Genomic DNA, 72,089 nt, shown 5'->3' on the forward strand with positions numbered 1-72,089 from the left:
AAATTGATAGTGTTATGACATTTTTGTGCTCAAATTAAATATTGTAGCTTATGTTTGTAATTACAATATTTAGAAAGGACATCACCAGAAAGGATGGGGCAGAAATCACCACAGAAAGCTATGCGATCAGTATTTGGCATGAGTGAGGAAGAAGTCCCATAGAGCAGCCACTCCAAGAGAGGCCGAATGAAAGGTCATTGGCTCAGATGATGACTATGTCATCAGATAAGTTAGTTGATCATTTGTGCGAAGTGCTGAGGAAGCTCCTTAAACTAGGATAGTTAACAAAGTTTACTTCTTTCTGTCTGATAGACAAAGTATGAAGTACCTTCTCACTAATAGATGACCTTAAAAAGAGATAGAGAGAAATCTTGGCTTCAAGTTTTAAAAGATGGATTAGGACACATCTACTCTTCCTTCCTAAGGTCCTCTTGACATTATCGAAAATAATTTTGGGGGGTGAGGGGAAGCTATTGCAGTGCAAGAGAAATCACAAAAGCAGCAGGTGCAAGACTAGAGAATTTGAAGAAATCCTAAATGGTAGAAAAATAGTAGAATGCAAATGAGATGGGATTGATTGAGTAAACAAAATTGAAAACCCTACCCAGAGTAGTAGAGGGAAGAGGAAATAGCCATAATGACAATAATTATGAAATGGAGTGCGTTTGGAATAGCTAAACCAGTCTACTACTTTCTTTCAGTCCTTACCCAGTCTGCTGGTGTACAGGGTGCAGGCTCTCGGAGCTCTGAGACTCCCCTCCAAATTAGGAAAGCAGTTTGCTTGGAGAAGAGACTTGGTTTAGGTGTTTGAGCCTCAGAGAGAACAGTTTGAGGTTAACTCTGAATTGGCACATGAAGCACTGAGAGGGGACAAAAATAAATGAAAAGACAAAATGAAAACAAACAACAAAACAATAAAAAGCTCCATTCAGAAGTGCAATACTCTAAGATCCTCACCTCCCCCTGCAGAGAAAGATGGTCCTTCTTTTCGCTCCTATGGGGACATTCTTAATATTTGTCAGTAGAGTCTTTGAAAGCCAAGCAAAGGAGATGGGCAGTTTAAAAAGAGCTGTTAGAATCAGGGCGCTGCAGAAAGTTTACTCTGGGCAGAAGAGACCATGGGCTACTTAAGAAGAGGCTGATAAATGGCCAGGATAGGATTTAACCTGGACAAGTCTATCATATGGTCCTTTGTAGTACACATCCATGCCCATAACAAATACACAAGACATACAAGTCAGGACCAAGTGGCTGGCAACTCGAGTACTCATTATCTTTAGATTGGGGGCCCCCTTCACCTCTTTGCTCTTTGTCATCGATAAGCTCAAGTTTGTGTTTTAAATATATGATATAAAGGATAAATTATTATTCTTGCTCAAAATTTAATTCAAATAGCACGACGCTCAAAAATTCCTCTTACAATTTTCTTTTCCTGATAATGAATGTGGTTCAATGACCTTTTTTTTTTCTCCCTGAAGCATACTTTATTTCTGGAAATGCAGATAAAGCGCAATGCACGGAAACTCAATCCTCTTTTTTTTCTTTAAGATAAAGAGTTCAGTAATCAGGAATTACCTGTCATGGTACATGGAAACATTGGCAGCTCAGGGTTAAAGAGTCAAAGGAGTGAATATGAAGGCTTTCTTCTCTCCTCTCTCTGGAACTTCTCTAGGGAATTCACACTTCTCCTGGGAATACAGGGAAGGCTGGGTGTTGAGATTTGATAGATAAGAAGAGCTTATGGTTATTTATAAATCCATTTGTATAAAATAGCATCTGGGGTGTTCGGGTATATGTATTTCCTGTGAGTTCTGCTTCTGCAGCTGCAGCTTAACATAAAGGTGAAGTGCTGAATAGCACATATGCTGAATGTCTAGGTCAGCTAGCAATGATTAGCCCTGCTTTTTCATGAAAACTTGCATGCAAGTAATCAAGTGCCTTATGAGTAATCCACAGGGTCAAAGAGGGAAATATCACTTCCAGTAATGATTGGGGACTGCTTTATGGGATGGGGGCTGGATTTAAACAGGACCTACCACAATGAATAAATTTCAATCCCTAACTCTAACATAATAGTCAGTTGAAAACACCTACAGCATTCTTCATTCAAGAGCATGTTCAATATGCATTGGCTAATCTTCATCCTTTGAAGGTAAATTTTCAGTAAAATCCAGATAATATTAGAAGCTAAATCTGAATTTAAAAACTGAATGATCAACTTGAATATTATTTTTTGACTGAAAAGAAATGTATGATGAGAAAATAATTGAAGTAGTTTTATCTGTTTCTAGAAAAAAATAGTTGGGAAGGTGATTACAAAGTAGAATGGCTCAACATGGCTAGAAGAAGTGTATGGTATCCATGAGGAATAAAGTAGAAAGATTTGCACAATTTAGGACAAAGTGGTCCTTGTCAATTGTCACTCCCAAAGACAGAAACACATTATGGCGCTTTATTGGTCACCTATGAACAAGTGAAACAAACTCATAAAAGAGGAGGGATCTGGGAATAGTGGTAGGCAAAGGAGGTGTAGTGTATGTGCATTTTAGGTCCCAGGGCGAGACTCATATCAGAGATAAAGTCCAAAAAGATTTATGGAAAATTTAACACAGTTACAAGCTGAGGATTATGCTAGGTGAAAAATCAAGAAATAATTGTATAGTGTATGATTTCAACTACAATAAATATTATGCATGGAAAAATCTGTCTCCCTGTTTATCTATCTGTCTGAAATAAAGACATGTCTACAAGATTGCTGGATTCCGCAGGTACTCACACAGTTGTCAAAACTGGTAGTGGTCCCAGGTCCCTGGAAAGATTGGGACAAAATCACCATAATGATAACTGAGTGCAATTATGCACAGAAGGAAAGGAAGAAGGTTGTACCCCAAATCTGGGCAAAAAAGGATTATACAGATGTTGCTGCCCATAAATGCCCGGGGTATCAAGCTCTTTGGCCCTCTGATGTAGGAAATTAAAGGTGTTGCAGAATGCCTTCAATCGTTATTGAAATGTTTCCACCTGTCCTTGTTGAATCCTGGTGATGAGGGAAGTAAAATAAATCAAGTTGTGAATATCTGTGATGGACTAAGACAGAGCACAATATGACAGTTCTAGTTTCTTGAATTAAAAAGCCTCATTACTGGGTCGTCATATTGAAAGAAGAAATGCCAAATGCTTAAGTGAACTTGCCTGGAGTTACAATCCAAACCATTAAGAAGAAATTAATTAAAGATGTCTCGAAAATTTGCAGCTATTTTGGTTGATGTTCATTATTTGAAATGGTACAAATATTAATGGAATTTTTATTTTCACTTCCATATTTAGTGTTTGAAGAACATCTCTGAATTGGAGTCTCTTGCTATCTATTTCGTTCTCCCTGGCTGATGTGGTAAACACTGTCAGCTTCCTACGCAACAGCCTTGCCTCTCTCTTGTTCCTCGATGGTACAACCCAGGTTTTGTTCAAACTCCTCTGAATTGCAGTGTCTTTCCCCACACTTAAGTGGTGAGTTTTGATTGGACTTTCTTTTTTTCTTTTCTCTCTCTCAATCTCTCTCTCTCTCTCTCTCTCTCTCTCTCTCTCTCTCTCTCTCTCTCTCTTTCTCTCAGGCGGGGCAACCCTTGGTTGACCTCACAGATTACAAGGACCTTATCAGTTTACAATCACATATTTTTTAGTTTTTTATATCTACCACAGCAGGTCTTCCAAGGTGGTCTCCCACTCAAGTATTAACCAGGCCCAACCCTGCTTAGCTTCTGAAATCAGACGGGAACAGGCTTGTTTAGGGTGGCATATTGATTGGACTTTCTAAGTCCAGCATTTCTTTTGGTAAACGCTTGGTCTGGCTTAAGCAAGTTATGTAATTCTGGCCAATGAAACTTTAGTGGAAATCTGATAGAGGCTTCTGGGAAGGTTTTCTTTGTTCTTAAAAAAGAACTTAAGAGAGATATAGACTTTTGTTTTGAGAATTAAATAATTAAAGGAGCTAATGGATATACATTGCTTATAACGGTAACTGGAACACAGTCAATAACTGATTGGCATATAATTACTCAATAATTGTTAAGTATCATTGTTGTAGTGTTGCTGTTGCTATTATTATAAATATGTAGCAATGTAGAGTGGCTATGATACCCTAGATATGATATAAGATGTGTACACTATATTTCTATCATTGTAGCTTAAACAAAGGCTAGCCTATGTGAAAGCACATAGCTTCAGGAAGAGTTTTGACAAAACCAAGATCTCCAAGAATTTCCAACTTAAATATGCAGAAGCTGGCTCAGAGTTAATGGGATATAGGTATGGAACAATATTATTCATCATACTGTAGTCACGGGGAGAGCTCTGAAGCTCCCTCAGTAGAAAGAAAGAAAGTCATAAAACTCCTGTTTATTTTTCTTTATTCTCCATTTGCTACCCCATTCCAACTCGCCAAACCAAATCTTTCTACACCTATAACTTATGTATTATGTGTTGGTCATATGGTAATAACAAGATTACAAGAGCTGAAATCATAAAATAATATATTCTAGAAAATGAAAAACTCAAATTGAATGTAGAAACATTTCAATTTCCAGATGATTTTTATTTTCATTCACTTAACTCTAATGTGAATACTAATGGAAAGGTATAGAAATACTGGCATATGCAGGACACAAATGACACTTCCTCTCTGAACTCTTAGGCAAGGCATTAAAGAATAACAAGTATGAATATTAAGTATTTTAGTTTTATATCTCATGTATATTTTCTAAAAGTAGCACTTAGTGAACAAAAATTATTAATGAACAACAAAAAACTTTCAGTACCAGAAAATAAAATAATGCCACACTACTCCACAACTGAGGTCAAAATATTAAGACATTGCATATACATTTGTGTCAGCATTTGTAAATTTGAACCTTTCTTCATTTTTTTACTAGAAAAAAATCAAAGGGTTTTAGAGGATGTCAGGGGTGCTGTTGATAAGATTCCATTTTCCACTAGGTAGAAGATTGGTCCAGATGATGCTAGGAAGTATCTGAACTAACCTCAGTTGCTATCTAGATACTAAGCATTAGAATATTGGCCTGGCAACTTTATAATCTTGTGCAAGACTTCCCTCACAAGCATACCTCAGTTTCCGCTTCTGCAAAATAAGATGCTGAACCTGAAGATCTCTTCCAGATCTAAGATATGAAAATTCCCTTCACAATTGTGGCACAGACGAATTCCACACAATCTCCCTCTCTCTCTCATCTGCATGCCTGGAAATGAAGCAATCCAAGATGATGGAAGAAGCCCAGTCCCCAAGTTCATGATTGGCAATAGGGCTACCCAAGAGAGCATCCTAACCAGAAAAAAATCCACATAGATTTTAAACAAGTGAGAAATAAGCCCATATTGAGTTAAGGTGTCATAAATTCCAAGTGGTATGCTACTGCCAAAATGAGCATTAGCTTGACTAATATAAACATAGACACATACATAATACATGAAGTCAGATCTACTATCACAAACACTGACAGCAAAAGTGTGAGCAATGGTGAGAATACTTCTCTTGGCTGTAATTGTTGATATTAATAGGTCCAACAAGCCTCTGGGAATAGATAAAGGTAAGATAACAATATAAATAAAAAAACAGTGTCTAGATACTTTGTAATGGAGCTATCAAGAAATTTAAAAATGCTTTCAACACTTATAAATTCTAATGAAAGCACATACAATTACAGCATTTTCTACTTTAAAACTATATGTCCTTCGGTTCAATAATGTAGATTGTCAATTTTGCAATATATACATGTATCAAAACATCACTGTACATCTCAAACTTATGGAATGTTATGTCAATTATATCTCAGTAAAGCTGGAAAAATATAGTTTAGATTGTCTTAAAATATAAACTGCAATCTAAAAATGTATATATTTATAAATTTCTAATAAATCACGAGCTTAAATATTATAAGCTCTGACAAAATTTCCTACAAATTTGTTTTCAGAGGTATTCTTTTATATAGAGAGATCTCATAACATTAGGTTTTTTGTATCCTTCCTGCTTTTCATTATTTTTAAATACAGTATTCTGTCTTAAGGGTATTTAGAAGTACTGTTTTGTATCATTTATAACCATTATGAACATTAAATAAATTCTGAAAAATAACTTTTAAGCAATACTTTATAATCTCAAAGTTTAGATAACAAAAAGGAAAATAATTGAGAAATAAAATTGAGTAGTATCTATTGTATGAAATAATATTTCAACCATTTGTAGAATAACCTCAGAAAATGAACGAAATCCAAAGCTGGGGGGATGACTAAATGGTTATTTGTTTCCTCTCTCTCTTCCCTCATTTTTACATGTTTGGACATTTTTTGCAAAGTTTTTTTTAAAGGGTGTGGGGCATAAAACAAACTTCACAAAGATGTCCACATTCTAATTCTGAGAATCTGTGACTATGTTAGGTCATATGGCAAAAGGGAATAAAGGTTGTAGATGGAAGTAAGGTTGCTGACCACCTGATCTTGAAATGGGAAAATCATTCTGGATTATCTGGGTGGGTCTAATGTAATCATAAAGGTCCTCATGAGAACAACAGGTAAGTAGGAGGGTGAGAGTTAGGGAAGGAGATGTGATGCTGTAAGCACAGTTATAATTGTTCGGTATGAGTACAATTTGACAACTCGTTGCTGGTTTTGAAGATGTAGAAAGGGGCTATGAGCCAAAGAATGCAGGTAGCCCCTAGAACCTGGAAAGGGCAAGAAAATGCATTCTGTGCTAGCTCCTCCAAAAACAATGCAGCCCTGTCAACACCTTGATTTTAGCTCAATTAAACCCATTTCAGACTTATGACTTATAGAACCATAAGATAATCAATTTGTGCTGTTTAAGCCAAGTTTGTTCTAAATGTGTTATATCAACAACGGGTAACTAATACAGGGAGAAATATTCATCCTTACCCATCCTTCCCACTCACTTGTGGAGGGGTGCAGTATGCAGAATAATGGCCTCCCAAAGATTTCCATGTTCTAATCCTTAGAAACTGTGAATATGTTATGTTATGGCAAAGGGGGGATTAAGGTTATTTAATCAACTGACCTGGAGATGGGGAGATCATCCTGGATTATCTGGGTGGGTTCGATGTCATCATAAGGGTCCTTAAAAGTAGAAGCGAAAGGCAGAAGAGAGGTAAAAGTTAGGAAGACTTGACAGTGCTGTGCTGTTGGCTTTGAAAATGGAGAAAGGACTCATGGGCCAAGGAATGTGGGCAGTGTCTAGAAGCTGAGAAAGTCAAGGAAATAGATTCTCTCTTAGAGCCTCCAGAAAGAACAAAGCCCTGCTGACATCTTGATTTTAGCTCATTGAGACCCATTTTAGATTTTCAATTATGTCTAAGATAATAAATGTGTGTTGTTTTAAGCAATACAGTAATTTGTTATAGCAGCATTAGAAAACTGATATAAAAAATTCTGTTGAATATATCTCTGTGCTTAGCACTTAGAGACATACCAGAAATTCTTTGGTCCCTGCCTTTGAGCTGCTTATCATCTTCTTGACAAGACAAGGCTTAGATGAGGAATGTCTAGGGGGTAATAACAGATGACAGAGAGTTTAGAGCTAAAGTGAGGGATACAGAGGATAAGTGCTTCTGGAATTCTGACCATATAAATGGACATAAATCACTGGACCTAGATTGTTCTTAACAAAGAGTTCTGTAGGTACAGGAGGGTGGCCCTGGAGAACTGCTGACACAGTGGGTTATCTGTCATTGTACTGTGCTGCAGGCCTGAAAAGTAACAAAAGAGATCCCTGGGCATCCAAAGGAAGCCTGAGGTGATGGGTGGCTCTCATCTCCACACTAATGTGCTCATACAGAAAAGAATCACTGAACACAACAAAATAATCCATTAGCCCACGCATAAGAAATCCTTCCAGCCCCAAAACATCCCAGCTGAAGTTATTGCCACACTGCCTGTAGAAGTCATCTATATCATCACTTGTTTCCTTCTTCCAGCCCACCCCTCCTTGTTTTCTAGCTAACTGATACTTCCATTCACCTTCTCCAAGCTCTCGCCATTTGTCTCTACACTTCGGAACTTAGCCATGAGAACTTGGATGGCTAAACCTTTCTATGCCTCAGGTTCCTAATCTGTAAAATATGAATGATAACAGGACCTATACCACAGGGTAGTTAGCTGTGAGAATTAAATGAGACGCTGTAAGTAAACTGCTTAGTAGAGTGCCTGTTAAGTCCTCAAAGTATAGTATGATTATTATCATTCTTTGGGACCATGTACTACTTGATCGTAAGTTGAACAATCATATGTCCACTTTGCACAGGACAGCCTAGGTTTACACCTCCTGTCACAGGTCAATTATTAATGGCACCCCTTGTTGCTCACAAAAATGTCCCTAACTGGTACAAGGCAAGAAGCCGATTGTTAAAATTCAGTTATCAGACTGGTAGCTATAGAAAAGCTGACTTATAGTAAAACATCTGGCTCATCCGTAAATGCTCCCCTCCTAAGGAGCAGGATTTGTGCTAGGGTACCAGAGATGGGACTGGAACAGGCCAAAGGCATAGAAAAGGCTGTGGACAGAAGACTTCACACACATGTTATATTTCTCTTCTCCTTGAACAATTTCTTCTTCATGATCCCTAATCCAGGGAGAAAGCAGAGATTAGAAAGAGCCAATTCTACTGCCATTTGATTTTTTTTCAAGCAGGCATTTTTGTCTGTCTCCCTAGAAAGAACAAAGTCAAATCCTTTTGATATCGAATTGCCTCGATGCTTTAAAGCCCCAGAGCTGTGATTATGGTCTGAAAATAGCTCTTGACATAAAACAAAGATTAAAGATTCAGGTGAGTTTAAAGATGGGCTCTCCTTAGTTCTAAGAAGGCTAAAATCAAGGTTAGACCAAGCATTAATTTATTATAGGCATAATATAAGTAATTGTATGTGAACATTTTTTCTTTATAATAGCTTTTCCTTTAGAACGACATCTTTCAATCTTTATGTTCATGATTTTATATGTATATGGAGAGAGAGAGATCTGTAGGTATTGACATGGAAGAATGTCTATATGTATGCTGAAATGCAGAAAATAAGTGTAAAAAATAAAAATAAAAATATGGAATATACATGTCTATATATACTTAATGAAGAAGATAAAAAAATATTTCTGGGGAGTGAGAAAGGATTAGTGAGAGGTAGGTAAATTTTACATTTTACTGTATAGTCAATGTGCTTCTGTATCATTTTCCTTTTTTAAACAATAGGCATGTGCTAACTTTTATAAGTAAAAAAATTCATGCTAAAAATTATCATTTTGAGTTTTGAGCATAATTAGTTTTCGAAATGATGCAAATATAAGTTTTAAGACTATGTATTAATAGTGAAGACAGTTGGACCACAAAACTAAGATTTTAATTTGACATTAATTGTTAATTGGAGGTCAAATAACTAACAGGAAATAAACAGCCTCTTGAAAGCATAACAGCCCCACCTTGTAATTTCTATACTCAAGAAACCCATTCATTTCTTAAAACCTATTGAATTGTGGAAGGCAGAATTCTAAAACACCCCCTTGGTCTATAAACCCTGCATAATACTTTCCCTTTGAGTATGGTTAGGACCTGTAAAGATAATGGAATTTCACTCACATGAGTATATGAATACACAATTCATATGGCAAAGGTGAAAAAACTTTAAAGATGTTTATTAAGGTCTGTATTAAGTTGTCTTTAAGTTAAGAAAACAGGAGATTTTTCTGAGTGGGCCTGACATAATCAGGGAGCCCCTTAAAATGAAGACTAAAGTTCAGAGACAGGAGTAGCAGCAATAAATACTTTCCTGTTGACCTCAAAGAAGCCAACTTCCATGTTACACAGAGGGTCATGTCACGTGAAATGGCAGGCAGAGCCTAAATGGCATGCAGACAGAAGCTGAGCCTCAAGAAACTTAATTCTGGCTTCTGATTAAGATAGCATAGTAGGTAAATGCTGTGCTGGCCTTCTTTCATGACCACATCAAAACTACAACTAAAGTACAGAACAACCATCATTAGGAGTCGCCTAAAGTCTAGCTGAACAGAATCCTATAACTAACAATATACAGAAGAAACCACCTTGAGACTGGTAGGAGGGGCCAAGACACAAAACAAGCCAGTCCCATACAAATGTGTGGTAGCTGGAAATTTGGGCGGGATATTTTGACTGCAAAGGTCCCCCATGAGGACTGAGGGGTCCCACCCCAAATCGAGCTCTACAGTCCATGGTCTCAATGCTGAGAATAAATATTCCCACACCTTCTGGCTGTGAAAACCAATGAAGGTTGAGGTTGAATGAGACGGAGGGCTGCTAGAGTCCCAGATATTCCTTTTAAAAGGCCCATGTGTGGATTTACTCACTCTGAGATCAAGTGCTGGAGCAGTGTCTTGAAAGTCACCAGGGACATATGGGGAAGAACTGAGTTGTCTGGCTTCAGGGTGAGGGCTGGAGGGGCAGCTTCCTCCCAAACAGAAGTGCTGGCAGAGGGAACTGTTCCTTTGTAGAGCCCTTCCCCAACCCAGTGTGCAGACACATGTGGGTGTCTAACTTACAGCTCCACCCAAGTCAATAAACAGCCTATCTTGGCTGATTCTGTGGACTTTCCTAACATCTCTAACAAACCCTAAACAAGCATCACCTGGCTTCAGTGTGCCCCGTACTGCTTGCTGAGTGGCCCCAAATCAGGCACTAGCAGCAGCCAGCCTCAGTTAGCAGCTTAGCCTCTCCCAGGCACTTCCATGCTCAGCACAAGTGGCAACCATATGCAGATTACTTTGTAGCTCATACCAATGGCTCGGGGAAGGGCACAGGCAGTGGCTAAACTTGGCCTGGAGCAGAGGCCCAACCAAAAGGCAACAGAGCAAATACACCTGGTAGCCAGCCTCAGACCACACCAGAGAACCACCTAACCACCTCCACAAATGATACACCCAAAGGGCAGACTCAGCAGGCACCAGAGCCTTGCTAAAGCGAATCCTGCTCCATAAGGTCAGCCCCTACATAACAGCTCTTCCACCATAGTCACGGACAATCCTTGCATCACTCAGCCCAAGGGTCAATCCCTGTCATTGGGGAGTAAATAGCAACCAAGTCTCAACTACAATAGGAGGGCACACATAACCCACATAAGGCACCTAGAGCACCTGGCTCAGGTTGTGAGGGTGACTGTGCCGCTGGGCCCCACAGGAGACCTACTACATAAGTCTACTCTGATAAGACTGGAAGACATAGCAGCTCCACTTTATACATGGAAACAAACACAGGAAAGCAGCCAAAATGAGAGAACAAAGAAACAAGCCCCAAACGAAAGAAAAGAACAAAGCTCCAGAAAGAGAACTAAACAAAATGAAGAAAACAATATACCAGATGCAGAGTTCAAACATTAGAGAGAATTAACGGAGCTTAGATGAAGCAGAGAACTGAATCAGCGATTTGGAAGATAAGGTAGCAGAAAACACCCAATCAGAACAGCAACAAGAAAATAAATTCAAAAAAAATGAGGATAGTTTAAGGAGCCTCTGGGACAACATCCAGCATAGCAACATTTGCATCATAGTGGTACCAGAAGTTAAAGAGAGACAGCAAGGAATTAAAAACCTACTTGAAGAGATGATGGAAAACTTCCTTAACCTGGAGAAGGAAATAGACATCTGACCAAAAGAAATGCAGAATTCCAAAAAAAAGGATAAACCTAAAGAGCCTACACCAAGGCACATCATAATTAAAATTATGTAGATAAAGACAAAAGTTAAAGATGAAGAGAGAATCTTAAAAGCAGCAAGAGAAAAGCAGTTACTTACCTACTGGGGAGCTCCCATAAGACTGTCATTTTCTTTCTCTTTGAAGGCCAGAAGGTATTGGCATAAAATATTAAAAGTGATGAAAAACAAGGACCTAAAACCAAGATTATTCTACCCAGCGAAGCTATTATTTACAATCAAAGGACAGGTAAAGAGCTTCTCAGACAAGAAAAAGCTAAAGGAGTTCAATACCAAACCAGTATTACAAGAAATGTTAGAGGGGCTTCTTTAAGAAAAAAAAAATAGAAAAAAGATAAAAATATGAATAATAAAATGCCAATAACTACATGCCTATCAATAATTATTTTAAGTGTAAATGGGTGAAATGCTCCAATCAAAAGATAGGATAGCTGAATGGATAATAAGACCCTTACTTAAGCTGCCTACAAGAGACTCACTTCAAATGAAAAGACACACATAGACTGAAGGTAAAAGGATGAAAAAAGGTATTTCATGAAAATGGAAATGAAAAAATAATCTGGGGTAGCAATACTTATACCAGACAAAATAGACTTTAAAACAAAGGCTATAATAAGAGACAAAGAAGGACCCACTTCTGAGTATTTATCCGAAGAAACTCAAAACACTACTTTGTGGGGACATATATATGTTCATTGAAATGTTGTTTGCAATAGCCAAGATGTGGAAGCAACCTGGGTATCCTTCATGAATGAATAAAGAAGTGGTACATATATATAACGAAATACTACTCAGCCAAAAAAGGGATGAAATCTTACCACTTGTGACAACATGGATGGACCTAGAGGGTATTATGCTAAGTGAAATAAGACAGAGAGAGAAAGACAAGTGCTATGTGATTTCACTTACATGTAAAATCTGAAGAGTAAAATAAATGAATAAACAAAACATACAAACTTATTGATACAGAGAACAAACTGATGGTTGCAGAATGGGGGGGGAGTGTTTGAGGGGATGGTTGGAACAGGGAAAAGGATGAAGAAGTACAAATTGATAGTTACAAAATAGTCATGGGGCTGTAAAGTACAGCATAAGGAGTATAGTCAATAATATTGTAATAACTATGTATAGTGTTAGATTGGTACTAGACTTACCAGGGTGATCACATCGTAAGTTATGTAAATGTCTAATCACTATGTTGCACACCTGAAATTAATATAATATTGCATGTCAACTGTAATTTAAAAATTAAAAAATATTTTTAATAAACATTTTGTGCAATCGGCAGCCATTTAGGGACTACTCACATTTTGTGTCAATCTGGTGGGTGTCTAGAAAAGAGAGGTCCAAAGGCTGTCACAGACAATATGGTGTCCCTGGAAAGAAGAAAAATTTTAGAAACATGTCAGACAGACATTAATCAACTATCAAAGCCACAGGAAACTAATTTGGGCTGAATTTTTTATGATAATTATTTTTAAAGGATTTTCATGTTTGCAACTTTCATGCACTTTGCAAAATAAAATGTCCCAATGTGTAAATGGAAATTTCAGCATCTTGTCATTACTTTGACCACATTTTCCAATAATTACAACATAAGACAGTCTATATCATGAACTTTTACAGAAAGACACTATGTCAGTTTGCAGGGCTATAAACATGAATGAGAAACAGTTCTTACCTTCAGGGGAAACACACAAATGTATAAGCAACTAGCATGTAAGTACAACTGTCATGTAGAACGTAAATGAAATGAGGGACAGTGCAGTTCTAGAGTTAGGCCATCTAGGTCCAACTCTCAGCTCCACTACCTAGCTCTATGACTTTGCACAAGTTCCTTTGTATCTCTGTGCCTCGGTTTTTTAATAACTTGATCTACCTCATAAGGTGGTTGTGAGCATTAAATGAGTTACTACTCATGAAATATTCAAAACAGGGCTTTGTATATAGTTAATATTATATATTTGCTAAATGAATAAACAGAGACAGAAGAACAATTAATCCTGATCAATAACAGCTTATCTAATTCTAAATGTACTTCAGGCACTAGTTCTATGAACATTTCATACTTTATTTCATCTAAATTTCAGAAAAACTCTATGAAGTGGATACTTTTCTAATTCTCATTTTACAGGTAAGCAAACTGAGGATTGCAGATATCAATTAACTTTCACAAGTAAATTGTGGAGCTCGAGTTCAAACCTAGAGAGTCAGAACCCTGACCAGAAAACTATGTGCAGGGGAAATGAAATTTTAGTTGGACTCAGAATGAGCAGTGTTGATTGGCAAACAGCTGAGGAATTCCCAACAGAGGAAACGGCATCAACAGAAAGCATGGAAGTTTGGGATGTGTTCCTGTAATGCGTGGCTGGCACCACCATACCCCTTTAGTACTTATATAAATCCTGTCTTGCATGTACCTGTTCTATAAGCAAAGGAAAATATGAAGAATACCTTTCAATAATCCCAGAGCTCATTGTTTCCTCATTCAATAAAGCCTTGCTTTTTTTTCAGCCAATTCTGTGTTTAAACAAATTTGTGCCATTTGTTCATGTGTTTCTGATATCCAAGTCTGAAAAAAAAATACAAGAAAAATAAATTAATTGTAAAAAATGTTCAGTTACCAAAATATATTTCTGTTGAACTTTATTCTGATTTTCATTGTTGCCTCCACTGGCATTAAAAAATCAGTGATGTCTCATAGTAGTTAACTATTTCACCATGTAAAAATGGCAATTCCTTACTATGTGTTGGAAAAGAAAAATCAAATTAGTTGTTTCAAAAAAGAAAAAGAAACTGAATTCTGCCAATAACCAACAAGCTTGGAAGAGAGTCTCAAGCCTCAGATGAGATCACAGCTCTAGCTGACAACCTGATTGCACCCTAACGAGACCCTGAGCAGAGGACCCAGCTAAGCCATGCCTGGACTCCTGACCCATGTAAACTATGAGATAATAACCAGGTGTTGTTTTAAGTTGCTAATTTTCTGAGAGTTTGTTATACAGCAATAGAAAACTAATACAGGGATTAAGCCAAATTCCCTGCCTGCCATTTATGACCAGCCTCCACTTCGTGTTTTTAGCAAAATTGTTTTCTACTGTTCTTTGTTCTAGTCCAACACAACTCTCTATGCAAGGCCTCATAAATAGGTAGCTGACGTGCTATCATTACCCCAAGAAGAGACAGCGGAGAGAAATGGTTAAATGCATGGACAGCAAACAAGTGCTGTCCACCAGAAAGTTGTACTATAATAAAATTGTTCTCTATATCTGTGCTGTCCTCTAAGGAAGCCACCAGCTACAGGTGGCTATTGAACACTGAAAATGTGATTAGTGCTACTGAGGAATTCAATTTTAATTCTATTCAATATTAACGCATATAAATTTAAATAGCCACCAGTGGCTACCAGATTGAACAGTGCAATTCTAGAGTTAGGCCATCTAAGTCCAACTCTCAGTTCCACTTCTTAGCTCTATGACCTTGCACAAGTTCCTTCTCTTCATACCTCAGTTTTTTAATAATTCGATCTACCTCATAAGGTGGTTGTGACCAGCATTAAATGAGTTACTACACGTGAAGTACTCAAAATAGGGCTTTGTATATAGTAAGTATTATATATGTTGGTCAAATGAATAAGTAGATTCTACTACCCTTTTACCCTCATCTCAATCCTACTCATTTATTTTTGAAACCCTAAAGACTTCTCCTCTTACACAAAACTTTGGGATAACTCCCAAACCACACAATACTTACTGGCTGTCAAATTAATTAGGCATCTAATTGCATGCTGTCTTGAATTGTTATTGAAATATGTGGGTGTATTTTCTGTCTTTCTCCAAGGGTAAATGGTCCTCAGTGGAAATTGCTATATCACATGTGCCTTTTTGTATCCCTCATAGTGCTGAATACTTATCAGTTTATCTAAAAGACATTCAATCAATACTTGTTGACATTTGTATAAGGCCTTGAAATAGAGATGGAAAAGGCAAAGACAATTACCAGAAATACTATTAATACATTTCTACCTAAGGTGCCACTAGACTCGAATAACATAGAATCTTTAAAATTATACTGCCAAAAGTCTAGCTGTCAAGACTTGAGAGAGAGGAAGAAATTAGATTCCTGGGCTGAGAAGTTTGTAAAGAAGAGGATACCAATGACCCCGATAAGAAATTAGTACCCAGGTAGTACACAAACACTCCCTCAAAGCAAGCACAGCCAATAATATACCCAGAAAGGGTTGTATCATTATATGCTATGGGCACTGGAGGCTTCTCATATGACAGAGATCCAGCCTCCTTCCCTGAATATTAGAGACGGTCAGTCCAAAGAGGTTTTGACCCTTTACATCCTAGGATGCTGAATTTGCTGTAAACTCCTGGAGCAGCCTGAAGACTCATAGAAACTAGTGCTGTTGAAAAGAACCCTAATCCCAAAGTCTGACTCCTGGCCTACTTCATTCCTGCCTTATGCTCAGCATGACAGTCTCCTGTCCACTGATCCTGCCCAGTTGGGATCAGGCCTCGATCTGCCAAATCATTTGAAACTGCTTTACTTCCTGCCTAAGAATGAGATTTTGGTTCGATTACTATCAGGACCGGTGCCCCTACTAACTCTCTCTATATGACTGCACCTCTAGCTTAAGCTCTGTCTATACTATGTCTCCAAGCAGCCTGACCACCTCCCACTTGAATCTTCTTTAACTTGGTAGGCTGCTGTGCTGCCTTACACTAGACTTATAACTCCAGGGGCTTCCTGGACATATAGCTTTCAAGGAGCTCACTTAAGTTCACACTCTACTCTCTGTTGTAATCAACTAACTCTGTTTTCTGAATGACTATAAATATTTCTCCTAATTTTAGGAAAGGCCTATTGACTTTTACTGCCAGGCATTTCCACTTATACTCAAGTACATTTCTGCATATAATCTCGAACCATCTAGTTGGTTATGGAAGCAAAAAGAAGAAATAAGTGTTAAACCCTCCATAGTAAAACTGTAGTAAAGCAGTAAAAAAATGAAGTTAAAAAAAAAGCAGACTCAGCAACTGTAATATTGCTCACTTTAAGAGCTTCTTTGCCTTTATTACTAAAGTAGTTTTAAAAAAATTTTTGCTGCATTTTTCATTAGGAAGTCTGTATACAGTATACTATAATACCAACAAACACTCTACTCCTTCTGGAACATGACAATAACATTTGAATCATGAAGTTCATTAGTAAATACCAGTAACTTTTAGTCATTTAATACTATGATACTAAACATAACATTTTTATTGTTATTTTGCATCATGAATCAAAACAAAATTTACCACAGATATATCCCAAAAAAAGAAAGAAAGGAGGAAACTGGACCACCTTCTTACACCATATACAAGAATAGACTCAAAATGTATTAAAGACTTAAATATAAGATCCAAAACCATAAAACTTCTGGATGAAAACAGAGGCATAAACTCTCTGATATTGCTAACAGTAATTTCTTTTTTGGATATATCTCCCCAGGCAGGGGAAACAAAAGAAAAAATAAACGAATGGGACTACATCAAACTAAAAAGGTTTTATACAGCAAAGGAAACCATCAACCAAAAAAAAAAAGACAACCTACTGAATGGGAGAAGATATTTGCTAATGATACATCTGATAAGAGGTTAATATCCAGAATATATAAAGAACTCATGCAATTCAACAACAAAACAAACAAACAAACAAACAAATTTAAAAATGGGCAGAAGACCTGAACAGATATTTCTCCAAAGAGGAAATACAGATGGCCAATAAACATATGAAAAGATGCTCAAGGTCACTAATCATCAGAGAAATGCAAATTAAAACCACAATGAGATATCACCTGACTCCTGTCAGGATGGTATCTATAAATCAAAGATCAAAAAGTGCTGGTGAGGATGCAGAGAAAAGGGAACCCTCATACATTGTTGGTGGGATTGCAAATGAGTACAACCGCTATGGAAAACAGTTTGGAGGTTTCTCAAAAAATTAAAAATGAATATAGCTTTTTACCCAGCAATTGCACTTCTGGGTATTTATCCAAAGAAAACCAAAAAAATAATTTGTAAAGATCTATGCACCGCAATATTCATGGCAGCATAATTTCCAATAGCCAAGGTATGGAAGCAACCTAAATGCCCATCAAAGGACAATTGGATAAAGAAGTTATGGTTCATATATACAAGAGAATATTACTCAGCCATTAAAAAAATGAAATCCTACTATTTGCAATGACATGGATGGATCTAGAGGTTATTATGCTGAGTGAAATAAGTCAGAGAAAGATAAATACCATGTGATTTCACTTATATGCGGAATCTAAGGAATCAAAAGAACAAACTAATCAAAATAAGACACAAATATAGAGGACAATTTGGTGATGGACAGAGGAGAGGGGAGCTGGGGGCTGGAAGAATGGGGTGAAGGGTTAAAGAAGTACATATTAGTAGTTGATATGTAGTCACAGGGATGGGGATCACGGTATAGGGAATGCAGTTAGCATTAATATATTGGCTAGGTGGAAAACCAGAGGAGAGAATTAGGAAGATTGTTTTATAAACTATATAAATGTCTAACCGATGTACTGTATACTTGAAATTAATCAATAAAATTTTTTAAATAAATAAATTAATAATTAAAAATTTACCAGTATAAAAATAAAATTTAGTTTAACTATAAGTTGTAAAGACATAGTTTAATCATAATAATAATTTTTTTTAACTTTGGGTTTGCAGAGTTAGTTCCATGTTATTCCTGGAAATGAATCCTATTGATAAGTAATTCATGAAAGTTGTATTATAATCTGATTAATAAAATATTGCCAGTTCATATTAACTGCAAGGAAAACCAGTATGAACTAGTGGGGGGAAGGATGGTAAAGAAAAAACTTTCATTAGAAGCACACAGAATATGGCAACTTTCCAATCAAAATGTTTCTAAGCATTTGCCTCTTCTGTTAATGAAAATAATGCTGCCTTTTGGGTGTTATATGCAATAAATGAGATCATGTTTATCAAGTGTCTTATAGAGGGACTAAAACAGAGAAGACATTTTACAAAAATAGCAGTTGTGTTATTATGGAACCCTAGTGCCCAAGTTTTCTAGCCTTCTAGCAATTTCCTTTCATGAATATCTAAATAAAATAACTTGAAACCTCACCCTAAGTGACCATAAATAATACAGAGTCCTCCTGTGTATGTCAAATGATTCCTGGGGAGTATAAGTCAATCTCTCTTACTTGTTCCTTGTGACATTTGGCTCCAAAATTCTACCCCCAGTTTCTCTGGATCACCGCTGACTTTGGTTCATCTAGTTACCATTAAGCCAAGTCACTCCAGTTCCCAAGAACGAAAGTAGAGCTTCCTTCTCCCTTCCCCAAGATAGCGCTAACACAAATTTGAAACCAGGTTGAAGCAGTCAACACATTGTGCTGGAAACTTGAGAATTTCATAAGAATATTACAATGCAGAAAAAAAAGTAGCTCAGTGTCAGGCATGGTTGGTCCCCAAATCCATAGGACACAGTGCACATGGTAGGTCTCTCACAGGCCAGCTTCCAGAGTTTCTTCCCCCATCATCAATCTCTCCCCCGGTCCAAGATTTTGTCCCAGGGTATGCAAGAGGAAATGAAAAATCCCTAGATATCCATGAGGACTTAGTGTCCCATCCCTCCATTCCCCACTAAAACCAAACTTCTATATTAGAATCAGTTAGCGTTTTCACTTAGAATTATTTACACTTAGATTACCTTCAATATTAGAGGATAAAGAATAAGTACTTAGCTGACTTCCACATGTCAATAAAGCTCACGATTAATTCCTTCCAGAACAAAGGGAAAGTCTACCTGCTCCCAAGGCACATTCCCACTTTCACTCTTCAAGCCTCAGGAAGCAAATTTCCTGAAATTTTTGAAAAGCAGTTTTATCCCTGCTGCCAGTCATCAAGGAATCAGAAATATTGAGGTTTAGTCTTGGACAATCTCACTGCAATATGAGTAAAAATAATAAGGTCTTCCCAGACTATTTTAGTAAATGGATTTAAAAAAAACACTTAAAATTAGTACATTAACTGTTTCTATGCAAATAGGAAGCTGCCAACTTTCAATTAGACAGCAGTGGGTTTCTAAAGTAAGCCAACAATTACTCTGTAGATTTGTTCTCTTTAGGTAGTACAAAGATAAAATTCAGACTAGCTTGCATTCAAATTATAAAAAAATTCAATTAATGAACTTTTGACAAACTGAAAAGACAGCCTTAATTTCTCACTAATGCTAATTCAACAATCCAGAGTGATTGTTTTTAGACATGGTCACAGAATTCCCTAGTAGGAAAAGATCTTATATGGTCTTAAGCTTATCCTGTTGTTTTGTAGAAGAAAAAAGTTAGGCCTGAGGGTAAGTTTACACAGCTATTAAGTGGCTCCTGTGCCAGGATGTATAGATATTTGTTCTTAAATGGCAAGATCCTTAGGATGGTATTGCTTTAACTAAATATATCTGCTTGGATTACTATCACATGAATATAAAAGTTTAATTCTCACGTTTAAAAAAAAACACAGATGAGGAGAGAGAAAAACATGGCGTAGATGATAGAGGCTCTATTCATCCCTCTGGCGACCAAATCAAAATTGTGACAGAAACAAGGAGCAAACAGCAAGGAAAATTGCCTAGGATCTAGATGAACAAGCCATACAATTAGAGAAAGAAATAAGAAATCACCCTGCAACAAAAGGAGGTAGAACAGGACAAGGCCGCAGGGCTGCCGGGTTCTGAGCGGCTGAGTGGGACAGAGGCTGCGGCAGCGGCAGATGCCTTTCAAAGCAGCCACATCCATGATGGGACTTTCACGGTGACGGACCTACTTGCTCTGAGTACCGGTGCCAGGTCCACTGCACGGAGCTAACAGGGACTTACAAGGGAACACCGAGTTATTGGAGCGAGGGCTGGAGGCAAGGCTCTCTCCTGAGCAGAAGTGCCCATGATATCCATTGTTCTTTTGTCGGGCCCTTTCCTTCCCAGCATGCAGACGCAGTGCCGCTATAGCTTAGATGTCATCAAACTGGATAACAGAGGTCTCTCCACCCAGAGGATTCCCTGAAACTCTGCCTCCCCCAACTCGCAGCCCCACCCAGGCCACATCCATGTGTGTGCTCAACGAGTCAGGTGCTCCTTGCTGAGACTCACACTGGTGGAGGCAGCTGGCCTTGGTTTCTGGTGTGGTTTCTTGACGCAACTATAAGCACAGCATCTGTGGATTGCTTGCTGAATCTTAACAGGTGGCCTCAGAGGGGTAGAGGCTTGGGCTAAATTTGGCCTGCAGCTGAACTTCTCTCAGGACTGTGTTACTGGAAACCTACTTCACAAATCCACACTAATAAGACTGGGAGATTTAGGAGATTTGCCTAGTACATGGAAACAGACACAGAAAGACAGCCAAAATGAGAAGACAAAGAAGCAGAAACCATATGAGAGAACAGAAAAGAGATCCAGATATAATGGAGTCAAGTAATCTAACAGATGCAGAGTTCAAAATGCTGGTTATAAAGATGCTCAATGAATTTATGGGAAGCGTAGATGAATTCAGTGAGAACTTTAACAAAGAGATAAAAAACATAAAAATGGAAATGGAAATTATAAAAGGGAATCAGTCACAAATGAAGAACACATTATCTGAGATGAAAAGTATATTAAATGGAATAAACACCGTAAATAAAGAAGAAGATCGAACCACCAATATAGAGGATGGGGAAGCCAAGGACACTCAAACACAATGGCAAGAAAAAAGAAAAACCAAGACTATAACAATTTAAGTAGCCTATGTGACAGTATTAAATGTAAAAATATCCATGTCATAGGGGTACCGGAAAAAAGAAACAAGGTGTTGAAGAGTTATTTGAAGAAATAATGATGGAAAACTTCCCTTAACTGGTGAAGGAAATAGACATACAACCTCAAAAAGCTCAGAAAGTCCCAAAAACCAGGAACCCAAAGAGGCCCACACCAAGATACATCATAATTAAAATGCCAAAGGTTAAAGACAAAGAGAGAATCTTAAAAGCAGCAAGAGAAAAGCAATTAGTTACCTACATGGGAGCCCCCATAATATTGGCAGCTGATTTCTCAAAAGAAGCCATGCAGGACAGAAGGGCTTGGCACAAAATATTCGACAGGATAAAAACCAGGGATCTACAACCAAGAATACTTTATCCAGCAAAGTTATCATTTAAAGTCAAAGGACAGATAAAGAGCTCCCCAGACTAAAATAAGCTAAAGGAATTTATCAACACCAAGCCGGTATTATAGGAAGTGTGGGAGGGACTTCTTTAAGAAGAAAAAATGTGTCAAAAATCTAAATAAAAATGGCATAACTACATATCTATCACCAAGTACTTCAAATAAAAAAGAATTAAATGCTCCAATCAAAAGATAGAGTTGCTGAATGGATAAGGAAAGAATACTCCTACACATGCTGACTACAAGAGACTCACTTCAGATTAAAAAACACACAGACTAAAAGGAAGGGGATGGAAAAAGAAATTGCCTTGATGGACCTAGAGGGTATTGTACTGAATTAAATGGGTCAGATAGAGAAAGACAAAGATTGTCTGATTTCATGTACATGTGGAATCCAAAGAACAAAATGAACAACAACAACAACAACAACAACAAAAGCGGAAATAAACTCATATATACAGAGAATATTTTGAGGTCTACTAGATAGGAGGGGGGTTAGGGGGTACCAAAAAAAGGCAAAGGGATTAAGACATACAAATGGATAGTTGCAGAGTAGACAAGGAGATGTAGAGTGTGACAGAGGGCACATGGTTAATACTGTAATAAATATGCAAGGGGGAAGAGGGATACTAGATTTATTGGGGTGATCACTTTGCAAATTATATGGATTTCTGATCACTATGCTATAAAACTGAAACTGGTGTATTATTGTATGCCAACTATAATTGAAAAAAATCTCATTGAGTTGTACAATGTAAATAAAGCAACTAGTTGTCCATTATATTTCAATAAAGCCAGAAAAAAAAACAGATAAACAGTTGCAGGCTGATATGATGGTTCCATGTGGTCCTTAGGGATTTAAGCACCTTTTGTAGCTGTACATGAACTTCATTTCTTTAGCATATATTTTGCTTAATCCATGCTAGCTTTGTTTAGCCTGATATAACTATGACTCCCTTATTTTCTTTCTCCCAGATCTTCTACCTGTACATATACTATATGTCCACTCCTTTTAATCATTAAGTGCTTAAGACATTAGGTCCTGGGCAGTGTCAAATTCATCTAAGAATAAAGCTTCGGGTCTATCAACCATGACCAGGATATAATAACTAAACCTCGAACTAAAATAAGATTTTAATAAAACAAAGACAACGTTTTGGTATCAGTCATGTTTCAGCTCCAGACTCATGAAAGCAGAACAGCCCATGAACCACATTCACTGGAAATCGGATCAAACCATGCCATGACTGACATTAGGACCTGAAGCCATTATAAGTTGCTCCTTGCCTTAGACCCAACTAGTGAGTAGAGGCCCTAGTCCCAACTCTCATAGTAATCATGATTAATGATTTTTTCTCCTTATATAACCTTACCACTAGAGGACATGAGGGAGCCAGGTGTTTGAGAGCACTAACTCGCCTGGGTCTCTGCACTTGGCGCCAATTCTTTAATAAGCCTTTATTTTCTTTGCTCCAAATTCCTGCATGTATCTTATTTTGGCCTGAGTGCACGCAGACAAGCGGACCCTTTTGGGTCCATGGTAACAATTCTAGGAATCTGTTCCACCACCCTGTTGATGACTGTAAGAACAGATTCAAAGTAGGGCAGAATAAGGGGATTGCCTCCCCCTTAAGGACACTTCCCAGAACTCCCAAATGACACTTCCACTCTCATTGGCCAGAATTTAGTCACATGGTCATACTTAGCTGCAAGGAAGCTTGGTAATGATAGTCTTTATTCTGGGAGGCAATATGCTAGAATAAAAATGGGCTTCTCTGACTCAGCAAGCAATGGAATACAGACACTGAAAGGCAACTAGCAATATTTGTTGCAGTAGCTTTTGCTTGCCTTAAGATTTCTGAGGACAACTTTATATTCACAAAGAATGACAGTCACTTTTATTACCAGTGACTCTAGGATTCAGGGAAATGACATGTCCATATGGGTTTTGATTTCTTGGTAGATTATGCCACATGTAGCAGAAATCTGAGTTTAAATTGAAGCCACATTTACCATGGGGAGCCAAACAGATCTGGATATTTTTAGCTAACTTGTGGAACAGGCTTGTCAAAAGCCTATTTCTGTGAAGAACTGAGGAGATTCCTGGCTGAGAATTCACCTTAAGGAAAGGTGTTGTTGTCGTCTCATTCATTTATTCAACAAATATTTATTGAGTATATGCTATATGCCAGTCACTGAATATACACGAACTGGTGAACAACAGCAACAACAAATCCAGTTTCTACATACAGACCTCCCAACCTAGTGGGGCAGGTAGCCATTAAAAAAATAAATGATGAATAAAATAACTAAACACATTGTTATAGCATTAGATGCCATGAAAAAAAATAAAATAGGAATCCGCAATATAGAAGAAAAACGAGCACCTACTGAGAACACTGAAGACAAGCTAACAAGTAAAAGTGTTTATTACAAGGATGTGGCTTGTTTGTACTGGTGAAAAATTGGAAACAATTTAGATGTCTATCAATTGGGGAACTGATTAATATAATTTGATATTTTTATTATGATGACTACTATATAGCAGTTAAGCTGAATGAATTAGATTTCTATGCATGAATATGGGAAATCTAAAAGACATGTTAAATTTAAGAAAAAAGAATGACACATACAATGTTTTCTCAGAAAACAAGCATATACATTGTCCATGGATAAATATGTGTATACGTAATATATACAAAAGGGACTGGAACTATACACACCAATGGATGTTTGCCTTTGGGGAGAAGTGAAAGGAATGAAACAGGATGGAATACAAAGCTGACTTTACCTGAATCTTACACATTTTATTTTTATATTAATAACATTGTTTGTATTTGCTTTAGGTCTTTTTTACACCAGCAATTTGGCTGATGAGAACAAAGGTGTTTAGTATGTTTTACTCTGTACTACTCCCTTCCCCTCTCCTTTTTCAATCTTTCATTCTGTTAATTCTCATTAAAAAAATTAAAGAACTTTTAACCCACCCAGGAGCAAAGATTCTACTGCTAATATTTTCTTTGGATCTATATATTTTTATTCTGCTGCTGACCATATTCATGTCACAGAGTATAAATGATAATTAAATTCACACACACATTCACGATCTCACAAACCAAGTGAAGCTACAATAAAAGCATTGGCCTTGCTATGATAAAGATTATTACTTCATAGTACCTCTAAATCCAGTTATTTTTGATACATCAGATACTTCTAGAGTTTAGAAAGAATGCATACTATGTATGACTAAGCAGAGTTGACCTTGAGGAAGCACCAAGCGTAGCATTTCTTGTTGCTTTAAAGTTGTAAAAAAAGAAGTTCGATTTTGACAAACTATGAACCAAATCATGCTAGTCCCTTAGATAAAAGATAATAATGGTCATTTTTTCCCCAATTAATTAATAAAGAATTAGAGTGTATGGTAAAGTCTCATAAGGATATTTTGTATTTTGAGTAGATCAAATTACTATAGAAAAAAAGGATGCAGTTAAAAGATCTTATGATAATAGTAGCTATAATTTGATTGTCTACTCTTGGGTATTTGAGAGTGACAGCTGTTCAGTTCACTCCTCGAAATCTACTGTGGCTTCCCAACTAATTGAGAAGTAAATGAAAGTATCATGCAGTTGAAGATCAAAATACCAGTTACTATTAACCTTAAATTTGATAAGTTAGTTAGGTCTATGGCTACTGGACTTCCCAGTAAAGACTTCTGAATTGAATTTAGCCAACCAGTTCCAAGCAGTGCTAGGTATATTCTAAGGGTAGGTGGCCCAGAATGATATAGAATATAAAGGGAGAGAAAGAGAGAGGGAGGGAGAGGGAGAGGGAGAGAGAGAGAGAGAGAGAGAGAGAGAGAGAGAGAGAGAGAGAGAGAGAGAGAGAGAAGAGAGTGTGCAACACTTTTTTTTTCCAAAATAGATGGTATTCCTTATTCTATGTACCAAGCTAAGGACACTGGAAAGAGAACATGGTGCCCTCTTCACCTACTAAATTTCAGGCACAGTAGGAAATATTTTATATCAGTTTTCTGTTTCTCATAACAACCCTCGCAAAGTCAGCATGATTACCCAGACTTTACAAAAGAGGAAAGTGAGGTTCAGAGAATTTAAGTAACTTGACCATACTCACAGCCTTGGTTAGATGGTTGAGCTGAGATTCAAACCAAAGCCCACATATTTTCTACTATCTACGCCTCATACTCATGAATTGACCTGGTTTCCCTTGAAAATAATTATAGCAACATAGATGGGGCATGAACATGTCACTAGAACCTTCAACTTTTTTAGATAATTGGTGCTTGTCAATCACATGCATTGGATGCAGTATTATATTATGTCAAATGAAATGTCTCATCACAAAAATTTAATATTTAATTTTAAGTTAATTCACCTTTGTAACTCTGAGAGGCTAAGTCCCATTCTGCCTTGGGTGTGTACACGCTGTAACTATTAGAAATTAAAATGAGTTACAAATGTGTCAAGAAGAGATCCTGCTGCTGAAATCCAGGTCAGGTTACTTGAAATGGATATATATCTTCCTCCTCTAAATGTTAATTAGATGTTCTATTTTATCTTCAAAAGTTTCTAGCAGAAATTTTCTTGAAGTTGATACTTATAGGTCAAGAGAGCTTCAGATAGCATCCTCAGCCCCCCTATCTGAAGGGTTTATATAACTTTACTCAAAATTTTTAAATGAAGAAGAAAGCAAAATGAAAAAGAAAAACTATTAAGAACCCTGGTCACCCTGCACTATCCTCAGAATTATTCAGTAGACCTAGTAAATGATAACATGAAAAGTAAGCTACTTCATATTCCATTAAATTTGACATTTCGGCATCTATGTCCCTATAATAAGGCAAATCTTTTCAAACTCGGTGGAGGTCTGTGCTTATTATTTTTTCATTCAATAGGTATTTATCAAGCATTTTGTTCTATTTTATATTGTTCACACTCAAAGCACAAATAAACAGGAACAAACTTTTAGTCAGAATAATTTGAAAGTACAATGTTATCGCTTCATGTGGATGACCAACATGACACTTTTTATTGGCATATTGTAACACGGTTCATAGGTAGAGTGTATTGTGCTACATTAAATTTGAACTGTTTGTCAATGAAAAATATAAATATAAAAATAAAGTATCGAAACATCAAACCATCAAGCAGAAGTTTGTACCATGAGGGTTAGGAGATCTGAATTTTACTCTTGGCTGTCTGTGTGACTTTGAATAAGTCAGTTCAACACCTCTCAGCATTAGTTTCCCCATCTATAAAATGAAAACGTTGGACTAGAATTGGCCCTGCAATTTGCATCAGATTCCCTTGAAGGTCTTATGAATATACCATGCCCAGACTCCACCTCCGGAAAGCTCCATTCAGTGAGTCTGGGATAATCTACTTGTTTATTAAGGGCTCAGGGAATATGGATGCTGGAGGTGCACACAAACCACATAGTACAGTACACTATAGCTAAACCCTCTTCCAGTTCTACCATTCTACTAGTCCATGGAAAATTCAGTAAAAATAGCAATCATGATGGCATCTGTCTTGTGGAAACTTCTATGTGGTGTTGGCCCACTTCGAGTAATCATTTTCTCAGGACATAGACTGCTGCCTGTGGTGTTCATGGTTTTCTTTGACAAAACATCTAATGGTGGATGAATGAATTGCCAAATCAACTTTAGAAGAAAAAAAGGAGGGAGGGAGGGAAGCAGGCAGACTTCTACACACACACACACAAAAATTCTTAAGCTATCAAGTGCTTTTAGTCAACATCTATACTCAAAATAATCACTGACATTTTTCAAGTAGAAAATTCTTCATGATGACTAACTACTTTGGTATCTCAATGAAAAATAACAATTGAACATGCATGAAAGCAGCTTTGTAAATCTGCAAAGTTTAATTGTAGATTGCTCCCCTTACTCCTTGATATTCTGAGATTTTTCGACATAGAATTATTTGTTACATTAATATAACATTATAGTTTTTAAAATTACTTGAGGTGTTATTGCATATTAATACTTTAAATGGATCACGAATTTAGATAATTTAATATCATCTAGGTATTATGGTTCATTAGCATTCTAGGACATTTTTAGACAAACCACTTAGTTAAAAATCAGTGGAGGAGCATGATTTGATAAAGGTAGGTGGCCTGGGATCAATATCATCACTACAGCTCAAGACTGAATTTGGCTAATGGCCGTATTAGGAGTAACAAACAAACAATTTTTTTGCTGCCTATACACCCCAGTGTTGTCCACGTAAATCACAGTGAGTCTGTTCAGACCCTTGAATAAGTCATATATTTGAATTCCAGGCAACTGGAACTTTACAGCAGGGGCTTGGGCTTATCTGAAATTGTCGTGTACTATTTATTTGTATTCAGGGGATAGGAGTTATCTTAGGTTGAATGATTATACTTTATAAAAATTGTAGGCAGAATATTGATTCATTAATTCTACAATTGTCCTTCCTTGCTGCAAACAATAACCAGCATTCATCATTTAGCAATACTGTACGTTTTCTTAAATATTAGTATATCTAATGAAAAATACATTAAAATAAAACAGTTCAATATATTTAAATATGGCAAATAAGTTGTCTAGTTCAAATAGTGCCATTTCCTGACCTGTACCGTCTAGATCTATACATAAAGACCTAAAGAGATCAGCATACTGAAATCATTATTCTGAAGCAATGATGTGTAGTAAAAAATGAGCTTGCTTTTGCCTTATTTCAAAGTATTAATAAAGTGACACTGACCCTATTACTGTACTTGGGTTGCTGTGGTGCCTAGGGTGGGGAACAAATCTAGTGGTGAGTATGCCTCCAGTTTTGTCCTGGTTTCCAGGGATTGCCCCAAAGTGATGCTTTTGAGAATCCTCATATGGTTCCTCCACATCAAATAGACTTTAGGCTATTTTCTTGATAGAACTTGGGATGTTTGGTTTATCAGAAGTGTCATGAAATTTGAAGCCTTTTTTTTAATTTGCCTCAGAACCATAGTACTACCACAGATAGATGCAAAAGTTGTTTGACATACATCCTGGGGCCATTACATTTGACTTAGAAGTGGCCTTGCCTGCAATAATCAGGTGAATAGGGGTGTGTGCCAGGTGTCATTGTAATGTCGCTTAGGAAACTTCCTGAGAGATGAGAAATGGAAGGGGAAAAAAAAGAACTGATATCACATCTGAGTAATAAATCATCAAGATTCAAAGTAAAAAAAAAAAAAAACATTCTCCTCTCATTGATTTGCAATGATGGTTGAATGCTGTATCCAGCTATTCTTTGTAAATGATTTTTTTTTACTTTCTAGATGTTATTTACCTCCCCTCTGAACCTACAATTTCTAAACCCTGCTTCATTTTGTGCAAATCACAACTTCAGGGTAGATCTGGAATATGCCATCCTTGATTTTTTAAAATATTAATAGCTTAGTTCTCTTCACAAACTATGACTTTTTTACAAATCAAAAATACTTAATGCAAATCCTTAGTAGCCGCTCTTCTGGATATAACTCTTTAGAACTGGGTATTTTGCAGACAGACATTTTTTAATGTTCCAGCAGAATCAGCACTAAACTCTCTACCACAGCACATACTTTGTCATATATTTATATTGGTCAAACATAAATACATAAATAAAATCAACAGAACTTAGTCCAGAGCCTCAACTACATTATACCATTCCAATGATGTGCAATGTCAGACCCAGTAAACTTGGTTTTCTCCTGAACACATTAGTTAAAACTCCAGACCAATTTCCAGTTGCAATGAGATTAATGGATGAAATGTGTCAAGATAAATAAAATACCTACCAATGATGTCCTAAGCCTTATCTGCAAAATCTATGGTCTTTGCCATATATATTCATTCCCAAGTACAGTAAGCTTAAATTTGGTTCTTAGGATGAATCACTTGACTCAGTCAACAAGGAGAGAGATCTGGAACCCTTAGGAAGCAGGTGCCATCACTAAGTGACACTTCATATAATCAATTGAGAATCATAAGTTTTTCTATAACTTTGTACTCAATGCACTTTTTTCTTTATTGTTATTCTTCCCTTTTTTCTTTACTGCTCCCTTTCTCAGTTCTGTCCCATTTTTCCTTCTCTCTTGCCCAAAGAAGTATGTCAGTCTATAATATGCCTCATATTAGTCACTCATGAAATCAATTCAGTAGGCCACAGCCAGCCATTTTTTAAATCATCTATAATAAAATATTTCAGGGTGCATGGCTGTGACAAGGACAATACTGTTTCAGAAACTTGTGTTTTAACCCATGACTATGCCCTGGGTCATGATGGAAAATATATTTCTTCATGAAGAGCAGTACCAGTGTACATTGCCTGCCTCCATTCATGATACTTGGACATAAGGGCGACAGGTGGCAGAGTGTAGTAGATCACGGAGCATCAGGGAGCCCGGGATCTTGCTCTCACTCTGTCATTAAGTCACAATGTACATTATGTTCCTTCAATTTGTGTTAAATAAATATAAGGTGTTTATACATGCATACACATACATGTACTATATACATATACACACACAAAACATACATAGACATATAACATAGATATATAGATATATAAATATAGATATATAGATGACATAGATATACCTATGGCATACTGGTGCCACTGGACAGTGGTAAAGGACAGGGATGCTGCTAAACCTCCAACATTGCACATAACAGCCCCTCACAACAACTAATCATATAGTCGAAAATGTCAAGAGTGTCAAGGTTGAGAAACCCTGATATATACATACATATATCCAACTACTTTTGGGAAAATCTAGGGAAAAGATAGAATGCTTTTAAGTTTTCATTTGAATGTTTGACATCATAAAGCTCCAACCAGAATCATAACTTTCTAATCCTGATTTTATTATCCAATTTAAATTAGAATATTGCTTTCTCACTAAAATCATTGTTTTGTATAGTTTGCTTATTTTAAGAAGTGAGATTAGGAATCCCTCATTTCCAGATTTCCCCTGACATATGTGTACTCCTTCACAATTTTCAAAGGCTTGGTATGAATCCCGTACTTACTGACTCCACATGGCAGATGCTAGTACCCAGTTTGACACGTGAGGAAACAGAGAGGTACAGTGCCTGCTCGGGCACCCAGGTGAGTAAGAAGCAGAGGTGAGATCTGAACTCAGGTCATCAATCTCAAGGATTTGAATATGTGTTTGATTAAAAGACAAACTATTCCGGGACCTGGCCCAGCACTATTCCAATCAAGCCAACATGCCTGCCAAAATAATAAAAAATAATTGAATTGGATTTAAAAATATCCACACTTTCAATAGCATCACAACCAAAGTGTACAATACCCTTTAAATTATAATTACTGGTTTTAACGGCATGTCCTCTTTGTTGCATTTCTTTCTTTAGGAATTTGTCCATCTCTGTCTGAACTCTTCTATGAAAACTTTGGTTCAAAATGGACAGCAGTCTCTGAAAAACCTCACATCTGCCTTAGAACTTCTGAATGCATGAGGCTTCTACTTTGTATTAATTTTGTTTATTTTTTTAAAGCTTTCCGTCTTTGGATAGCTTTGGAAAGGTGGAAAAACCACATTCTCAGACAGACTATGTACTACATAGGAATTGGGCAGCAATTCCATCATCTTAAAAATGTATTCACATGTCTTTCTCTGTTTATCCTAGATGAAATTTCTGATTTTTTCCTAATCTAACACCAAAATTATAAAAACACAAGCAAAATTTAATTTTATTTCTCTATATGCCCACTAGCATTGCAATCAAGAATCTCTAAGCACTTGAGTAATATGAACTAATCAATAGAGACCAGCACACAAATCCAGAGATGCATTTACAATGCCACACTACACCAAAGAATTAACCATGCCATTTTTATTAACAAAAGTACATTAATATGCATGTCTTTGATATTCATTTATATCTGGAACTTTCTCCAACACAGAAAGTTTTAGGAAAGTCAGTATAAAACAGCTTTCCAATAAATTGGTACATTTAAAACTCACACACTTTAAGCTTTCTTCTGCAATTATGCAACAACTCACATCGAGTTTTGTATTGCTCATCATTTGTGCACGTGCATTCAGGATAGCCTTCGAAATAGCTAAGCACCTAGTTGAAAATTTGACTCTGACAGAAAGAAAAGTCTAAGCTTTTTCATTTTATTTTACTGTCAGTGTGGTCCCACAGGGGAAAGGCAGGCTGCTAAATGTTCTTCTGAGGGCTGATAAATGCATGATACTTGCTTAGAAGCCTAATTAAAATGGATGTGTGTCATATTTTACATGTTTCTACTGAATTAAAATAAAATACCAGTTTTTATCATTGATACCACATTCGTCATCTAATCTATGTACAGGTTATTGGTTTTTTTGCGCGTTCCCTTTGGATAGGGACACACCACTCTTCTCGGTAAACTGTCTCCTTTTTTTTTTCAGCATGACTATCTCATTATTTCTGCCTGTGAATGGACTCTAAGCTGTGTTTTGTGGTTGTTTATAACACTCATTAAATAACTACAGGAAAAGATGACAAAGTCAGATCTGAGGTAGACAGAGAGGAGACAGTAATAGTATAATGTGCCTAGGTCGCTGCTAGAGTCTCTGGCAAACAGCACAATGGGATGTTTTACACAAATAAGGATAATAGTAAAGCAGGGCAATGTTTCTGAATATTTAACTGTAAATAGCCTGCCCGTGTACATATGTGAGAACTGTTATTCTGAAATTGCTTATCTGGCTGGCAGGGAAATCTCAAAAAGGCTTTGTCAGGGATGAAATAAAAGGAACAGTAATGAGCCTTAAAATCTCAGAGAAATGATTGTAAAAGATCATTCTTTGGAGTATTGCTAAAATAAACTCTGCATATGCTCATAATATAAGATTACCAGTAATTTTCCTTTAAAAAGGCCCAGCATGGTCTCCTTAGAAAACCATTATGAAAAGAAAGCCAAGAAGAGAAGGAAGAAGTGAAAGATTCCCCAGAGTAAGGACAAGAAAGAGATGGAAGTCAGTGCTATGAGAACTTGGTTTAAATGTATAGGAAGTAACCTTGAAAGCAGACACATGTCGACACAAATTCATTAGCATGAGAGCTTTCTCTTTTTTTGCTGTAATTTTGCACCCCTCTTCTAGCCTCCCCTTCTATTGTCCATGTTGTAAGTATTCTGAAGAATTGGGGGTTGGTTTTATAGACTCTGGAGGGGTTATGAAAAGGAGGGGGAGTGACAATTTTAAGGCCACTCTCTTCCAGGACTGAGGGGGGAAATGTCTTGGTGCCGTCAAACAAACTCTCAACCCATAGTTTAGATTAAAAAAACTGCAACTTCATCCTAAATCCCCTGGGAGGCTGCAGGAGAGGACCGGGAGAGAAAGCAGGTCTTCAGGGGAACTGCAATGCGAGAACTGTGTGAGAACTGTGTTGTTCTGAAATTGCAAAAACCGCACCTGGACTACTCCAAGAGGAAAAAAAGAAAGGAGGGTTGCCAAAAGTAGATCTAGTAGATCTAGTAGATCCGGCAACGTGGTTAAGAACAAAAAGAATCAAAACAGGGACTGCAACGCTGCTAAGGGCTTGTTTGTGTTAACACATTTGCACAAGTCTAGCTCAGCCCCATATTCAATGGGAACTCCTTGTTTACTGTCCTAAGAGATCCTTAAATATCTATCTGCCTGAGAACTCCAATGATTGGGCGCTTACTAGTTAAGGGAGGCAGCTGTCCGGGAGGGTGTCCAGCTTGGAGGGCTGGCCGCTCTTGCACTTGTCCGTAACTTCCACTCAGTGGTCTTAGTCTCCCCTCGGTTTTGGTAGCGACCGAGTGCCATCCTTATTTCCCTTGACCGAGTCGGAGCCGCAGCCCACGGTAAAATTGCAAGGGCTGGGCAGAGTTCCAGGCGCGAGGGGCCGAGAGGCGTGAACAGCGCTCCGCTGAGCTTGTCGGAGAAATGGAGCAGCGGCTCCTCTGTGGGCTTGTACAGGCCCCTCCCGGGTGCACAGCGGGGACATTTGATCTGCGGGGTGATTGATAAGTGCGGGAGAGGGGCCGCTGTCCCTCCCTCCCTCCCCCCTCCTCCTCCTCCTGCTCTCTCCCGCTCTGCTTCCCTCCTCCCCCTCGGCTTCCTCCCTCCTTCCTGCGGGAAGCTCTGCCCGGCGGCGAGCCGCTCCAGAGGGGATCTGCCTGCCCGGGGGCGCTGCCTGTGCTCGTCGCCTTGCCTTCGCTCGCGGGCCGCGCTGGTCCCAGGCTGTGTCTGCTCCCGCGCCTGCTGGGGTCGCCCGATGCTGCGGGAGCCTCCGGGGGAAGCTCCGGGAGGCGCACTCGCTGGGTAAGTTCTGAGCACTTACCGACGCCACGGCGACGCGGCAGGCAAGTGGGCTCCTCTCGGCCCTCTGTTCCCTTCACAGCCACCTCCCCTCACGGAGAGAATCGTGTGGGAGGACCGGGCGCTAGCCGCCCAGGACCATGCCGTGGGGCCACCCTCGCCTCCTACCCCCGCGGGGGCTGTCTGGCTCTGGGACCGTCCGCGCGGGCGTGGTCGGGATCCCACCGTCGCGCATCCCTGTGGTCACTGCCATCGCGGGCGGCTCATACACCGGACCGGCCCAAGGGCGACGGCAGCGCCAGTGGCCGTCGCGGCTGCGAGCCCCGCGCCGGGCACCAGGCGTCTAGCAGCAAGGGGAAAGACAAGTAGGATTCCCTTGGTTGTCAGTGCCCCGGGCCAGGCGACATCGGATTCACCCGAGCCCCCTGGTTGCCTGGAAGAGTCCTTGGGGAATGGTGTTTGCCCGTAGTTGGGGATTGGGGGTGGGGGCGTGAGAAGGCGGCTGCGGGCAGTTTGTTGAAACCCCCACCCACCCACATGCACGTACACACCATTGCAGGCTTGGGGACTCCTGTTAACCCCCTGGTGGCCTGGCGGCCGCCGCCACTAAAATAAGCTGTGCGCCCGCCTCACTCCCCGTGCCCCGGGGAGGCATTGGCGACTCGAGACAGACTCTAGGAAGATGTGAGACTGAGGCCACCGAGTTCCCATTTATGCCTCCCTCGCCCCAGCGAAAAGAGGGAGCGTTTGCCTTACTTTAGCGTCCGCTTCTGCCTCCCTTGGGCTCTCGATTCACCTTCCCATTGCCTTTTTGACCTCTCTCTCTAGCGGGGTGCTGTGGCCATTCTGCCCCAACACGCGGGGCCAAATGAAACTTACTTAAAGTGCTTTGTGAGGCTTGAGGCTGATTTGGTCCCAATAACTAGATTTGGGAAAGTGGCGAGAAAGCTCAAAGAAAGACAGGAGACTGAGGAGTGGTGGGAGGGTCCATGGAAAAAAGATCTGCCACGACACCTCAGGGTCTCGGATGTCCTTCCTTCAGCTAGCTTAAGTCCTCATTTCCTTCGCTGTGATTGTCAAAAATTTCAAGCGCCCCAGCTCTCCCAATCTCTCTCTGTCTCTCTCTGTGTGTCTCTCTCTGTCTCTGTCTCTCTCTCCCTCCCCCTGTCCTTCCCCCTCTCTTTCTCCCTTCTTCCCTCTCAGAAATTCCTAAGAAAATAGTGTCTGTCCACAAGTATTGAAAGCGTCATCAATGTCTTGAAGGAAATTATTATATTTGAGAACTAAAACTGATGCTTGATATTTCCCTTTCGAATTTTTTCAAAAAAGACACATTTAGGTAAAACACCACTGCCACTGTTTAAGTTTATGTAGGTAGTTATCTAAGTCACCGTAAGCAGCAGTTAGCTTTTTGGAAAGCTGCTGGACTGGGACTCAGAATTCATGGGTTCTGTTAATAATTTTATAGATTCTTGAATTTAAGCAAGTCAGCACTTACCCTGGTTGAGAAATGTCCTCATCTATAAGATGAATCTTATTTCAAAGGTCTTTGTCCAGCTCTCATGTTGGCTTTTACTTTGATGAAATATTAATGTAATTAACAAATAAATGTTTGTCAAATGAATGGCTGAATGAGTATACCATCTCTCTCTAGGAAATATGTATATTTAATATTTGTAAATATATAGAAACAAATGCCCCTTGGCTATGAAAGGAAGCCTAATCATGGTCGCGGTGCATCATTCTTACATCTAATGATGCAATTGAAAAAGAGTGGGAGACCCCCTCCCCCCTCTGAGGACAGCTCATCTCAGTGTTGCCCTTTGGCTTGGAGGACAATTTGAGACCCCAGAAGAAAAGGATCTTTCCCAAGACCAAGCAAGAATTACAGGATAGGGAGGAAGCTCATGGTATCTGGTTCAAAGCTCTCCCTCCAAAGAAAAGGAAGGGGAAAGGAGAAAGCCCAAGAAAAATTCCCGGAGGAGACTGCCAGAGCCACAGGTTGCCTTCGTGCCAATCTGTAAACTGTCCGGAGCCCTTCCTGGGAAAGAAGAGCTTATATGAGCAAAGAATCCTAGGACCCAAGCTTAACAAGGAAGCGGGTGGGGGAAGAAGAGGGCTTTCCCTTCTCAGAAGGCTCACTTTGCATATGTGATCATCTCTATTCCACATTTGGCACAGCAATGGGACTCTGTGTTGACTTGTCTGTAGCAGGCTGGGACTGAAGGCATGGGGGAAGCAAACTGAAGTATTTGCGAAACAGGGGCTTGACTTGGTCAGTTCCTCTTCCCATTTCCTTTCATTCCTTCCTTTTCCGGCTTCATATCCCTGAGAGGCAGCCTCTGGCACTTCTGGGCAACAGAACAGAGGGGTTATCCAAGAGGGGCCTGCTAAGGAGCTGGCACTGTCCTGGTGGTGCAAGACACTGACATCTTGCAAATGGACCACACTGGGAGACACCTGGGTCCAGGGGACCTTAACATACCAAAGGAAAAATGAGATAAAGAAGGCAAACCCCCAACATCTGGCCATTAATAATGCTGTCGAAAGGTTTTCTGAATTCAATGGAATGTCAGAGCAGGGAGGGCCCTTATAGTCCACCCGCTTTTGCCAATGGAGATGGGAAGATCCAGAAACAAGTGACGTACCTGACAACAGAGCTAGATCAGAACCCAGGTCTACTGGGTCTCAGGCCGGACTCCCTTCATTTCTCCTGTCTTTCTCACGAGCCAGTCTTCCTGCATTGCTGTCTTCTGTTCTCCTAGCTCCTGGGCTCCTTAGGCACCCTTCTGTAGGCTCCCACTCCCAGCTGAGGCTCAGCCTTGGCAGTGCTTTTCTGACACCCACTCCTCTTCTCCTTCCTTCAGGCAAAAAGCACACGTTTAAACCTCATTATCTGGCTAAGTATAAACCTCAGGGGGAGAAGGGTTTTATTGTTGTTTATCTCAGTCCATAAGCTAACGTTGAGCTGGCTTTCAGAATCCAGGCAAATATTTGGCCAGCCACCACCCAGAAAGTAATTCTCTCAGTACTGAAACAGAGCTCTGTATGTAAAGTATACATCCCCTAGGAGAACTCGCCCTCCTACACAGACAAACTGGTGCGCACACACCCCACTCTCGAACCAAGAGCATCTGAGCTAGGAGGCTGGCAGGCGAGCCCCAATCCTGTAGCAAAGAAGGAGAGAGAGAGAGAGGGAGAGAGAGAGAGAGAGAGAGAGAGAGAGAGAGAGAGAGAGAGAGAGAGAGAGAGAGAGAGAGAGAGAGAGAGAGAGAGAGATCTGGACCCCTGCTTGAGAATCTGGAATGAGACGCCCCCCTCCCCGGAATGGCCAGGAGGGAGAAGCAGGTAGAAGAAACCACTAGGACGGCGCCAGCCCCTTAGCGGGGCCCCTCCCGGAGAACCCCTCTCCAGGAGCCTCGCCAGCAGCTCACTGCCGGCGGGGTTGGAGGTGGAGTAGTTCAGAATCAACTGACGCAGCCAGGATTTGAGCTTTGCAAAGCCACTCGCAGGGAAGGGAAGCATCTGCCCCTCCCTCCCCCGGCGCGCGCCCTCGATCCACTGCCTACCCCCTCCCCCCGTGACGTCACCCTAGCCCTGTCCCGGGGTGCCTGCAAAGCCTCTCAAATTCAAACTGCTAAGCGCACTGCTGCCGCTGCCACCGGATTGGAAGCGCGCACCCAGGCTTGCCAGTCGCTGCTGCCCGCTGACCCGGCCGGCCGGCTCCCCGATCTCCCTACGCAGACGCACCCCCGGGTCCGGGTCCACTCAGATTCCCGCCGCTCCAACCCTTTCTTCCTCTCCTGCCGCCTGCCGGATTTCTAATTTCTGCGCACCCCCGGGCCAAATTAAATCAACCAGCAGAAATCAGGGCATTGCCCCGGAAGCGGCGTCTTCTTTTACCTTGCTCTCCCTCTTTTTCTGAAGATGCTAAACTACTGGCGGACTGCGGAGGAGAGGGGTCCCGTCTTCTCCTGATGCGTGAGTAACCCCCACGCCGCACTATCATTGCTCTTCCATCCTCCCCCTCCCCCGCCGCCAGTCCCCTGATTTTCCCACCCCCTTTTTGCGCAGTTAAAAAAAAAAAGTAAAGCAATTTCTTCTGCGAGCCCAGGACGGGCGAGCCGCTCGAGATCTCTTCCAGATAGTCCGGGGGAGGAGGGGATGGGCTGGATTTAGTAGGACAACTCGGTTCCTAATGACTCCGCGGCTGGCTGCGACCCGCCGGGAAATCAGGTGCAAGCATGTGTGTTCGGGGATGCGTATGTGGGTGGGCTGGGGACGGGGGTGGCGGAGAGAAGAGAAATCGCTTTGAAAAACGCAATGATTTCATTCTGCCGTGTGGCCCACTCCCCGCATTCTCCCTCCTCCCTCCCACGCCGCCCCCTGGCTTCGCCGTTTTAATCGGGCTTCCTTGTTTCTTTCTCCCCCGCACCCTGCTGTCTCCCGCCCCCCTCCCGAAGGTTTGCCTGTAGGTACCTGAGCTGACACCGACGGTGCCTAAAGATGCTGAGCGGCGTTTGGTTCCTCAGTGTGTTAACCGTGGCCGGGTTCTTACAGACGGAGAGTCGCAAAACTGCCAAAGACATTTGCAAGATCCGCTGTCTGTGCGAAGAGAAGGAAAACGTACTGAATATTAACTGCGAAAACAAAGGATTTACAACTGTCAGTCTGCTCCAGCCCCCCCAGTATCGAATCTACCAGCTCTTCCTCAATGGAAACCTCCTGACCAGACTGTACCCTAACGAGTTCGTCAATTACTCCAACGCTGTGACTCTCCACCTAGGTAACAACGGGCTGCAGGAGATCCGAACCGGGGCATTCAGCGGCTTGAAAACCCTCAAGAGACTACACCTCAACAACAACAAGCTCGAGGTGCTGAGGGAGGACACGTTCCTGGGCCTAGAGAGCCTGGAGTACCTCCAGGCTGACTACAATTACATCAGTGCTATCGAGGCAGGGGCATTCAGCAAACTGAATAAGCTCAAAGTGCTCATCCTGAATGACAACCTTCTGCTGTCACTGCCCAGCAATGTGTTCCGGTTTGTCCTGCTGACCCACTTAGACCTGAGAGGAAATAGGCTGAAAGTGATGCCTTTCGCTGGTGTCCTTGAACACATCGGAGGGATCATGGAGATTCAGCTGGAGGAAAACCCGTGGAACTGCACTTGTGACTTACTTCCTCTCAAGGCCTGGCTAGACACCATAACTGTTTTTGTGGGGGAGATTGTCTGTGAAACTCCCTTTAGACTGCATGGAAAAGATGTGACCCAACTGACCAGGCAAGACCTCTGTCCCAGAAAAAGTGCTGGTGACTCCAGTCAGAGGGGTGGCCATGCTGACACACATATCCAAAGGCCGTCCCCGACAATGAATCCTGCTCTCAACCCAACCAGGGCTCCAAAAGCCAGCCGGCCACCCAAAATGAGAAATCGTCCAACTCCTCGGGTCACTGTGTCGAAGGACAGGCAGAGCTTCGGCCCGATCATGGTGTACCAGACCAAGTCCCCTGTGCCCCTCACGTGCCCCAGTAGCTGTGTGTGCACCTCTCAGAGCTCGGACAACGGTCTAAACGTAAACTGCCAAGAAAGGAAGTTCACAAATATCTCTGATCTGCAGCCCAAACCTACCAGTCCAAAGAAACTCTACCTGACAGGGAACTATCTTCAAACCGTCTATAAAAATGACCTCTTAGATTACAGTTCTTTGGATTTGTTGCATCTAGGAAACAACAGGATCGCAGTCATTCAGGAAGGTGCCTTCACAAATCTGACCAGTTTACGCAGACTTTATCTGAATGGCAATTACCTTGAAGTGCTGTATCCTTCTATGTTTGATGGACTGCACAGCTTGCAGTATCTCTATTTAGAGTACAATGTCATTAAAGAAATTAAGCCGCTGACCTTTGATGCTTTGATTAACCTACAGCTACTATTTCTGAATAACAACCTGCTGAGGTCCTTACCTGATAACATATTTGGGGGCACGGCCCTCACCAGGCTGAATCTGAGAAACAACCATTTTTCTCACTTGCCTGTGAAAGGGGTTCTGGATCAGCTTCCGGCTTTTATCCAGATAGATCTGCAAGAGAACCCTTGGGACTGCACCTGCGACATCATGGGGCTAAAAGACTGGACAGAACATGCCAATTCCCCTGTCATCATCAATGAGGTGACCTGCGAGTCTCCCGCTAAGCATGCAGGGGAGATACTAAAGTTTCTGGGGAGGGAGGCTATCTGTCCAGACAGCCCGAACTTGTCAGACGGAACCGTTTTGTCAATGAATCACAACACAGACACACCTCGGTCACTTAGTGTGTCTCCCAGTTCCTATCCTGAACTACACACTGAAGTTCCACTTTCTGTCTTGATTTTAGGATTGCTTGTTGTCTTTATCTTATCTGTCTGTTTTGGGGCTGGCTTATTCGTCTTTGTCCTGAAACGCCGAAAGGGGGTGCCAAGTGTTCCAAGGAGTGCCAACAACTTAGATGTAAGTTCCTTCCAATTACAGTATGGGTCTTACAACAGCGAGACACAGGATAAAACAGATGGCCATGTTTATAACTATATCCCCCCACCCGTGGGGCAGATGTGCCAAAACCCCATCTACATGCAGAAGGAAGGAGACCCAGTAGCCTATTACCGAAACCTGCAAGAATTCAGCTACAGCAACCTGGAGGAGAAAAAAGAAGAGCCAGCCACTCTTGCTTACACTATAAGTGCCACTGAGTTGCTAGAAAAGCCAGCCACACCAAGAGAGCCTGAGCTGTTGTATCAGAATATTGCTGAGCGAGTCAAGGAGCTCCCCAGTGCAGGACTAGTCCACTATAACTTTTGTACCTTACCTAAAAGGCAGTTTGCCCCCTCTTATGAATCTCGACGCCAAAACCAAGACAGAATCAATAAAACCGTTTTATATGGAACTCCCAGGAAATGCTTTGTGGGGCAGTCAAAACCCGACCACCCTTTACTGCAAGCTAAGCCGCAATCAGAACCAGACTACCTCGAAGTTCTGGAAAAACAAACTGCAATCAGTCAGCTGTGAAGGGAAATCATTTACAACCCTATGGCATCAAAGGATGCTGCTCCAAACTGTTGGAAGCACTGCATTTGTTTTTGTGTTTGTTTGTGTTCTCCCTTTCCCAGCGTCAATGGGGGACTTTGAAAATGTTTGGGGAATGGGGTGAAGCAACGATACTGCTTTTTCGAGCTTTCCTTTAAATTATTTCTCTCTTGCTCCCCCCCCCCCTTCTCTCCTTAGGAATCATCACTGAACATGAATGTTTCTACAATGCATTTTTTCATATATTTTGTTTATGGTTTTGTTTCTTTTTCTTTTATTTTTCCAGTGGGGGATGGGAAGAGGAGATTATAGTGAATGAAGAAAGAGTAAGCAAACTTTTCAAATGAAAATGGCTATCTAGTGTATTTTGTAGAAGATCTCCAAAGATCTTTTGAGACTCTAAATTCTTTTGTAAATAATGATATATGGTATTTCCATCTACAGTTACCAAGTATAGCCACTAGGCATCACTTCTTTGTGTTAAAGTGCCTTTGCACTTTAAGTACATTACTTAAATGTTGCTTTTAGCTTTGAAAAATTGAACATATTTTAATGTGTTGTATTTTTGAAATTAAAAACACTGTAAAATAGATCTAAATGTCAGCTATATGAAGTCAACGTACAGTTTGCTTGAGTTATAGAAACCAGCCTATCATGAAATGATTCTAGTTCTAGGACTTTATAGATTTAACTGTAAAATATTTCCTTTCCTCTGGGTTTATTCTAAGTGATTTTATTTAAGTCAACTAAGGGGATTTAACAGTGGACTAGAGGTAATAAACCGCCTCAGATGGGATTATAATTCATTAATAAAATATATTTAACCCAATATCAGAGTGAATTGAACAATTAATGCCCTTCGGTAAATTATTATTTTACACTAACATGGTCAGTGTTTTAGATTATTTTCCTAATTAAGAGTACATTACACAACTTGTAATATATTTTTTCTGCATTAAATTAGATATTTTTATATATTTAAATGACAGAGTCTGTATTTCTAACTTTTTAATTGAAATTAATATTTTTTCTGCCTATCGAAACATTTTCTATAAACACACACCAGTAGAGGCCGCCACACACCTCATTTAATAAAGACATATGAGCCATTAAATACCTTGAAGGAAGACTTCAAAGGTGAGCTTAAAACTTCCCAAGTAAGTTCTCTGCAAATTCAAGGCGGCAGAGAGAAATGTATGCATTACTTTCTTTGGGGATTAAAGTTTAGACCCAGAATCCTTCTCAATTTTCACATGTTCAAATAAAGCAGCGTTTTCCTCTTGAGTTTCTTGAAGCGTTAACGAGGTGCTATCAAATCAGATATTATTTGCATCTCCAAATTGATTAATAAGTACCTTAACCAAGAAAGTAAGCATTTTGTTCTTCTGTCTTCTTTAGGCATGTGTTTCTTGATTTTTTCCTTGTGGGTTTGAGCAGCCTTTTGTTTTGGTCTTAGCATTAAAATGATTTTAACTAACCAAGTCTATATAATGTTTATGAAGCCTTATTAGCCTGTAAACAATTTTTAGATGCAAACATTATTGTGTGATTTAAACAAACAGCCCTTCTTTACAACAAAAAATAGTTTTGTTTTGTCTATTGTAAATCCTTATGCAACTGGGATGGTGATCTGCATATAAAGTAGTCCAGCTTTTCAAATCCTTATTAAAGCAATTGATGGCGTCTGAAAGAAGCACACTGTTTCCTTTTCATAAATAGGTTACTGAACATAATAATCCTTTATTATCGTGTGGAGATTGAAGTGGATCCTGATAACTTACTTTTAAAGCTTTAAAATGACTAATAGTATATTGTCTGCCACTATAAACAATTCATGTGATAGGCTTTCAATCATAAATTACTTAAATCCAAATTATTTGGATTAATAATGACTGGTGCAAAATCGTTTTTTTAACAATAGAAGGTAATTGTGTATATATAAATGCAAAGGGCATTCAGAAAAAAAATACCTCCGACAACCTAGAATCTCTGAATATTCACAGTGACAAGCTAACATGTTCATTCCTTGATCAGAGATTGTAATTTTTATTTAAATCCATTAGATGAAAATTGAAAATGATGGGCTGCAATGATTTACAAGAAAGTTAATGTAAAGAGATTTCACAGAAAAGGAGCTATAGTATTATGCTAGTTGAACTTGGACATAGCTCCTGGAAACCACTCTTCTTTGAGTGAAGCGTTTATATATATGAAAGAGTTTCAAAAATCCTCTTGTGGCTGCTCTCATTCGGTATAATGACAAACAAAGAATACAGAGGTAGGTATTTTGGGAAATGATTATGAAGGGAAATTAGTATACATATTCTATTAAGATAGTTTCTAGGTTTAAACTGTATGACTAGAACTATTGATGTAGCGATTCCACTTCAGTGTTTGTTCTTATTCTCCTGAAAGTAAAGCCATTCCTGTAAAATGCCATTATCCATAGAAAAACTAATTCATTATTTTTAAATAGAGATAGCTGACTATTCATTTAGTTACATGATTTTAAAGAGGCCTCCTGGAAGAATTCAGATTCATAAACTCTTGCTTAATAATTATGGTTATATTCTAGATTCTCAAACTTTTTAGATATGTACTTTATTTGTATTAGATTTTAAGATGAAATCATTTGAATTTGGTCCAGGCTATTTCATTTCAAGGCATAATACACCATATATTTTGAAACTTTATTTTCTAATGTAATCACATTTTATGTTTATTAACTTCTTAACATCCCCACTGACTATATTGTTTTGCTATATCCACTAAAGTGCTTTCGAAACATATTTTATTTTGATCTCCTACAGCTGGATTTTGCTATTTCACTTTTATTTTACATACAACTTGTAATAGGTATGAGCATCGGCCCAGCAAAATGGTTCCAGCCAACAGAATGTGATCTCCCCTGGCCCTGCCTGGAACAGATCTATGTGTCTGGACCTACAAATGGCGAATGGTAATTCCCTTTGATTCTAGCTCTTAATTAGTTCCTTTCACTGCTTCTGAATATACCTGTGGCTAAGTTTGTATTGAAACACTCAAAAGTACCACTTTTCAGCCTGGACACAATTGCCACGAGTCTGATTTGGTTCTGGACTCTGGTCAACCTGTGTGCCTTGTTGGTTCACTCCAGCAGTTGGTGAGTAAGGAAATAACCCTTCGATTTCCTCTGCTTTGTCCTCTGACCTCTAAGGTGATTTAATTTTTCTAAGTATTTCCATGTCATCAAGGGCTCAATATCTTATGGATTTTACAAAGTGGATAAGGAACAAGAGAGAGGTTCTGTGATTTTTGACTCTGGAAATTCATTTTGATTGTGCACATTCCAGAAACATACTGGATTGGATGCTAGAGTGAAGAAAGCCTTCCTGACAATTCTCCCAATCTAGTCATTTCTTCATTCATTCAAGAAATACTCATTGAGTGCTTGCTTCCTAGGTGCCAGGCTCTGTGCTGTGTGCTAAGGGGACACAGAGACACAGTAGACAGGATCTCTGTCCCACCCTCTCACCCATACCCCCCTGCAGTGAGCTTAGTGCTCATAGAGGAATGACAATCACCCGGAGTAAACAGTGCGAACAGTAATGAAATACAGGATGTTGCATTTTTTATAGCTGATTCTGTGCAATGAAGTATAAAACAGATATATCATAAATAGAATAGCTACAGAGTAACCACCATTAACATCTCTTTACAGTTACACAGCTAAAAAGGAAAAAACACTAAAATAATATACAATAAATTTCTGCAGAACAAGGCTCAATATTATGGCCTGTAGATAGCTATATACATGTGCTATCTAAAGATGTACAATGGAAGGATGAGTCCCAAAAATGTAAATACAAAGTCACAAATATACTTTAATTTTCTAGAATATCCATGCTTTAGAGGCAATATTTACTTTATTATTTCAGTGGCTTAAAAGATAACATTTTGGCTTAAGTGTCTTTTACTGATACAATAAGGCACTTACCTAAACCCTGAGAGAAAATTAAGTACTGTATATAGGTGTACTTTGCTTCTCACAATGGTTGTGCAAAAAGTCATGTGTAAATTGAAGTTTTGTAAATCAAATTGTATTTTAAATGCATTAGGGGAAGTGCCATTTAGAGGAACCTTGTGAATCCTTTTATAAAGCAGAAAATCATTTTATAATACAAATAATCATTCTCTAATTTATCTGTTTTGTATATTTGGATTTTCAGTATTGACTTTGCTTAAAACAGAGCCCACCTGCATAATAAGAGTGTGTTTTGTCAATGCTGCTTGTGCTACCGGTTTCTTGGTTGCTAAGGGCTTATACTTGAAAATCTGCTGCAGTTTTGTGTGAATTGAGCTATCAAACGATTCTATGTTGGCGCAGTAGCATTCCTGAACAGTCCGAGTAGCCAACCCATTTCAACTTAACTGAACACAGAACTCTTCTGCTCAGCAGCGTCTCCTCTCAGATGTGGCCATGTTTCATTAGAGGGTAGAGTGACTCCTGTATTCACATCCTATAAAGTGCTTAGAGTCATAAGTTTTATAATAAATATGTTATTATGTAAACATATTGAATTGCATGTGTGTTGGAATTTTTTAGCAGTATTTTAGCTTGAAAGTACTTGTACAAATACTGTTAGATTTAGTTGCAAATAATTGTTCTCAAGTTATTGGAATAAATGGCAAATGAAACAAGCTCTCGTGTAAATACACTTCCGTGCCAAATAGTGACATTGTTTCAAAAAATGAATGTCATCTTTTGGGCTGTTAGTAGGCAAAATGAAATATTGGAAATGTGATCAAATGATATTGTGTTTTATTGCATAAACTGTTTACACAGTTATTTTATGCTGTAGTTAGCTTTCAGTTAATAAATAAATATTCACTAAAAATGAACATTTGAATTAGAAAAATTCTTCAGAATCTTAAGAGGAATTCATTACAAAGAATTACTGAAACTATCCTCTTTGCCTTGATATATACTGTTGAAATGTCTATAAATTAAGGTCTCTCTTTATATGATCATAATTTACATATTAAAAGTAAAATTAACTCTTTAAAAAACATATTAATACTTTTCCATGAATGGTCCATTAGTATCCGACTGTTAAAAATCAACAAAAACAATTCAAATAGAGTTGTTTCTCTAGGAATTGATTTTCCCCTCCCCCACCACATACTCCCATGCACACCAAAGCCAACTGTTTTTCATTATAAAGTTCTAATATAACTGACTTAATAAATTTACATTAAAAATATGAGACAGATTTACATGCAAACTGAAGAAAAAGAAACTATAAATTCATTAACAGAGATGCTATCACTATATTTTGAAAGACAAATTAAATGAGATGGGGGAAGGGGCATTCATTGCTGTTATTGTGATATCATAGCAAAGTGACTTCTTTGGCTGTTTGCATTTGGTTGACCATCACAATATATATTCCAGGTATGCTCCATTCACAAATGTACAACATAACAAAGAGTTTGAGATTCCTGTGGTGAAAGCAAGGACTTAAAACAGATTAAAACAATCTTTTGAGATTTTTAATTTGCTATATGCACAATGTATTCAGTTTATTCATGTAGCCTTCACAGAGTAGCTGAAATGATTGGAATGGCTTCATTTTAAAGTGTTTTGTTGAAGAAAAGGAGTTAGTGCTTAGTACAGTAGATTATCTAATCCTTTAAAAAGATTTGTTGAAATGACATGAGAATAAAAGTAATATATAGCCCCCCATTCTAAACATGCGTAATATAAAACATCAGCGAGTCATATGTGTCTGTTTATACTGGCAAAAGGCCATCAAAATAGATGATGCCATTCCTGAATGGGGGCTGGAAATGCACCTGATCCATGTTTTCCCCGGGCAACTGCTTTATAATTAGTTAAACATCATTTTTATTCATTTGATTTTCAAATATTGTTTTGTTTGCTATCAACACTACCCTAAAAAGGAACATTTGAGCTAATAATCTGTCATATCCAGTTACTTGGAATTTTGGGCCATACTTGACCTTGACAGAATGTTGGCTACCACATGGATCTGGCTCACAAAGTGACTGTTGGGTGGACAGGACAGGTGAAGGGCGTCTATCTGGGTGAATCTCCAGCCAAGGCCCTTGCTTCTCAAGCCCCTTTTACCTTCACATTGCTAATACTTGACATAGTGTTTTGGAACATAACTTTCCCACAAATATTTCTTTAACCCTTTTCCCATTTAGGGAAAAAAGTGCAGCTGGCTACCAGCATTCATTTAACATCACGCGTGGGAATGCTATGTTTTCTATGATTTGACATTTTTGGCGATTGAGAATTACTATATTTTGTAAATGGAAATACCACTACTAAAAGCAGAATGCTATAAATAAAATGATGTCATTTGTTTCCAAAGATTATCGATATACTAGAGCAATGCAAAAATAATAATAAAAGAGAGATGATTCGTGGCAAACTTTGGGGATAAAGTTAGGACTGTAATCTGCAAATTATCTTACAGTAAACACTGTAGCCACTAGCTCCACTAGCGCGTATTTTCGGGGCAAACAGGAGACAGGTTAATGAATAAGTGAATAAGACTCTGGCTCTCATGTGAACATGAAAAAGTTGAAAACTGGAGGATCTAAGTTCAAAGCATAATTACAATAGATTTTTAGCCATTCCATGAAGTCTTAAACAAATATTTAGTTGGAACATTTTCAGAACTCATGAGAAACAGACAGACACATGTACACATGCACATACACATGTGCACACATACACAAAGACACACCCTGTGAGGATAGCAGAGAAGTTATGGTAACACGTGGCCAGGATCCAAAGTTCATTTCATGCAGGCAGACCTAATTTTAAGTGCTACTTGAGTCTGTCTATTGAACCCAATGATCTCATTGTGGAATTAAAAGCAGCTTTACTGCCGAGCTGTGAGACTGCCTTTATATTGGTTTTTGGAATTGGGAGATTCCGAGTTGAGAGAAAAAGTACTCCCTGACAAGCTTGAATGATAAATTCTTCCAGAACTTATCGTTTAGTTCTTCCTGTGGTTCTGTGTGTTTTATTGTTTTGTTTAAGTCTTCCAGATAGGAGAGAAAATCATTGGGATCAAAACTATATGAAATCATATTTCTGTCAGAACACAGTTTTCTCATATAGTCTGATTTATATAAAATAAGAACCTATAGGTAGTGTTTCATAATGAAGAGTCCCAGAATCTGTGGTTCTGATCTTCATGCAGCTAAAAAGCTATGAGGACAAGTCATAGGTCTCCTTGGGTGTCAATTTTCCCATCTGGGAATAGTATTGAGCTGGATGAACTCAATGCACATATCCAACTTTAGTGCTCTAAGATTCTAGGCTATTTTGAAAGTGGTTGCTACACACAAACCAGGGTATTAAGACAATTATTCAGGTGATTCAAGTCTGAAAATCTCGTTTTCTAATTTGGACTAACCTTACTCTGATTTTATTTTATTATTAAATTTATTGGGGCAACATTGGTTAATAAAGTTATACAGGTTTCAAATGTACAACAAATCTATAATACATCATCTGTACACTGCATTGTGTGCTCTCTATCCAAAGTCAAATCTCCTTCTATCACCATATATTTGACCCCATTTACCTTCTTCTGCCTTCCTCCTCCTCCCCCCCTTTCCCTCTGATTTTATTTTTATAGTATTTGAATGAACTATTTGTCTTGGGTTAATTTCTCTTCGTAAACTTGAGTTTTAAAAAATGTTTAAACTACTTTTCTTACTTCGTTGTAAATCACAACATCCTACTGAATCTTTTGGTGAAGGGGGTTAGCAGGGGAGTTGATGGGGTTTTCATTTAGCTGTTTTGCAGGGAAGTTGTCTCTGGGGTTGATGAGTTTAATTATTTTGTGTGATAATTAAGAAAGTTAAACTATGAATCTAAAAAGATTGTGTTTTCACAGTTTGGGGCATACAGCAGTTTGGCTGTTTCGTTTTTCATCATCCCTCCCTTTTAGCCAACACTGCCAAGTCTCTTATCATCAGGAAAACTGATGGACCCTTGGACAATTCAGTTGAGCTTCCGAAAATCAATGATTCATTCCAGTGAGCAAAGCTCTTAGCTGACAAGTGGTGTTTGGCCTCTTCCTGATCATAAACTTCAGCCATTGTTTTATTGCTGGGCCAATGTGTCTCTATCTGGTGAAATAGATTTTAACTGGAAACAGGCAAAGAAATAAAGCCCTCGATCTTGTAATATTCAACTGACATGATCTTTGCAACAGTGAAAAAAAGAGGAAAAAGCATCCATTCGAAATCCTCCACTTTTCAGAGGTTTCTGAAGGGCTTATTAAAAGCATTAGTGAATGAAAGGAACATCCATCTATAATTTGCTGTGTGGTTTCTTCTGTCATGTTACAGAAAGTTATGAAGAAGGAAATGTAGGTTATCCTTGTCCAAGCCATCATCTTAAAAAATAAATAAATAGGATGCCATTGAGACACTAAAGACTTAGAGTATGGTTACATTTTGAATGTTGGACTTGAAATTTTGGAACCAAATATATTTTATCTAGTAAAAAGTGAAAGTCTGCAAAGCAAATACTTTTTAATCAATAATCTTGGTAATTTGAGAGAGGGGCTTGTTGAAAGAATCTCATTACTTTTAGATTTTTTTGGTACAAATTCATCAGAATGTTGTTCTGTTCTATGCAAACAGCTCAAATGTTCTGAAATTTTAAAAATGAGTGAATCCTTCTACTCTTACAGATTAAAATGTGGGAGGCTCTGCCTGTGTTGATACAGTTTTCTATTGTTTTTAGTTGGACTTTCTGGCTTTTTCTCTAGAACAAAATCAAATATCCAAGGATGGATATTTGTACAAAAACAAGGTAAAGTCTCAGGAAGAAAGTGGTAAATATACACTTTCTCAAACAATTTCTAACAGAGGGCCAAGAAATAAGTAGTTTCACAAAATTCTCTTCCCTTGCCTCTCCAAGAGAACTCATCCCCAAGTTTTGATCCCTGACCAGGAAAGAAACATTTTCCTCTACAACCAAGATCTTGAATTTTACTTGGTTTTGTTTGATTTTGCTCTTCAGTCACACTGATTCCTTCTGATTTGCTCACTGAGGGGGATTTGAGGACAGTGGCAAGATCATTCACCAGAGGTCAAGGAGCCCTAAGGTTTGGCCTCCATGTCTCTCTCTGCTAACTCACTGTGTGACATTGAACCAGTTCTTTCTTGATTCTGAGCCTCAGTTTCCTTGTCTGAGAAAAGAAACAGCTAGACTTAATTTCCCAGTCAAGAAAGCAATGGAATACAAATGAGCTTATTACTGGGGAAACCTAGAATCCATTTTAATTCACACGCACGCACAATAGTAAATCATTCACAAACTTGATACATTAACGATCATTAATAACAAATTATTTTTAACAAACCTCACACCTGTTCTTATGACAAACGAGTGAAAACATTTGGACTAGAAGTTCTATTGTTCCTTTCAGCTTAAAAAAGTCTCATGATTTTCTTTCCCTCTTCCTTATTCTATCTCCTAAACATTATAATTGTATAAATTCATTTACACAAAGAGTATGAGTAATTTCTGGTAGTCCTTATGTGGTAACAGATTGTCTCTAAAAATACAATTTATAGAGTGCTCATTGTGTGCTGAACACTTGAGCAGATGCTGTGCACATGTAAAACAAATCCACAAGTGTTCCTGAAGGCCCAGCCTATGCGTAGCACTGGTATAACTCTGGGGTGAAAAGGAAACACCGCTAGCCACCGTCTAAGCATCAAGGGCCTCCTACATGTCCATGTCAGGGAGACGTAACATATCCACTCGAAATAAGACATGGCTCCTGCCCTCACGGAATATATAACCAAGTTGGGAAGATGGGCTAATTATCCATGAAAGGGGTATGAGAGGTCAAGATCAGAAAGGAAAAAGATCAATGCAGACTAGACTGGCATTATCTGAGAAGGCTGTTTGGAGGAGGCAGGACACACACACAAAAAGCCTTGAATCGAGGAAAGGCTTGGGGAATCAGCAAGCTGGAAGATATAAAGACAGAAATAAGTGTGCAAAAAACAGTGAAGAGAATGGAAGGACTGGCTTGAATTACCTTTTGATGGCTTTGAAAGACAGAGTAAGGAATTTGGACTTGATTTCATAAATAATGGAAGGTTTCTCAAGCAAAGTGAAAAGTTGTAGAACTCTTAATATTTGTATAGGGCCTTATAAAGTAGTTCATGTGCATCTCTAATGTTAATACTGATTATCACTAATCGAGATTATTATATGTGGGTTTCGATGAGGAAATTGAGGTTTAGGGAGGTTTGGTAGCTGGCCCACTGACCTGGTGAGTGGAGGGAGAGGCCATCTAGGTCAGTGAGTCGGCAAAGAGAAGTGTTAAGAACAGGCATTCTGGAACCAGCATGAGGAGATTTGAAACCCAGCTCTGCCACTCACCAATTGTGTGACATTGGGCAAGTCACTTAACTTCTCTGGGCCTCGGTTTTCTCATCTGAAACAAGGTGACAAGCATATTTTCCTTCACAGGGTGGTTATGAGGATCAGCGAGTTAATATTTGCAAAATAAAATGTATTTGTTAAACAAAACAGAAAATGGCAAAGGTGTAATTCGAAACCAGTTCAGGCAGATTTTAAGCCCATGTCCTGTGTATTCAACCACTAGGTCTCACTGGATAAACAGAGAAGACACGAGTCTTCCAAGTCTTCCGGCAGAAAGAGAGATCTGTGCATTAAAGCAGAGAGGACACTGGGCTCCAGGAAGCTGCTGTGGTGATTCAGGATTAAGGAAGTGAATCCTTGTGATTAAGAAAATGAAGAGAATATGAAGCCAAGACACCACACTCTTCTGTTCAACCACAGACTGCCCACAAGCTGGGAGTACAGACTGATCTTTTAGAGAGCCATATTTAGTAACACATCCATCTTTTATCATCAGCAGGTTCTTAGTTTAATAATACTCATATTCTCTAGGGAAAAAGAGAATGGATAAAGAAAAAAAGGACTTTTCGTCATGGATTCTGAAGGGAGAGGACTTTGAAGGAGGTTGGTTATGAGAGGAAAATCCTGAGGCTACCTGGGAAGAAATTTGGGGTTTACCTGAGATTCACATAGGCCATCTGGGTCTTGGATCTGTGCAGAGCCCACCTCACAGGTATGCAACCTGTACAGTTGCCCAGGGACTCAAGCTTAAAAGCATCCCACACTTGGTTTAATGCTCAGCTGCTCTGATGGTTCTCGGAAATATGAGTAACTTTTGAACATGGAACCCTATATTTTCATTTTTCACTGGGCCTCACAAGTGACATAAGTAGTCCTGGGTCTGTGACACCAGTGACTCAGTTAACTTGCCACAAATTCCTTTTGCCTAAGGCAGAGCCATCTCTACTAGGACCACTATGTTTTGAATATCCTGCAACCTCTTTTTCTAGCTATGTGTCTCTCATTCCACTGACTTATCAGATGAGGTCTCACATGAAATGATAGTGCAGCTGCTTCTCCTTTTAAACACTTTTTTAAATTTACATTTTACACAATTTTTAAGCTAATTCAGAACATGTGTATATGTGTGCATTTAAGAAAAATAAAAGCATCCAGTACTAAAGTAGTCACATGGGGGGGGCATGCAGTTTTTTCTGTTCTGTGCACAGCCTATTGTTATCTCAATGGTGTATAGCTGGTAAGAGCAGCCGAATGATTTTGCAATGCGAGAATAGCAATTTGGGTTTCGTAGGGCAGGTTAAAAAAAAAAGCTTTATATAATTTGGCTAAGCTTTGTAGGAAAGTAATTGTGGACTTTTTTAAACTCTCCATTTACCTCTGTCATCTAAGCTGTGACCACGAGAATAACTTCCAAGGGGCCCAGGTTTCATTCATCACAATGGCCTTAAAAAGGAAGGAAAAAGGAGGGAGCAGAATTTTCTCAACTTAAGAACATAAAGAAACAGAAGCATTTTGAAGGGAAGGGAACTTGGAAAAGTTGACACAGTAAGTTAGAGCGGGTGGATATGATGAAAGCCTGAGTCACAGAATCAGGATATTTCGATTACCTTCTATTGCTTCATTGTAAATGAAATTGCTTCAACAGCCTTTGAGGATTTCCATTAAATGGCACCCGGATAAATTTTCACAGTTATTCTTAGCCAAACTCTTTAAATAGTAAATGAGAAAGGTCACATCATGACAGCATTGTACAAGCAAAAACTCCCCCGACGCCCATGCAAAGATTTCTATCAAGCATTTGTCAGCCACATAGGAGCTGCGCATGGGTAAACCTCACAGCTGCCTTTGAAATCGGGAGCTTTTCGGAAGCCTGAGATGTTGGGCCACATATCAGTCTTTTGTTTACATCTGACCCACAAACATTGGGTCTTACTTAGAATGCAAATGAATGAGCCCTAGGGACAACGGTGTCTTTGATTGATGTATTTGGTCTCTCCGACCTGAAAACGCATCAGTTATTGAAAGGTTGCGGGGGCATTAGTGTGATTTAGGAAGTACAGACTATATGTTGGGCTCAAAGCTTAGGGCTTACATTTTTTTTTTAAATAAAAGCACTCGGGCACATTACCCATTGATTCCTTGGGCTGACAAAATCCCAATAGTGCCAAGTAGGGCAGAGGCTCTGAGCCTTGAGCCGGCAGGACAGGCAGGCTCCACCGCTGGGCTGGCTGCCTTGCTTCCTCAAGCATGGAAGTGTGAGTTCAGGCACCACAAGCCTTTTTCGAGCTCTGGGACTGGTCAGATGGCTCCAGATTCAGAAAGCTTTACTCGCAAATGCTAAACATTGCTGAATCACAGTAGAAAGCTAGCTTGTGGCTTAGGAAACTTCTGGCATTGTTTTGCTTTGTTTTATTCCAATAACTTCAATGTTACTGAATTCCATTCATGACTAATAAACAGTCGAACCAAGTAAAGATTATAGAAATAAACCTTAAAGACCGATTTGGTAAATAAGTACATAGATCGCTGGCTTAATTCTTAAGTAGGGGAATCAAGAATTCTTTACATTTATTTTTGGTTAGCCCTTGAAATGGTAGATTAAAAACTGAGGTGTGGCTTTTTTTTTTTTACACCTACAGCACCTTGTCTTCTTAGGTGAACTCCCATCCATCCAAATACTAACCAGGCCTGATCCTGCTTAGTTTCAGAGATCAGACATTGGTCTTTTTCAGGGTGGCATGGCCATAAACATAGCTTTTAAAAAACATAACATTTCTTGTATTGCCAATGGCTTTTTTTCCTAGAAGTAGTAAGAACATCAACATCTACCCAAATCTGTTATCTATATTGAACAAAAAATGCTTCTAAGACCTCATCTGATTCAAAAATGTATAATTCTATGGCTTATTTATAAATTGTGCCATGATTTGAATTATACTAAACCTGTAAATTAAATTTTAGATAAAGAATTCTCAGTTTTGTAAATTGAACACATAATTTCTACCTACAGCAAGTCATTTTCTTTTTAAACCATGCTGTCACATTTGTAAATCTCACCTGGCCTTCATAAAATTATGAAACTCAAAAACAATTAATATGAAAATATTTATTTTTCACTTTTTAGAGACCAGAAGTCAGGATGAAAACTTAGTGGGTTTTTTTTTTTTGGATGTGGTTAATACTGCCAAGAGCAGGTGGGGGAGGTGACTAAAATATAGGTTATCACCTTATTGTTCCCAAGGATAAAGAACTGTTCACTCCTGGCTATTACACAATAAACCATTTTTTTTTCAACATTTCCATTCATAATCTTTTCCGAAGTTTAACTTCTGTCTTTAAAAGGTTTAAACTACATTTTCATTTATTACGTTTCCTTTTCCCAGACCTCTGGTCAACTTAAGAGGCTTCATTATACTATATGGAAATAAAGAGATTCCCAAATGGAAAAGGACTCTTTTGAATGCTGACTAATGTCCATAGCATTTGGAAATAATTAACTCATTAACTCATTCATTCATTCATGTAACAAATATTTATTAAACACTATGCAAAACTCGGGCTCTAATCCTCGGGAGTTCACAATCAAGTGGTGCAGAAAGTCTTGCATAAAGAGAATGCTAATGCCGAGTTGTCAATGGCACGATAGAAGGATACACAGAGTACACTGAGAAGAGAAGGGAGGCAGCCGCTGTCTCGGTGTGGGTAAGAAGATCTAGCAAGTTACAGTAGAGGTGGAACTAGAGGTGTGAATAGAATTATGTTGGCTGCCAAAGGTAGAAAAGGGAAGAGCAGATTCAAAGGTACAGACCTGTGCAAGTGTATGGTGTCACTAACTACAGGATAGGACATTGAGGAGCAATGGCAAAGATGAGGCTGAGAAAGTAGGATGCAGTCTAATCATGAAGGACCTTGAATGTCTTGCTCAGGAAACTGAAGAGATTGTAAGTTTGAGCAGGGTAGTAACATCAACAAGTCCATATTTAGAAAAATCATTTTGATGCCTTGAGTAATCGGCTAGGGTAGCGAGAAACTAGAGGTGGGAAAGACAGTTTGGAAGTCAAAACAGGAGCGGGAGCAGTTGAAAGTAGGAAATGAGCATGTCCTAATGAGAAGGAGGCATGGAGTTGGAAGACCTATTATTAATTATCTTTGCAAGATGAGAAAAAAGGAGGAGTCAAATCCTTCTAGAATCATGCATGCTTATATCATACAGAATACTAACATATATATATAACTAAAGCTTTGTATAATTGATAAAGTCTTGACATACAAAGCATTTACTAAGAGCATGTCCCTGTTTGTGTGAAATTCCAGAGTACCTATGAGAAGCATAGATATTTCACTTCTTCATATGCACTGAAGGCTTTTGTAGGTAAATGTCTTGTTTCAAATAAATGGCTATACTTCCAACAGAAACACCTACAAATGTTCTAATTAATGAATATGTTAACAGTTCCTCCGTATCGTGAATATTAGATGCTATCTATTCTTTGGTATGGACAAGTGTATGGTGACTGAGCATATAAATTCTACATGGAATATGGGAACACTGTAACATGAATTTATAGTAAAACTGAAACTACTTTTAGGTGGAAGGTCAACTATAATTTGGATGTCAGTCATGTCTTACACATAGCAATAGTTGGAAAGCATTCAAGGAGAGAATTATAATTGAGTCATTACTTAACATTTGATTCTTTCTCAATTTTGTTACTTAAAAGGGCTTGTGTATTTTATATTGAAAGGGGCTATCTTATAACCTCTAGGTATACTATGGTTGCTTTATAAAATGATTTCTATAATGTATTCACTATGCCATTACACCATTAATCAAGTGCCAACACCATGCTAGGTCTTGGAATCCTGCATGTCTGAAGCAGATAGGCAATGACCCTTATAAATACCAAGGGGGTGTGGGAAAACACTGAATAGAAATATATTCTCCTCGGTTTCATTTGAAATCACACCACATAGCTCTCCAAAGAATTGGTGCCATAATCATTCATTCATTCAACTGATTTGGCACTTCCTCTGTGCTATAGGCACTATGACCAGTGCTGGGCAAACAGTAGTAAATAACAGACAAGATTTCTGCTTTCATGGCGCTTACTGTGTCCTAAGGAGTACTCACATTGTAAAATATACTGAGTGCTGCGGTGCAGTTAATGGAGACCAAAAGTTCCCAAGATGCAATGGGTACTTGAGTTTCGATGCATGGATGTATAGGGTGGGGCGGGGGAGAAAGAGAGAGAGAGAGAGAAAGTAAAGTTGTGCTTATCCTAATTTTATCTACATATAATCACATTCTCTCAGTCATCTGTGAAAGGAAACAATAGAGAAATAAACAAGAAGAGAGGAAAAAATGTGAAAGTTACACTTCCTCCATTCAGCCTTCATCGCTTCTTCCAAACAGATGTGACTCCTCAATAATAATGGTTTTCGATTCAGGACCATTTCTTCCAATTTATGAGCATATTCTTTCTTGACCAGAAATAAAGAATAGCACACAATATCAAGTCATTTCCTATTCCTACTTTTAAATAACTCTGGAAATGATCTTTAATGTTTGTTCTAAGTGCTCTTCCAAAAGATTCAGCAGAAAGCTGTGTAAAGACTGAAAAAAAAGATGAGGACCATAACCTGTTTAAGCTTCATTTTCTTTGATTATTTATGCTCCTTTTTCTTCACCTTTGCCTTCCCTGTAATCAGCCTCATCCTGTAGAAGCTAGAAAGATGCTGATTACATACAAGTCACAGGGTAATTTACCCTTTTGACCTTCTTTGAGCTCTTATAAATCTCTCCACTGCTGGGAGGCCAGGGTTTTGTCTTCCCTCAGCAGCAAAGGACTGTTGCTTTATAAGCTGCTTCACACAGCAGCAGAAGGAAAACACTGAAAACTGTGTGTGTGAGGCTGGCTGGGGGAAGGATGCTATGACCTTGGCCTTTTTGAGAATGTAGGGAAGAAGAATGCTTCCCTTTTTCCCAGTGTTAGCAGCCCTAATAATGCCAGAAGCAACATTAGTGACAAATTGGAATGCAGTTATCAGTTGTGAGTCTAAAATGAGGAGGTTGGACCAGTTGATCTCAAAGGCTCCTTCTGGCTCTCCCATTTCAGTATTCTAAATATGTCTCAAGTGTGATAACTTGAAGAGAAAATTAAAGAGGGTGATGAATTAGGCTTATGCATGAGAAGCACCCTGGTGGATACGGCCATTCACAATTCACAGCTAGAGATAGCCTATCCCACATCCAGTGTCCAGTAGGGAAGGTTTGGTCTAAGTTGTGTTAAATAAACATAGACAGCCTGACTACCATACTAACTAAAGCAGTGGGTTCTGACCTCCAGTAGAAGGTAAGCTTTTAAGAAAATAATTTCAGCTTTAGGGTTCTATAAGCCTGGGACCTTTCACCTCTATAATCACATGGATACTTGAAAGACTCCTAATATCCAAGATGTGTATGCTGGTGGGGGTGTTCTGACAGGTTTTCTAAAGTCTGTCTGGTGATTTCATTTGGTCAACTGATGTCTCCTTTTCTCTGGGAATCTGCTTAGGATAGCATTAGAATTCTGTTTTCTATGCTTAATTAGCCTGATCCTAATTGCTGCCATTATTTTTCTCACTCCTCTTTCTGTACTGATTACAACAACTGATCCATTCTCGTGGAGGTGTGACTAGGAAGCAAATATCTTGAGCAACTCGGTGGGTTTTATTCCTTTGATCAATCTAATATGCATGTAGGCCCATCTTAATACAAGTAATAATGACAATTACACAGAACTTAATTTGTGGTATATGACAGCAGTCCCCAACTTTTGGGGCACCAGGGACCAGTGCTCCTATGAGAATCTAATGCCTGATGATCTGAGGCGGTGCTGAGGCTGTGGTGCTTGCACTAGGGAGGGGCTGAAAATACAGATGAAGCTTCACTCATGTGCCCACTGCTCACCTCCTGCTGTGCGGCCCAGTTCCTAACAAGCTACGGACCAGTACCAGCTTGCAGCTTGGGGGTTGTTGGGGGTTGAGGACTCCTGTTATACAATAATCTAAGCGCTCTGCATGTATTAATTCACGTTCACAAGCACCCTATGAGTGTGTGTGTGTGTGTGTGTGCATGGTTGTGGGTGTTTTCCCCCTATTCTGGTTTACATTTGTAGTAGTTCAGTGTTCTGTGTTTTACTTTTAGTTTGGGATTCTGAGAAAAGAAATTCCCTTCATTGGTTCATTTCTCTCTTACTGTGGCACTCAGCCCTGGCCTGGCAGCCTTTTATGCCCAAGAAATATCTTGGCAGTGCCCAGAGTCCAAGCAGTCACGCTGCTGGGAGCAGAGCAGCACCAAAATACCATGTGCCACTCAGAGAGCCAGTTTGCCCAAATCGCAAGTTCCAGCAGGCTTCTACAGGCACAGAGCATTTGCTGTTCCTATTTTCATCTTGCTTAGGGAGATATATGACCCAGGGAGACACTCATTTCAGAGGAGGCACGAAGAGTTGTACTTCAAGTGCCTGAGAGCAGGTTCCCCATGAAAGCCTTGCAGCAGTCCAGATACTTACCCAGAGTGTGTGAAGGCAGCACCACAGTGAATGGCACTTCAGGGCAGTCACAGAGCATAGCCACTGTACAATTCTGGGGAAAAAAATTCACCATGTTTTTTTTTTTTAATTTTCTGGGAAGAGCTTTTCACATCCAACATAGTGTCCTTGTTATGGTCTTACTGAGCACTTTTAAAAGCACTCGTATCAATGCAAAGCTTATAAAAGCTCACATGCTTGATGTTGTTTGAGAGCCATGAACAGAATATTAAAACCAAGCCTGAACAGTCACTAGGAAAGTGAGAGGAAACTCAACATTATTTTGTGAGCACTAATGATAAGCTTGGGCTTTAGTGAGAGCTTTGGAGGATCAATTTAACTATCTAATTTACTCTGGCAACCAGAGCACAGAGACCTCCTCCTTCCTCCAGGTACAAGTAGCATGAAACAATAGTGGTTGTTTGTCCTAATGAGTTTTTTTAAATGATTATGATTACAGCCCAGCCACCCTACCCCCTGCCTAAGCATGAATGACTTTGGGGGATATGATAGACTTCACAAATGCCACTGCTCCCCAAAGTCAACAGTACAGTATTAAACTATGGCTGTTACAAGATTGGGTGCATCCTCATTTGGGTGCAAATGTCATGGGGCCACTGTGTGCATGTGCACGTTTCTATTCCAAAAAACTTCTCATTCCATGGCTACTAAACCACGTTGATAAGTCGCGCTAGAAAAGGAAGCTGGCATGTAAGTGGTAGCATCTTGCAGGCAGCATTGTGACATTTACATTTCCCTCAAAGTACCCATAAAAATCCCGAGATTAAATTTGGTTTGCCTTTTATTTCTTCTGACACCCTATGCTGGCTTTTCATTGCAGAGACTTCTCATGAGCATGTTGGATGTGGGAATGGGCTGCTAACAGATGAAATAAAAATACTTTCATCATTCCTCTTATGACTTCCAAGAAGTAGATGAAAATACTTGCAGGCCAGGGCTCAAATTTACATGGTACGTACAATAGTACATAGTATGTCAACTGGTGTGCTATCCTCTCATTCCTAAATGCAGCCAAAACAGGCAGGGTGTAGTCTAAAATTTTTGGTTACTTCAGAAGAAAGTAAATAGATATTTTAGTTTTCAACAATGAAAGAGCAGAAATGTGTTCAACATTGTCTTGGTAATTTCAAACCATTGTAAAGAAATGTTTGTTTGTGTTTGCTAATGTTCACTATAGACAGAAACACAGCATGTATGGAACTGGTTCCACAGGAGTCATTGAAAGGCACGCTGAGAATGTGTGCTAAGAATAAGACATAATTCTTCATGCCTATTCTCTGGCTAAACTCATTATGACAAGTGATTTCAAAGTCATAAGAGATGGCATGTTCATATGTCCTGGAAGGGAAAGGGTTGAATGGTAAGGGTCTTCTCTTTTTCTCTTTCATGACAGCACCTTTGGCTGGTATGGCAAGAAGACGTACTGGAAGCAGGCAGGAAAGATGAGAGACAACAGAATCAGGGTGAGAAGAGACAAGTCTAACATGTTATTGGTCAACAACATCCTGACTGTACCATTTAAATTACACATGTTCTAATAGTATATCCTGTGTATTTTCTAAAAAGGCTTTTTCTTTACAACATGATATGGTGGGAAAGGGTTTTGGAGTCAGAAGGCAGATGTTTAAATCCTGGCTCTGCCAATTCCTCTGTGATCTTGAACAAGTTCATCTCCTTGAATTTCCATTTCCTCAACTGGAAAATGGACAGATAATAGCACCTACTTCACAGTGATGGAAGGGTTAAATGCATGTTCATACATGTGAAAGTCCCTAGTATAGGGTGTGACAATAGGTGATTCATAAATTAAAAAAAAATCTGTCAGTATAAGGAATGAGAAAGTACCCAACATCAAGGCGTGTGACTTGATCCATTTATGAGTGTGCTAAGCTATAAGTTCCAATTCAACATACTTTATAGCCATTTCTAACACCAGTGCCTTTACAGTCAGGCTTTCTTTCATCTGCAGCAACAATTTCCTGCTAAGTCTTAGTACATGACTACTGTTACAAAAAACACACACTGAGAGCAGTGGTTATCAACTTTAGGGGCACATGACAATCACCCGGGGCACCACAAGTGCCCAGGCCCTGCTGAAGAGATTCTCAGTCAACTTGTCCTGGGTGAGTCCCTAGATGGTTTTGGCATCAGTATTTTGAAGAGATTGCAAGGTCATGATCTAGTGTGTACCCAAAGTTAAGGACTCTGCTAATTTACAAGGTTCTTCTTGTTCTCTCCCTTTCTCTCACCTGTTCCAGTAAGAGCTGTGATGTCTTGCCAAAGCCAAACACAATCTCCTGCGTATTTCTTTTTACCCCAGGACTTTACACAGTGCCTGGAAGATGGCAAGTACCCAATAAATATCTCTCAAATAAATAAATGAATGAATGAATGGTCGGTAGTATCTGCTTGCAAGGTTGCTTGCTTATGTCAGTGAGTGATAAAATAGAAAAAAAAACATTGACTTAGGAGTTGGAGAATCTGGGCTTTTATTATGATTTAGTCATGAACTTTTTCATGTTAAAAGCTTATGTTAAATCACTTATCCACTCTAAGACTCAGTTTCCCCATGTGTAAAAGGAGAGGAATATACTAAATGATGCCTCAGGGTCTCTATAGCTCTGACATTGTTATTCCATGAGTCTGTGAAAATCCACGGCACCAGTAGCTGTATTTCTGGCACCCTCATAAAATGACATGGACGCGGGGAAAGAGAGTTTAATGAATCTTGTAAAAAGCACTTTCTGGAACTAGAGAAGCCATTTTCATAATGGAGAGTATTTAATGGACTTAGCTTGTAAAGAAGCAGTTTAGTAATTTCTGTCCATTTGGAGCTGTTATCCATGCTAAGCAGAAAGAAGAGAATGAGAAACGAGTAATCGTGGAGTACCCACCTTCTTTCAGAGATGGAGTGTGGCCTCTGGAACCAGACTAACTTAGTCCAGGCTGACTGTTCACTAGCAGGGTGATTTGGACACATTCTTTGGGGTTTGGTAAAGATAAAATGAAATAACACACGTAAACTTAGAACAGCACCTGGCAAATAGAAAGAAGGTCATAAATGTTAGTGAAAAAAACACAACAAAACCAGAATAAAATCCCATGAGTCCAGAACTGTTTGTCTTCGTATTCCAATTGAAGAAATCAAAGATCAGGGAAGTCAAATAAATTTGCCTGAGGTGACATAGCTGGCAAATCACAAATCTGGGATTTCAATCAAGCACATGTGACCGCAAAGTCAGCGGCCTTGCCTTCATTCTTCATTGTTTTATTGGGATTCCTAACATGGCTAGATCTGCTTGAAAATTGCTATTCATGCTTTGCTCACTCCATTAGTCAATGCTGGGGGTCTGCTCACCTCAGCAGCCTCTCCCAGGCCCCGACAGGTTTGGTTTGGCCACCGATCATCAGCTCTTCCTCATGGCCCCTTTTGGAGTGCCTTTTATCATGAAAGAGTGAACAGCACTGCTGCTTTCAGACATGCACCTCTAGTTTTTAACACAGTGAAAACCTCTGCATAGACAGGATTGTTTCTTTATGCATCGAGCCATAAAGACCTTTGCAGATAAGCTGGTCTTGGAAAACAATTCTAGATTCTCCACAGCACTTAGCCCACAGTTGATGCTCAGTAAGTGTGGGGCAGGGCCTGAGCAAAGTGCTTTGAAGTTTTCCTAGTGATATGACTATACTCTCCTGGTTAAGATGCCTTGTCATTCTAGTTCAAAACCCTCATCGTACGGTTGGGGAAACTGAGCCAAAGAGGAGTAGAAACTTATGTAAGGTTGTATGAGAAGGCCTTGGGTCTAGGTCATTTGATTTCAACTGTGGATCTCTTTCCTTTGGCTATCAGGACAAAGTGGACTTAGGTCTTTGGGAGTACCTAGATTTTTCTACTTAGGTAATCCAAAGTCAGCATCATAGCTGAGTTGTCTCCATGAAATTTTTTTGCTGTCTAGTGGCCCTTTGCTCCTTTTTGAGATATTATTTTGGGGTGATGAGAAAAGCTCTCTCACACAAAGGCAATATATTATGGTATTAAAAATGTGGAATTTGAGTGACACCGGTTGGTTTTAAATCCCGGCTTCATCACTCTCTAGTTGTATGTTGTTAGGCAAATTTCTAAACTTCGCTGATCTTCAGTTTGTCCATATGGAAAACAGGTATAATATTGGTTGATGTGACACTTAAATAAGATCATGCATATAAAGTACTTTGAATAATGCCTGGCAAAATTATTCAATTAAGTTTTACTATTATTACCTTTTGTTTTATAACTTATTTCAACTGAGACTTAATCTTGTCATTCTTCAAGTTTCAAGTAAAGAATGTTTACCTTATTCCCAGATCTACTGTTTGTAGAAACATGTAGGTCTGGCTGTACATGAATTCAACTGGAACACAAAATGGCAGAGCTGTAACCGTCTACCAGAGAGAATGATTCCCAGCTGTCTCCCACTCAATCTTTGTCAAAAGCTGATTTGGAAACAATAGCTCCTTAAATGGGAGGATTGCTAGGAGTAGACATAATCCATCCACTTTCCCAATTCATATCTAGGTTCGGGCATGTCAGCAGAATGACATATAGATTTAATCCTACTGGCCCTCCAGTAGAATGGCTTTTCCCAAACTATGTTGTGGTATGATACTACATCATTAACCTCTATTAAGGGTCATGTTAAGCAACAGCCCAATGAAACTCATTGTTACATATAGAGATAGTGTTAGAAACCTTTGTCATTACGCTACCAACTACAATTTATATGCAGGCCTGGGTAAACTTCCTGGCCTCTCTACCAAGGATAATTATGCATCTATTGTGTAATTGATATATTTCTATTCCACAGACATTGTGGCTTTTACAACATACAGATTCTCTTTTCCTAATGGCTGCTAGGTCTTTTAGAATACCAATGCCCGCAATTTTAGTTTAGATCTACATCACTTTGTTTTTATACTTTTTTCCCTTTCATCTTTCATCTCTTCTTTTGATCGAAGCTACCAAGTCATATTGTATGCAGTTTTGTTTCTTTTCCAGTGTTTAATATATGACTATGTAAGAGAGGGAGAACAAAAGGAAGATAAAGAAATATTAAAAATGCTTTCTCAATCCTTCAAAATTTAACCTACAGATGTTACATACATCAGGCTTCACCCCCAAGCCCAACTTCCATAATACAAAGATGCATTTTCAAAATGTTCATATAGGCATTATATTTTAAAAGTCAAGACCGATATGACTTATAAGAAAGGCCAGTCAGGCATCTATTGTGTCACTTTAGACTCATGGGACAAACTCATTTCATTCAAATTGTCTCTTCCTTCCTAGGCAGTGATGTTCTTTGAAGACCACAAAGAGAGAGCCATCCACAATCGTGGTGATTCTCTTTTCCAGTGTCTGGAGCTTTCTATGCCTTCCAGTTTTTGTGATAAATGTATGTTTGAGGAAGAGATAGCTTAAAACAACCCAGATTTCACTGTGTTTCATTTACTTAATGGTGCTTATGCTAAAAGATATTTTGAAAATAAAATTGAAAGCATGACATGTCTTCCTAAATCAGTAACTTAATATCTTGGTTACAGATAATCCTATCATTAATCTTGGTCCGCTTATAAAGCTATCAGTCATACTTGATATAGCAGGAAAATAAGCATGACTTTTCATTGGTTTGGGCTCAGAAAGATAAGCATATTTTTAGATGTGCTTTATTTTAGAGAGGTGAATATCACCATCAACCATTAAAAAAACCTCTTTGTGGTCATAAATATTATTTCCATGTCACTCTTTAAAAGGAAATGAAACAGGGTTCCAGTCAAGATGGCATGGTAGGTAAACGCTATGCATGCATCCTCTGATGACATTAAAATTGCAACTAAATTAGGAAACAGTCTACCTGGAAAATCATCTGAAAGTCTAGCTGAACGTAACTCCTCTAACTAAGGATATAAAGAAGAGGCCACATCAGGACTAGTAAGAGGGGTGGAGATGCGAGGCAGTCTGGTCCCACAGCCATATGTGGTGATTGAACAACAGGAGGGATAATCTCTCAGCTGCAAAGGTCCTCCCAGAGGAGTGAGATGCCCCAGACCCACATTGGAACGCCCTAGCTCAGGGTTCCAGTGCGGGGAAGAGGAGTCTCCAAAAAACCTGGATGCAAAAATCAGTGGGGTTTCTGACCATCCAGGTGAGACAGAGGGCAACTAGAAACCCAGACCTCCCCTTAAAGGATCCATGCACAGATTTACTTGCTTTCAGGCACTCATCCTGGCTCCAGCAGAGGGAAAACAGCTTGGGAGGTACAAGAGACATATAGGGAAAGACTGATTAGTGTGGCTTCAGGGTGAGAGCTACAGGGACAGCCACAATTGTCCCTTTATTGAACTCTCTTCTTGTGCAGCCTACAGGTGAGTGTCATCATTCCTGTGTGGAGCCCTCTCCCTCACACATTGAAATCCCGCCCACCCAGCTCAAAAATTGCTGGTAGCAATTTCATTGCTGGGCAGCTAGTCCCACCCTATGCTCTCAGCAGGAAGCTCCTTCTGCAGCAATCAGCTAGGCCTCCAATCACCCCCATCAAGAGATACTTTTGGCAGCAGGCAACCAGCCTCAGACCTAGCAGCAGTAAATCTCAGGGGTCTGGAAGCCCGAGGTGGGCAGTGGCTGGCCTCGGTGTGAGCTGAGACTTTTAAGAGTGGTCACAGACTCAGCACTGGCAGCAAAACTGAACCTACGATAACTTGGGGAACACCACTTGCCCTACCCTGGTGATTTTCTGGGACATAAAGGGAGAAGTCAACACTAATACACTCATAGTACATTTTAATACGCCATTGACACTAATGGACAAATTTTCCAGACAGAAAATCAATAACAACAACAACAACAACAACAAAAACAACAACAACAACAGCAGCCTCACGTGACACGCTAGACCAGATGAATTTAATTGATATTATTAGAACATTAGAACATAGCAACAGAATATATATTTTTCTCAAGTGCAAATGGAACATTTTCCAGGATACGCCACATGTTAGGCCACAAAACAAGTCTCAACAAATTTAAGAAGATTGAAATCATATCAACAGTCTTCTCTGATGACAATGGTGTGAAACTAGAGATCAATTACAAGAGAAAAAAACTAACAAAAAACCCACACAAACACATGGAAGCTAAATAACATACTAATAAACAATGAATGGGTTAACAATGATATCAAAGAAGAATTCAAAAGATACCTTGAGATGAAAAAAAAAACACAATGACTCAAAATCTATGGGACACAGCAAAAGCAGTCCTAAGAGGAAATTCATAGCAATACAGACCTACTTTAAGAAACAAGAAAAATCACAAATAGACAATCTAACCTTACACCTAAAAGAACTAGGAAAAGAACAACAAAGTGCAAAGTAAGTAGAAGGAAGGAAATAATAAAAATCAGAGGGCAAATAAATGACAAAAAGTCTAAAAAAAACAATATGAAAGATCAATGAAACCAAAGGGCTAGTTCTATAAAAAGATAAACAAAATTGGTAAACCTTTAACCAGACTCATCAAAAAAAAAAGAGAGAGAGAGAGAGAGGACTCAAATAAATAGTGACAACCAACATCATAGAAATACAAAGGTTTCTAAGAAAATATTACAAACAATTATATACCAAAAAATTGGACAATCTGGGAGAAATGGATACATTCCCAGAAACATACAATCTTCAAGACTGAAATCAAAAAAATAGAAAATCTGAACCACTGATTACTACTAATCAAATTGAATCAGTAACCAAAAAATTCCCAACAAACAAAAATCCAGATGGCTTCATAGGTGAGTTTTATGAAATATTCAAAAAAACAATTAACGCCAACTCAAACTATTCCAAAAAATTCTAATGGAAGGAAGGATTCTGAGCTCATTTTACGCTGTCACTATTACCCTGATTCCAAAGACATTAATTACAAAGAAATAAAATTATAGGCTTATATCCCTGATGAACATAGATACAAAGATACTCAACGAAATATTAGCAGATTGAATTCAGGAATACATTCAAAATATAATACACCATGATTAAGTTGGATTCATTCCTGGGATGTAAGTTTCGATTCAATATCCACAAACCAATTAATGTGATGCACCACATTAACAAATTAAAAGATAAAATCATATAATAATATCAATAGATGCAGAAAAAGTGACAAAAATCCAGCATCCATTTATGATAAAAATTCTCAGCAAAGTGGGAATAGAGGCATAAAAATAGATACACAAATTAATGAAACAGAAAAGAGAGCTCAGAAATAAATTATATGGCCATTTAATCTATGACAAAGAAAGCAAGAATATATAATGTAGTAAAGACAATCTCTTCAATAAATAGTGTTAGGAAAACTGGACAGATAATGCAAAAGGAAATGAAACTGGACCACCTTCTTACACCATATACAAGAAGATTTAAATTTAAGACCCCAAACCATAAAACTCCCAGAAGAAAACATAGGCAATAAACTCTCTGACATTGCTCTTAGTAAGATTTTTTTCTGATATATCTCCTTAGGCAAGGGAAACCAAAGAAAAAATAAACAAATGGGACTATATCAAACTAAAAAGGTTTTGCACAGCAAAAGGAAACCATCAACAAAACGAAAAGACAACCTGCTATGTGGGAGAAGATACTTGCCAATGATACAGTTGGTAAGGGGTTAATATCCAAAATTTATAAAGGACAGGGACAACTCAACACCAAAACAATCCAATTTAAAAATGGGCAAAGAACATGAATAAGCATTTCCTCAAAGAAGACATACAAATGGCCAATAGACATAAGAAAAGATTCTCAGTATCACTAATCATGAGAGAAATTAGAACCTCAGTGAGATATCACCTCACACCTGTTAGAATGTTCATCATCAATAAATTAATAAATGAGTGCTAATGAGAATGTGAAGAATAGTGAACCTTTGTGCACTGCTGGTGGGATTGCAAATTGGTATAGTCACTAAGGAAAACAGTTTGGAGCTTCCTCAAAGAATTAAAAACAGAACTACCTCATGACCCAGCAATTCTACATCTGGGTATTTATCCAAGGATATCCAAAACTCTAATTCAAAAATATCTATGCACCCTTATGTTCACTGCAGCACTATTTACAATAGCCAAAATATGGAAACAACCTAAGTGCCCATCAATAGACGATTGGACAAAGGTGCTATGTATATACAATGGACTAATACTCAGCCATAAAAAATGAAATCTTACCATTTCGAACAACATGGAAGGACCTAGAGAGTATTATGCTAAATAAAATAATTCAGACAGAGAAAGACAAATACCATATGATTTCACTTATATGTAGTCTCTAAGGAACAAAATAAGTGAATACACAAAATGAAAATTGACTCATAGAGAGAACAAACTGGTCATGCCAGATGAAAGTGAGGATTGGGAGGCTGAATGAAAAAGGTGAAGGGATTAAGAAGTACAAATTGGTAATTACAAAATAGTCACAGGTATGTAAAGTACAGCATAGGAAGTATAGTCAATAATATTATAATAACTATGTATAGTGCCAGGTGGGTACTAGACTAATTGGGGGAATCACTCTGTAAATTATATAAATGTCTAACCACTATGCTGCTGTACACCTGAAAATAATATGAAATAATATTGAATGTCAACTATATCTGAACAATAAAAAATTAAAAATAAATACATAAATGGAAATGAAACATTCACAGCTAGCTTTTTGGTGTGCTCAGTACATATTGACATACGACAAATTTAACTTGAAATACATCAGCTATATAGCCCTATATCTCCATTCACTTATACTTCACCTCTAAATAGTCATCTGTACAACAGAAATCTAACTTTTTAATGGAATTCTCTATGCTATGCTTGGGAACTTATCAATGTAGAGTAGCTTTTATAAATGGACATGAATGTTAACCATTAATTTCCTTATCACAATGATCATCTTCAATTCAGCAGCCCAGCAAGCAAATTGCTTCTTTAAAAGCTAGGTACATAAAATCATATTCATTATGAAAATGGCTCTTCTCATTTCCAGGAAGTGATTTTTACAACATTCATCAAACTCTCATTCCCAGAGTATAGGTCATTTTAAAAGGGAAGTAGCAATGTGGATAGTGCTGTCATGGTTATTCATAGACTTTAAAACAAAGAATGTTAGCATGAGAAGGGGTCTAACAGGTCATTTAGTTTTCTTCTTTTTACAGAGAGAAAAGTGAGGATGAGAGAGGGGGAAAATGCATTTGCCTTGAGATTGCCCAGCTTAAGTAGAAAGAAATCACACATGCGTGCACACTCACGTATGGGGGGCGGTGGGGACTGGGGAGAGATTAAATTAACATTTTCTTTCTTTCTTTTCTTTCTTTCTTTCTTTCTTTCTTTCTTTCTTTCTTTCTTTCTTTCTTTCTTTCTTTCTTTCTCTTCCTTTCTCTTTTGTTTCTTTCTTTTTCTTTTAAATTTTATTTCCTTTCCTTCTTTTTAAATTTATCTATCTATCTATTTATTTATTTATTTAGTGGCATTGGTTAATGAAATCCAATAAGTTTCAGCTGTACACTTTAACAGTAAGGCACACACACACACACACGCACACACACATATTACACTGTGTTTACCTCTCATAGTTAGAATTCTTTCTGTCACCACATATTTGAACCCCTTTACCCTGTCTACCTTCTACCTCCCCCTCCTTTTCTACCCCTTACCTGCTGGTAACCAACCACTAGTCTATAGTCCATGTCCATGAGTCTCTGTTGGTTTGTCCTGTTTATTTGTTGCTTTTAGGTTTATATCCCACATATAAATTATATCATGTAATTTTCAACTTTTTCCATCTGGCTTATTTTGCTTAGCATGATTTTCTCGAGGTCCATTCGTGTTGTTGCAAATGGCAGTATTTCTTCTCTTCTTATGGCTGAGCAGCCCTTTCTTTCATCTGAGTGTCTAGTGTTTTGATGACTTAGGGCTTCAATGAATATAACCAAATCTATTTGGCTGTAACCAAAGTCTGCAGCTACTAAAAATGTGGGGAAAATGCTCTCATGCTATTTAAATGTATTTGCACATTAATACTGGCATGGATGCAAAATGGTCCAGATTTTAGTATAGACTGCAACTAAAATTATGAAGAAAATCCAAAGATCCATGAGATTCAAGAGACAAAAGAACCCAAGGAATATCCTCACTGAAAACACTTGCCTTTTCAGACATATATTTATAATAGGGTAAAATGTATATTGCCTCTGTTTGCATTATTTAGTATACTAAATGCCTTAAAGATACAAACCAGCAATTAATCTTCTTAAAAACAATATAAGTTTTTGAAATTTTATTTTATTAGCAACATTCCATCTGTGTATTTTATTTTATTTATTTTATTTTATTAGTTTCAAGTATACAGTACATTGGTTAGACATTTACATAGTTTATAAAATGATCCCTTTAATTGGTCTCTGACTCTCCAATTAGCTTTGTCCATCATAATTTATTGTATCCTAATGTGTTTTAGGGCAATTCTGACATATCCATTTGCCTGGGTGAGGAAGTCTATGGATCTATTACCTGGATATCACAACCCACTTACATCTGTTCTCTCTTACAGAGCCACCAGCAGGGCTGAACAATGATTATAAAGACATCTGGAGGTCCAGGGCAGGCTGAGGTATGAGCAAAGCTAAGGAAGAAGTCAATAATGAAGATGGAAAAGGAAGGAAAGTGACTTTGAAAGGAGAGTGAGAAATATAGATGAGGCAGAAAATAACGAGGGGATTAAGAAAGGGCATCAAATGCCAGGGCATGATGTTACAGCAAGCTGAAAATCCTTGCACTAGCCTGCTGTGAACTTTTTTGGGTTATTTCCAAAGTCTCTAAAAATCTTTTTTTTTAAGTAATGTTATATTTTAAAACATAAGCTCTTTTAAAAAGTAGGAAATATTCATTGTAATGCTATTAAAGCACTTGTCACTCATAATACATCAAAAATCTACAGGACTTTATACATCTTTACAAGGTATACTTCCACATGATCCTATAGAATTTACATCGTCCCAAGTAGAAAATTATTAAGTGTGTCAGATATTTTAAGACAGAACCTGTGCTGTTAAAACTTTATTTATTTCAATCTAATGATTATCACTCTATCAAAAATATATATATTATCAAAACCACAAGTAACCAATAAAGTACATTAAATGAGTGCTGTATTCCTGCTTCCCACTAAATAGCAATTACGTCACATGGCTTTCCTTGTCCCTTTTGCTATCTGCTCAGAAAGCTAAACTGTCATGAATAGGACCTTCATGGTATCCCAGAAACTTTTCTCTAGCATATAATTTAGGCAATCTATTTCCAAATAGTATCTAAGAATCACCTTGTTTTAATTAAGAAATGTGCCATTGTATCCCAAGAGCTGATCAACAGATGAATGGATAAACAAAATAAGGTCTATCCATACGATGGAATATTATTTGACCTTAAAAAGGTAGGAGATTTTGACACATGCTAAAACATGGATGCATCTTGAGAACATTATGCTAAGTGAAATAAGCCAATATCCAAAAGACAAATATTGTGTGATTCCACTTATATGAGGTCCCTAGAGTAGTTAAATTCATGGAGACAGAAAGTAGAATGGTGGTTACCAGAGGCTG

General features: G+C 38.7%; 1 protein-coding gene and 1 long non-coding RNA gene across 6 annotated transcripts; one reads left to right on the forward strand and one right to left on the reverse strand.

Moving 5' to 3' along the window:
- Positions 1–13,056: 13,056 nt before the first annotated feature.
- On the reverse strand, positions 13,057–37,111 carry LOC107503195. The gene is made up of 3 exons (XR_001595165.2): positions 36,973–37,111; positions 14,207–14,324; positions 13,057–13,128 (listed from the first exon to the last, which is right to left on the reverse strand). It is a non-coding gene; the product is annotated as an uncharacterized LOC107503195 (long non-coding RNA).
- Positions 34,167–42,215, forward strand: SLITRK2 (SLIT and NTRK like family member 2). Of its 5 annotated transcripts, none has more exons than XM_016131143.2 (3): positions 34,167–34,327; positions 38,252–38,305; positions 38,788–42,215. In XM_016131143.2, the coding sequence occupies exon 3, from the start codon at positions 38,831–38,833 to the stop codon at positions 41,366–41,368; it is 2,538 nt and encodes an 845-aa protein (XP_015986629.1). In that variant the 5' UTR covers positions 34,167–34,327; positions 38,252–38,305; positions 38,788–38,830; the 3' UTR covers positions 41,369–42,215. The 5 variants fall into 5 exon arrangements, with proteins under 5 accessions (XP_015986629.1, XP_036082961.1, XP_036082962.1 ...); XM_036227068.1 differs by having other exon boundaries at positions 38,800–42,215; XM_036227069.1 differs by lacking the exon at positions 38,252–38,305.
- Positions 42,216–72,089: the final 29,874 nt, after the last annotated feature.

This window comes from Rousettus aegyptiacus, unplaced genomic scaffold (assembly GCF_014176215.1).
Source record: "Rousettus aegyptiacus isolate mRouAeg1 unplaced genomic scaffold, mRouAeg1.p scaffold_m13_p_9, whole genome shotgun sequence".
NCBI lineage: Eukaryota > Metazoa > Chordata > Mammalia > Chiroptera > Pteropodidae > Rousettus > Rousettus aegyptiacus.

Excerpts from the sequence above, each read along its gene's own strand:
- SLITRK2 (XM_016131143.2), top strand. The coding sequence starts at position 38,831 with ATGCTGAGCGGCGTTTGGTTCCTCAGTGTGTTAACCGTGGCCGGGTTC.